The sequence below is a fragment of the Malania oleifera genome, chromosome 12, assembly GCF_029873635.1.
Source record: "Malania oleifera isolate guangnan ecotype guangnan chromosome 12, ASM2987363v1, whole genome shotgun sequence".
Lineage (NCBI taxonomy): Eukaryota > Viridiplantae > Streptophyta > Magnoliopsida > Santalales > Ximeniaceae > Malania > Malania oleifera.
In genome coordinates, this window is record NC_080428.1 from 76,700,959 (window position 1) to 76,773,047 (window position 72,089).

General features: G+C 34.4%; 2 protein-coding genes across 5 annotated transcripts; both read right to left on the minus strand.

Moving 5' to 3' along the window:
• Nucleotides 1–14,008: 14,008 nt before the first annotated feature.
• On the minus strand, nt 14,009–17,274 carry LOC131144289 (probable inactive poly [ADP-ribose] polymerase SRO2). Of its 2 annotated transcripts, none has more exons than XM_058092841.1 (6): nt 17,047–17,274; nt 16,413–16,888; nt 15,347–15,585; nt 15,097–15,242; nt 14,888–14,983; nt 14,009–14,318 (listed from the first exon to the last, which is right to left on the minus strand). In XM_058092841.1, exons 2-6 carry the CDS (start codon nt 16,886–16,888, stop codon nt 14,220–14,222), a joined length of 1,056 nt encoding a protein of 351 aa, XP_057948824.1. In that variant the 5' UTR covers nt 17,047–17,274; the 3' UTR covers nt 14,009–14,219. The 2 variants fall into 2 exon arrangements, with proteins under 2 accessions (XP_057948824.1, XP_057948825.1); XM_058092842.1 differs by having other exon boundaries at nt 17,005–17,273.
• A 43,901-nt stretch (nt 17,275–61,175) lies between these two features.
• Nucleotides 61,176–64,481, minus strand: LOC131144365 (transcription factor bHLH90). Of its 3 annotated transcripts, none has more exons than XM_058092967.1 (7): nt 63,742–64,322; nt 63,434–63,631; nt 63,215–63,293; nt 62,731–62,799; nt 62,098–62,634; nt 61,768–61,998; nt 61,176–61,665 (listed from the first exon to the last, which is right to left on the minus strand). In XM_058092967.1, the coding sequence occupies exons 1-7, from the start codon at nt 63,930–63,932 to the stop codon at nt 61,405–61,407; spliced, it is 1,566 nt and encodes a 521-aa protein (XP_057948950.1). In that variant the 5' UTR covers nt 63,933–64,322; the 3' UTR covers nt 61,176–61,404. The 3 variants fall into 3 exon arrangements, with proteins under 3 accessions (XP_057948950.1, XP_057948951.1, XP_057948949.1); XM_058092968.1 differs by having other exon boundaries at nt 61,176–61,658; nt 63,742–64,277; XM_058092966.1 differs by having other exon boundaries at nt 61,176–61,998; nt 63,742–64,481.
• Nucleotides 64,482–72,089: the final 7,608 nt, after the last annotated feature.

Sequence of the window (72,089 nt, forward strand, 5' to 3'; positions counted from 1 at the left end):
AATGTAATTCCTCAGTGCTCCTCCTTTCTTTCTCTCTCTTTTTGATTTTTTTGATTTTTTTGAAATTTTTTTTTTAAACCCAGTACGTGTACGTGCACAGTGTCACATGCGAATGCTCATCCCCCCCAACTAAAGTGAAACATTGTCCTCAATGTGAAAGCATAGGAGAAATAGAAAATATTGTGCACGGGAAAAGTAAGGCGTACCTGAGTGGCGAAATAATGGAAAACAAAGATCGAACTACGAGAAAATAGACCTGAAAACTAACTAAAAATAAAATAAGATAAAATAAAAGGAAAAGTAGGAAAAGAAAAACATCACAATTGTCTTGGCGGAGGTTCTGGAGGAATTTCGTCTGGTGGCCGCAGGTCTATAAAGTGCACCGGCGGTTCTCCAAATTTAAGCCGCCACAATCGATCAGTCGTCATACCTGCACGAAAATCAACCTCAAATGAATTAATGCGTGTCAAAATACCAAACAATTTGTGTGCAAGTCGACCCTCTTGTGTTGACAAGAATGGGTCTTTATTCAACATTGTATCCAGGAAATGTGCTTCTTTACGAACTAACGGTTGAGAGAAAGTGATCGGAATAATTACCTGCAGTTCTTCAGAAGCATTAACATTAAAGGTTTTACCTGGTTCTTTGAAAATTATATGCTCACCAGACTGGTCACCCTCTTTATCGGGTGTACATATCATCATACCACTACAAGAGTCTGCCTCCACATTAGGCTCCTTAACATCTAATTCAGGTGGGAGTGACGGTTTCATGATTTCTGAGTTCGGAGTATTAGGTACCACAGGTTGGTACTCCGTATGAGTATCAGTCTCCTCATCAACTAACTGCTCCGCTTCTAGCCCCGTTTTCTCTGATTTTTCTTTGACCTCTTCTGGTTCAGCCATGACTTCTAGTGCTGGGACAACTGGTTGTTCGACGATGAGCATCTCAAGTTGGGGAAATTCTTTTTCGCTTCTTAAAGTGATGGCGGCCTCTGCTGCCTCAAAGAGATCATCGTGCATTTGTTGTTGTGGTTGCTGGTACTCTTGAGGACTAGGCTGAGGTTCTGCGAGCAATTCTTCGTTTTCTAAGATATCCAACTGCGTGCCTATCGCATTAATGGTGTCCCGAAATTCATTATTATGATCGACTTGAGTTTGCATGAATTGTTGGAGCATGTTCGCCATCTGTGTTATGCTATCCTCAAAAAGGTCTGACGACGTACAGCTCGGAGGGATCTGTTGTGGCTGATATTGAGGCGGAGGAATATCCGGGCAGTTTGGTGGTTCATATGCATCACCACCACTAATTGTGCTGATAGGATGGGCAGTCATAGGTGCCTGAGTGTATCGTGTGTTGCACTGTGGGACATTGTCAGCTAAGTAATCAAAAAATGATAATACCTGATCTGGATCCTCGCTGACGGGCTCTCCATTAGACATAGTCTGGACAAAACACTTGCAATCAGGGGTAAGAGCAGTATAAAAACAATCAGCTAACCTCCATGAGTTGAACCCGTGATGTGGACAAGTGCTTAGTAAATCCTTGAATCGCTCCCAGCAAGCCCGAAATGTCTCGTCATCTTGCTGCACAAAATTAAGAATCTGTTCCTGCAAAAATTGAGTTTTCTGTAAGGAACAAAACGCATGCAAAAATTCACGCTCCATATCATTCCAATTAATGATAGAGTGCGGTCACAAGGACTGAAACCAAATCAGTGCCCTATCCTGCAAAGTAGTAAGAAATAAATTCAGTCTAGTAGATTCGTTAGCTCTAGCATGAGAGAAAAACATGTTGCAGGTTAACTCAAACTCTGCTAGGTGCTGATAAGGGCACTCTGATTCCGTCCTGTAAAACTTGGGTAGCAACGACGTCCTCCCGCGCTGCATCATGAAATTAAGCTCGTCATAAGGCAAAACAGTGGAAGAGGATGCAGTGGCATATTCAAGTTGCAAAAAATCCATTATCATGCGCGGTGCAGGTGCAGCCATGTTTCAAAACTCAAAATTTTTTTCTGTTTTTTGTTTTGTATTTTTTTTTATTTTTCATAAAACTAACAAAAATGATGGGAAAAAAGCAAATTTGAGACTAAGACCGACATTCCCCGGCAACGGCGCCCAAAACTTGACTCACTCGAAAAATGAGCAGCTCGAAAGCTATCCCAAGTATAGGAGTTCTGTCGTGTAATATTAAGCCCAAGGGCTACATCGTCTCCTCAGGGAATGCGTTTAATCTCAGATTTTACATTCTTCCAATCGAAATTAAAAAGGTACTGAACTCAGTTCAGATTCGGGTTTTTCAAGATGATTCAATTTCACTTTTGAAAAATTAAATGACACGCAATTTAAACCCTAAAATTAACATGCACTAAATAAAAGAAAACAAGAATAAAAACCCTACGTCTAGTTAAGGAAGCACTAGATCATACTAACTAAAAATGGAAACTTTAAACATGGAATTAAAATAACAATAATGAAAACCCTAGTCTACTTAAGGAAATACTAGGACACGCGTTAATTAAAAATGGCAACCTAGAACATGGAATTAAAAACACACAATGGAAACTAAACTAGACATATACTAAAAAAAAACCGAACCTACTAAAAATCGAACCTTTAGCACAATTAAGAGATCAAATCAAGACTCACAATTTAAATGCAAACATGAATTCAACGAAAATTTAAAAAAACGTAAACAATAACGGAACACACAATAAAAACACAACCTTTACTAATTATAGACTCTAACTAAATCGAATTTCGACAAAAAAAATATCTGAGTTTAATTAAGAATGCTAAATTAAAATAACTATCAATTAGATAAACAAAGAGATTAATTTAACAATAATGAAATACCCAACATTACTCAACTTAAACAAAAAAAAAAAAAGAAAACTCCAATAACATTAAAAAAAAAAAAAACTAAACTTTCTTCAATATTCCAAGATTCAAAGAAAAGTAAATAAAAGAAAGAAAGAAAGGAAAAGAGAGAGAGAGAAACAAATCCACGGAGCCGTGAAGTTGCTGCTACGCTTTGGTGGTCCTGCTATGGAGTCGGCTAGTGTTCTGCTGTGCTTGGGGACTGCTGAAGATGGTGGAGGAGGCTGGCCATACTGCAAGAGGGCAGAGGAGGCCAAGAGAAACTGTGGAAAGGGGGAGAGTGAGGGAGGAAAGACAAAGGGAAGGAAGAGAGATAAGGGGAGAGAAGCAGAATTGAAAAGAACAAAAAAAAAAAAAACAAACTAAAGAAGAAGAAGAAGAAGAAGAAGAAGAAGAAGAAGAAGAAGAAGGAGAAGAGGAGAATGGGGAGCCATGGGGGCTGCCTCCGCAGGAAGAGAAAGAGAAGGGTTAAATAGGATAGGGGGGGAAAGCCCTAGACCCAAATAGGAAACCCGAATTGCTATATTTTTTCATTTTTTTCATTCTCTGTTCATCGCAAATCGGACTCTTTTGGAGCCCGTATCTCACAAAACTCAAAACACGAAAGTTGTATATAATCCTTTCCTATTTCTCCAAAAATTTGAATCATCTCGATCGAAACTCGGACGGAAAAGTTATGCATAAAATACGAACAGGTGTCGGTTTTGATTTCCAGGAATTTTCCTGCGACAAAAAAATTACCAAAACTTCATAAATAGTGCAATAAAGTTCAAGAATGATGATTTTGGCATTTTATTAAAATATTGGACAATTTTAGATATTTAATTAAAAATATAAATCGTAAAGCATGGGTTAAACATTCAATTACGCAGTTTTGACGCGTAATCAGGGCGCTACTACCTCCAAGGTCCATCCTAAAAAGACAATAAACTTAACTTAGGACCCTATCATCATAACATATCATCTAACTAGTATATTGTATCATTAACTAATCCATCATCCCTGATCTTAATTCGAGGTTCAATCCTACGACCTAGATACCCAACCCGAAAATAGTTTACCATGACTTTCCTGAATTCGTCACCCCAGGAAAGACGCACAAACCATCACAAAAGTCCTGTATCTAGACTACAAAATCATATCTCAATTTCCCTTATCTTATACTCTAGTATTATTACTACTGCATTCTAGAGTCTATAAAACTTAGCATCCTAGGCTCTGATATCAAATTGTAACGATTTGATTAATTTACCACATATCAATCATATTAATTATCATTAATTTAAAATATAATAAAGTCAATCTGATAATAATCATCCTTAAACTCTACAGGATCAGTATCCTAAGATTTGATACCAACTGTAATAACCCAAAAAATGTCATTCAATTTCTCTAAAATTCTCTGACACCACTTGTAATAACTTGAATATTCCATATTATAATATTCACTGATACAGACAGTGAAAGACCTTAAATACAAATTACCAGAGTACTAAACTATTCCAATATAACAATATCCATCCCATTATCACAATAAAGATTTGAACTCATTTAAAAACATAAATAAAATAATACAATTCTACACACGACCTTCTATCCCACCCACACTTCACTACACTACTCTGATCACTATTGTACTCCATATGGCATCTGAAAAATATTAGATAATCATGGGGTGAGACACCTCTCAGTGAGACGGAATAGATTATTATCAGTGTGTGACAACATGAGTTTTAGTGTATCAAAACACATCCATTAATTAACTTAACTTTAATTGAGAAAATCATGTAAATATGTACTCACACTTATGTATATATTTGAAAACACATATTTCCTTTTCAAAACATGCTATATCATAATTCATAATTTTCTACGATAATTGAAACATCATTTACATATATACATAAGGAATTTTCCCTGAATGGACGATCATATATCATCATGTAATAACCCCACATGATCGGGTTATGCGGCCCGTAGGCGGGGTTTAGCATTGGCTGGCCTACCAAGTTAAGTTAAACTTTATCAGGTCTGTAGTACGATTTGCCAATCGCAGCCTGGTTCGGACTCTAGGGGTGATCCACAACTCTTCGCAGGCCAAATTGACTTCAATTACCAACACTCTTTCTAAGCAATGTGGTTGCATTGACATATCATACTAGCAACAGTACCGTACTTTCAATCTGAACCAGTCCATCAGGGGTCTACTACCATATAATACATTTCATTTAGTCAAACTATACCATTATCACATTTTCATACAACTGTATAAAATTTGATATAATCACAATTTTGTATAAAATCTGTCATTTCATAACACTTTATAAAACCATTATTTCATAACTTGGCACACAGTCATCTATAATCGGCACACAATCATCTGTAATCGCCATACAACCATCTATAATCAACACACAGCCATCTGTAATCGGCACACAGCCATCTGTACTTGGCACACAGCCATCTATAATCGGCACACAACCATTTGTACTCGGCACAAAGTCATCTATACTCATATCATAATTCCATAATTGTTACAATATTTTCTAAAATCAGTATATACTCATGCCACACAATTTGGGTAATACTTCATAATTTAATAACTGCCCGAAAAATATATATATTATGACGCCTTAATTTTTTATACCATTTTTTTTCCAATAATAATCAATAAATCAATCATTTGCCACGTCACAAATTCTGATACCATATCAACATAACCCAACCCGAAATAGGGTATCGAGTAATCAGACTATCTCATACAAACGTGCCTAACAGCGAAAGTTAAAATTTACATGCCATCTAGAATACAAATACCAGAGAACTATCCAACCATATATATACATATCTATACACATCTCCAAAAACAACAACATACCATAGGGGATTACACAAACACATCCCCAACACAAAATACTTACTTTAACTATCAGGTTACCAGCTCCCCTCTATCTCAAAGCTCTATCTCCTGCTCTATTACGATTCCTAAAAAATTAAAATATTTGGGTGAGACATCTCTCAGTAAGATGGAATAAATTATTTACAATGTTTGGCAATATGAGTTTAGTTATATCATAATATACTCAATTAAGTGATTATATCATTTGAGAAAATATACGGATATGTACTCATAATCATATAGATATAAAACATAATTTCATAAGCTTTGATAACATTTCTCATACTCATATATATGTGACCTATGTTTACTAGCGAAAGTTCCCGAGGATAGTGGAGATTACACGTCCATACATGTAACGCCCCTCTGCTCTGATATCATTTGTAACCTTACCCTATTAATTCAGGTGCGACTACAACTAATACTTATTAGGGCACTCACCTTACTCAGTAAGCCCTCAGGCGGAGAGTTCACTTCGCCCTAATTATTTATGCCATTAAATTCACACTCTTTCATTTCTCATTTTGATCTCACAATCTATCTCATGAGTGTCCACCAATAACAAATATGCATCATGTCTGTAACTTATGGTTGCCTTGAGGATATTCACATCATCATGCTTCCCCCCATGACTGGATTGTGTGGCCCGAAGGCTGGACTTAATTGTGGTTGGTCTACCCGGTTAGAACAAAACAATGAAACTGCCTATCTATAGTACAATTGGCCTACCCACTCCTGGTCCAAACGCCAAGTGGCAAAACTACCCTTCTCACTGGTTCAATCGACTACCACACCACACTCTCCATGAGACTGTGTGGTTGCACTAACACTTCGCTAGCAATGGTACCGTGCTCTCTAACCAACAATCGTCCATCAGGGTTCTCATTTCACAATTCAGTATTCACATTTCAATATTCACATTTTAGTATGTTGGTACATTTCATCACATCAGAAATATTCTCACCATTTTTTGTATCATTTTCATCATTTCAGCACACATTTCTTCTCATATTAGTATAAAACTCAATTCAATATTTATGAATAAAACATTTCTATACCAACATATCTTTCTATCACATATATCATTCTTTCAATGAAAACACATCTGTATCTCATATTTTTATCATATCACTGTAAAAATATGTCTATATAACATATTTCATCATTTCCCAGTAAAAATATATCTATGTTTCACATTTCATCAATTCTATATATAAACCTCATATCATCATACATACATATATATATATATATATATATATATATATATATATATATGCAAATATTACTCAGTTTCCATTTCTTCATATCTGTATAAAATATTTCGATATAATCATATCATAATCTCATTTCTCAGTACAATTCACATATTTCAATTTCAATCACATTCCAAGTATTAAACAAACATTTCATATTTCCTCATGCTGCACAATTTTTCACCTAATATTCATAATATAATAACCACCATAAACATATCATATTTTCATCTTCACATATTTACTCAACCAACAATTTTCAAAAATAATTGTTATAATTTATTCTCCTTACCTAGCTTACTGAGAGGCCTACTAACAACCCTAAATCCACTCCCCACAGCGTTCGAAACTCAAAATCTTGAAATTCAAATTTCCCTAACTAAATCAACAAAATCCTAGAATTATTTATCACTCATTATTTTCCTAAGCCCCAAATAGTCTAAATTAACAATTAAATCTCAAAATACCTTACTTACCCTAGTTTTGGGGTGGTACCCCAAAAACCCAAGTCATAATTTTGCTTCAGTTAAATTGAAGAGAATCCTCCCTAGATCCTTGTAGTGGTTCCTGATCATTGATTCAGGCTAAAATGGAGCTGAAATCAAAAAGAGAGAAGGAGGACCAAAGCCCTAAAGAGAGAGAGTGTGAGGAGAGAGAATTTTACATTGAGAAATGACCCACAGCCTATATATATATATATATATATATATATATATATATAATATTATAATATTATATTATATTAATATATTATACTATATTATATTATTTAATTAATAATATTAATTAATTAATTAATTAATTACTAATAATTTTTTAAATTATTTTTAATTATTTATTTATTTATTTAGGTCCACTTCCATGCATATTATTTTATGGGGCGTTACAATGTGGCACTACTAGAGAAGTAACAAGTCGGCAATGAAAATCCTGGAGATAGCCAGGTTGCTGTCTTTGTCTAGTGGATCTTCTCAGCTCAGGATTAGAATGTGATTGTGCGGGTCAGTGTAGCTCGGGCTGGGAGGAGTCACTAGGATGAGAGTGCTTTGCAAGTGGGTGTTTTTCAATGGTGGTGTCATGGTTGGTTCGAGCTGGTGCTGCTGGTGTAGACTCAGAAAATTCTGAGATGGGGTTGGGTATTACGAGCAGGTCATCAAGTCTTGAGAAAGGAGATTTTTGTAAGAGTGAGGGTAGCTGATTTGTGTTTAGGAAGTGAAAGGTGTTTTCATAGAAGACTACGTCATGACTAATGAAGGTTTCTTGAGTCTTTAATTCAAAGAATTTGTAACCCTTAATGCCATTCAAGTATCCTATGAACTAGCATTTACGTGCTCTTGGATCAAACTTGGATCGGTGTGGATTTAGGTTTGATGCATAGCATTGACATCCTAGAGTCTTTAGGTGACAATATGAAGGAATTTTAGAAAAAAAATATGATTTGATATGGGGATCGGTTTTGGAGGTTTGGAGAAGGGATTTGATTTATTAAATACGCTGTTGTGAGAACACATTCTCCCTAGAATTTTAAGGGTAAATTGGTTTGAAATCTAGGAGCTCTCGCTACATTCAACAAGTGTAGGTGTTTTCTTTCAGCAATGGATATTTTTAAAAGGGGGGGGGGGTATAGATGCAACTTTGTTGGTGAACTACACCCTTTAAGGCAAACAATTCGATCATTTGAATTTATTTTCCTTGATCGGATCTTATTCCTTTAGTTTTACATTGAAATTGATTTTCAACAAGATTGAAGAAATTTTGTATGATTTGTCTTGTTTGGCCTTTAGAACACATGAGGTAAATCCATGTCATTCTACTGTGGTCATAAACTATTGTTAGAAAATAATGAGAACCATTGAGTGAACTAACGGGGAAAGGGCCCCAAATATCCATGTGTATTAAATCAAAAAGTGCATCAACAAATTTTTTACTCTTGTAAAAAGACAAACAGGTTTGCTTTGCCATGTGACAAGTTTCACATTGATATTTGTCAAAAAAAAAAAGGGGGGGCGGGGGATTTTAGGTTCTATACTATGCATTAAATTGAGGCATTGATTAGAGGGGTGTCCCAAACGTAAACACCACAATTCTAGTGTCAAAATGGATAGAGTTGGCCATGGGTTGGTGAGATGGCAACTTGTTACTGAGTTGATCCTTCTCCAAAAGATAAAGCCCTTGTTTTTCTCTAGCAATTCCAATCAACCTCCAAGTGTCCAACTCCTAAATAAAACATTGTTTAACCAAGAAAATGAAACAAGCGTTTAGGTCTCGACCAATCTGATTTGTAGAAATGAGATTATAATGGAAGTTAGGTATCTATAGGACATTTTTTAAAATGAGAGCAATTGAAATGATAACTGCCCCTATATGTGAAACTGGTACCATGGTGCCATTGGGTAGGTTAACCAAGACATTTTTCAAAGGCTTTTTTTGTGTGAGTAGATCAAAAGATCTTGTGATGTGATCAATTGCCCCACTATCGAGGATCCATGCACTTCTATTGGTGATATGATGTTGTTTGTGCCACTCAAAAAGTGTCTCAAGGAAATAGATGAAGCAACAAGAAACTCAACGTTATGTTTTAGTGAATTTATACCTTGAATTTATGAGTTTTTGCTAGACTGAGTGGAATTTTGGCTTTGCAAAAGGGCTACGAGCTGTTGTATCTAATCTGGCTAGATGTTTAGATTTGTCACTCCTGAGCCTTCATCTGAGGATGCATTGTTTGCCACATTCTGCTGGTTCCCGCCTCCAATTATTTGCTTATACAGTTTGTGGTTTGGAGGGTATCCATAGATTTCCCAACAAGTTTCCATAGTATGATTTGTACTCCCACATTTCGTGCATGATGCTCTCTCTTTAGGACCCAATCCCTTGTAATTTCATTTTGTCTGCTTGACATTTCTTTTCAAGTTCTGAGGTCTACCACTGTTGACTATCATTGATGCAGATTCCGAAATACTTTGGACCGGGTTAGTAAGTTCATGATTTGCTTCTCCTTGTAAAACAATGTTGAACACATCATCTAATGAAGGCAGCAAATCCTTCAACAAAATTTGATTCCTTAGGTCTACATGAGTGTCATCTAATCCCATAAGGAATTGCATAATCTATCATCTCTCAAACCTTTTATTCAGCACTGAAATAGTGCCATAATCCACAACCGAGCATTTGATAGGTTCTTCATACCTCACTATCTCTTCCCATATGAGTTTGAACTTGGAAACATATGCTGGATTTATTTGTCGGGATATCATCAAGTGCGCATTGTTGAGGGAGATGAACCGAAGACCACTTGTGTCACCCGGTATGGAGCATTTGAATTCCTTGTCATGCCTTTTGGGCTAACAAATGCACCCGCTACCTTTTGTTCTCTAATGAATCAGGTTTTTCGGGACTACCTTGATCAGTTTGTTGTTGTTTACCTTGATGACATACTGGTTTTCAGCGCATCCTTAGAAGAACATAAAGATCATCTTCGAAAGGTTTTTCAAAAACTCAAAGAAAATCAGTTCTATGTAAAAGGGGAGAAGTGTGCTTTCGCTCAAAAGCGTATTAAATTCTTGGGGCATATCATTGAGGAGGGCCAAATACGGATGGATTCAGCTAAAGTAAAAACTATCAAGGAGTGGCGAGCACTTACATCCGTTAGAGAACTGCAATCTTTCTTGGGTCTAGCCAACTACTATCGTAAGTTTATAGAGGGGTACTCCATAAGAGTTGTATTGTTAACAAATTTACTGAGGAAGGGGGTACCATAGGGGTGGTCAGAAGAGTGCCAATCAGCATTTGTTGAATTAAAGGAAAAGATTGTAGGAGATCCTATGTTAATCCTTCCTGATGTGACAAAACCGTTTGAAGTGCAAGTAGATGCCTCAAACTTTGCATTAGGGGGAGTTCTCTTCCAAGAAGGGCATCGAGTTGCTTTTGAAAGTAGAAAATTATCGGGTGCCGAACGGAACTATACAGCCCAGGAAAAGGAGCTTCTCGCAGTGGTACACTGTCTTCGGGTGTGGAGGCACTATCTCTTAGGGTCCAAATTTGTGGTAAAAACTGATAATGTAGTAGTTACTCATTTTTTGTCACAACCTGGACTAACGTCAAAACAAACCCATTGGCAGGAGAAGCTAGCTGAATTTGATTTTTCTTTTGAATATAAAGTGGGGAAGACGAATGAAGTGGCCGACGCTTTAAGTAGAAAAACTGAATTGGCGGCATTGAAAATCATCAGTCATCTATCAACTAGTAGGGTGGCGCTACCTTTGAAGAATTTTATCAAGGAACATTTAAGTACAGACCAGCAGGCGCAGTCACTAAGCAAACTAATAGAGGAAGGGAAGACACGACAATTTTGGGTAGAAGATGGACTGATAATGACTAAAGGCAGGAGAGTCTATGTGCCTAAAACTGGAAACTTGAGGAAAACCTTACTGAAAGAGTGTCATGATAAGTTGTGAGCTGGTCATCCGGGATGGCAAAGAACTCATGCTTTGATTACACAGGGGTACTATTGGCCGAATATGCAAGATGATGTGATGAGTTATATCAAAACGTGCTTGATCTGTCAACAAGACAAGGTAGAAAGAAAGAAGACCTCGGGTTTATTGGAGCCATTGCTAATTCCTGCCAGGCCATGGGGGAGTGTCTCTTTGGATTTCATTTCGTCGTTGCCAAAAGTAGAGGAGTTTGACACAATTTTGGTGGTGATTGACCGGTTCTCAAAGTATGCAACTTTCGTACCAATCTCGAAGCCGTGTTCAGCAGAGAAGACAGCTCAGTTATTCTTCAAGCATGTGGTGAAATATTGGGGTGTTCCAGAAAGCTTAATTAGTGATAGGGATGTTAGATTCACGGGGGGATTTTGGGGTGAACTCTTTCGCTTGATGGGTTCAAACCTTAATCTTTCCACGAGCTATCACCCACAGACAGATGGTCAAACCGAACGTTTTAATGGGATGCTAGAAGAATACTTGCGACATTTTATTCACTCCAATCAGAAGAATTGGGTTACTTTACTGGACACGACACAATTCTATTTTAACTCTATGAAATCTTCTGCAACTAATAAAAGCCCTTTTGAGATAGTGACAGGTCAACAACCGACTCTCCCACACACTCTGGATGGTCCATACAAAGGAAATTGCCCAAAAACATACCAATTCACGAAAAATTAGTTGCAAAACATCGAAGTCACCCGAGCTAGAAAAAGCATCAAAGTGCATGAAGAAATGGGCTGACAAAGGGAGACGACCACAACAATTTGAAGTTGGAGATCTGGTTCTTGTAAAAGTGCTGCCGGAGACATTTCGCTTTCTTCGTGGTAAGGATAAAAGGCTGTTACGTCGTTATGAAGGTCCAATCAGAGTAATCGAAAAGGTGGGACATGCATCTTATCGGCTTGAGCAACCCGAGTGGATGAAAAGCCACAGACGTCCAGTCCATCATGTGTTTCATGTAAGCAATTTAAAGCCATTCCACACAAATGAAGCAAATCCGCACAGACAAAAATTAAGGAGATCAACAATTTCCAGAAGGCAGCCGGTCACGAAAGAAGTCCAGGAGATCATTGCAGACAAAGTCGTCAATCTAGAAGGTCGTCAACAACAATAATTTCTGGTTCAGTGGTTAGGACTAGGGGAAGAAGAGAATAGTCGGGAAACAGCAAACAACCTTCAGCATGCCATAAAGAAGATTGAAGATTTCAGAAATTCGTAGTCAACGACATCTTCATCGACATCAGAAGAGTGAGAAGGCCTTCTACAACACATCGACGAGGACGTCGATAAAATGAGTGGGGGAGGATGTTAGGGTGTGACAATGTAATGGGGAAAAGGGGAAGTGAGATACTGCTATAATTGTATTCTTCAGGGATTTGGAATGAATATATGACTGTCTATGTTATCGTTTGTATGATTATTCTCTTGTTGTTGAATAATATAAGTAGTCCCTTTTATTGTGGTGTTTTGTTGCCTTGGATTGTTATAGTCTTATTCGGTGTATAAGAATATATTGCTCGTGTGATATCCTATTGTTCCTTGGTTTTCTTGAGTATTAAGACTCACCAGGTGCTCGTGATTGCAGGCTTGAACGTGTGAGATTTGGCTGACTTGTAGAGGGAGAGCTCTCAACGAGTGCCACACGGCCCTTACTTGAGTTCCATTTTGGGGGTCCGTGAGTTTTTGACAGTTGTTGTTCAAGCATGAAAATGATGTTCTTGAGCTCATCCCATACTATTGATGCGGCGTCTGACCACATGATGTATCCACCAATCTCAAGTGAGAGACTGTTGGTGATCAAAGATAGGATCATATGGTTGCATCTCAGCCACTATGGGCATTTGACATCTATATCAGCACGCTTTGTGATGGTGCCATCGATGAAGCCTAATTTGTTTTTGGCTGAGAAAGCTACGTACATAGCTCTGTTTCAAGCATGATAATTATGAGGGGTTAACAGTTGTGAGACTAAAACAAGTCCAAGGCTCTCCCCATGATGTAATAAATAGGGATTGAAAAATTCATTTTCATATTAGTGAGGTTTGACCATAATGAGGATTGGTAAGAAAGAAGATTTTGAGGTGAAGGTGGGATGTTAGGATCGAAAGAACAGAGAAATTCAAAACTCTTGCTCTTATACTATGAAAAAAATATTTGGTGTTGGCAAACCAAATTGGCTACCAATGAATTCTTATGGATAGAATTTAAATTACAAGATGTCTTCTCCTAATATATATATACAAAAGCTAAGACTTAAAATTAGCAAGGTTACATAAAATCAGCAATCAGCTCCAAAAATCAACTTTGCTGAAAATCAGTTCCAGAAAATCAGCAAGCTCTGACCCACATTTAATGCATTCCAATTTTCCTCTAGTTTCCTCAATAAGGTATGGAAGCAAAAAAAAGAAGAAGCTTAGCTAGTCCATGCCCTGATCAGTCAAATAACCATATCATCCACCGTCTTAAGAGAACACATCAAGCTAGCTAGAAAGGAACACTCTTAATAATAAGGTCTACATTTTAAAAGTTGATAAACAAGATGCAAAACAAGAAAAGAAAACCAAAAATTTAACAACTCCAAACAGACAACGCACTCTAGATCTGAGGCCGACTTGCAAGACAACACCTAATTTCGGATTGATTACTAGTTCCTGCAGCGTCTTCTCAGCAGCGTTACAGCACATAAGGACGTCTACAAGGACTCCGAACCCTCTTCTGCAGGCTTCTCATGCATCGTAGTTTCGTTCATTTGATGAGATCCACTTGCCCCTGCTGCCTCCGCCTGACGTTGCTGCAATAACCAATTAAGACATCAAACAATTGCCATATAGATATATAATTGACATAAACACCTATGAGTCTTATCGTTTATTATCTAGCCAAAACCTCTAATATCGTGTTTGATATATATATATATAGTTATTTGGAGTTTGGTTCTTATATGTGAGTATATTTGAATAAAAATGATTAAAATTATATGAATTTTTTTCTAAATTTAAGCAAATATATATTTGAAACCTCCGTCTTTTGTATAGTACATTAGAATATGATGAATTGAGAGTAGCATGGAATGAAAATTTATACGACAAATTTGGAAAATTGCAAGGATAAATTAATTATATTCAGGCAGGTTAATTAACGCCCCAAACAAAGGCCAAACGTGTGGGACTAATACAGAGTTTGGTCAAGGGTTAAATATGTTTCACACATATACACACGCACATGCCTCCATCCAACAGGTTAACCATGGTCCCAAAACACCATGTCAATAGAGATCCTTCCAATAAAGATCATAAAATATTAACCACATCTTAAAAGCCCTAAAACGTATTATCATGAAAGTTTTTCAAGAAATTGCACCATGATTTTACAAGATTTGATTGCAGCCATTAATAACTCATCCCCAGCTAATTCCCTCAGTCTCTGTACAAACTTCAGCCGCATAATCTTGTTCTCCTGCAAACAAAACGCAAATGCAAAAATCATGAGCCATCAAATTAACAGATCAAGAAAAGTAGATTGCAACATTTTAATCTGCATAATCAAAATTAATGTACTCATAAACTGACCCGGTAAAAGCTGTAATACTTGGCTATCAGATCCATTGTTGGAAGAGGAAGAATTCTGGAGAGCATGTACATCAAAATGGGAAATCTCATCCATGGTGAGGGAGAGCCGGTGGGTTTTACTTCAGGCGCCGGAACACTTTGAAAGCCTGTACAGTTAATGGAGTTAGGCGGCCATTAAGGGCAGGCATTTAAACTTCTGAAACAAACCTAAATTCTCAAATTTATTAAGCTACATTGATCGGTTGCTTACTATTGAAAACGGACGCCTTAAAACTGACGATGTAGTTGGGGAAGATGTGAGAATTCATGTAAGGACTCCACACAACGTATCTTCGAGGGGCTGGCAGAAAATCGACTCCTGTATCGAACTCTCTGGAGCTTGGACGAAACTGCTGGGAACCAGGACACACCACTTCCATATTTCCCAGTATCACACGGCATAGCAGCACATGGCTTAATCCGTTCTCATCCGGAAGCGAAGATAATGCACTGCGTCATGTAAAATTACATCGATCAGTGACGTACATTGAAACAGAAAAATTAAGGACAGTGTGAAACAATCTAGCTTTTTTTTTTTTTTTTTCCTCGTTTAATTTTTGAAAAAAAAAAAAAAAAGAAGAAGACAAATATATGTTCATCAAACACATAAAATTTTTTTCATGGTTGATGATATGTTATTCAAGATAGAGAAAAATAACCTAAAACATTTACTATTTCGTTTTGAAAAAAATTTACAAAATCTTTGATCCAAACAAGTTCTAAGCAAATAATTCAAAAAGTAATTTTCAATGTTTTTACTTTTTTAAAAATCTTTAAAATGCATATACGCATTAAAAGAAAATTTTTCATTAAAGAAAATATAAATAGTCATATCTAGCTCATGAATATTTAAAATTAATTAATAATTAATTTATACATACTGATAACTTTTAAAATGTCTATTTTTTATTAATGTAAAATATTTCAGTTTTTATTTAAATTTTAAAAATGTTTAAAATGACAATAAAATATTAATTACTTTTATGAACAAATTAGGAAAGACATGTTATTATAACTAGTATCAATTTATTTATGTTTTAAGGTTTTAAAAAAATATTAAAATTGCAAAACTCCAATGATAAATTAATTTTCTAAAATTGATGACAAAAAATAAATACTATTTTTCACTTCACTGTTAATCTCTTTTCTCCGATTTCTCAGCAGCAGAAAACAGGGGAAGAACTCGGAGGATAAGTAACGCGTACTCATTTATGATCAATGGAGCGAAAAAAAAAAAAGAATCCACAAAGTCAAAAATCAAATCGCTTCGCACGTACGCATCAATGGAGAATTTTGCAGGAGATAGGTAGACGCCGGAGCCGTACAGCTCGCCGGTTTCGGGACCTCCGCATCGACTGAACCCATGAGATAAGATCTGAATAATCTCGTCCTTGGAAGCTCCGTACCAAGCGTACTTCATGTTCGCATTCCCGCCGCACTTCCTCGTCACCGCTTCCGAGAAAATGCGAAACCCTTCCAGCCGAGCTTTTCCGGACAAACCCCTGTACGTGTTCTTATGAGTCGCGACGACCTTGATGCCCGACTTGAGCCGTTCCATGCCCGAGAGGAAGCTGTTATTCACGATCTCGTGCTCGCGGATTCCTTCTTCCAGCCTGACCATTCCACTCCGGACGAAACACACGAATTGATCGGGATTAGGGGGAGATGACGAATCGCATTTCGAATCAGGCACTGGGATTTCGCGCTCGTCAACGACAACCGAGACTTTTTCCTCAACATCAACGCGTTCCATCTGCTTGGATCAATGAAATTAATTGCAATCAGAAACTACTCAAACATCGAACAATCACACAACGAAATCACGACTAAAGCAACACACAAAATATTCAAAAGATTTCAAAACGTTACAAAGAAAAGGGATCTGGAGAAGAAATCTAAGGAGTGAAGAACCTCTCGAAGATCGAAGGAGGGAAAGAGAGTGATTCAATCGGGAGCAGCAGAAGCTACAAGAAAGCTGAGATTGATTTTGACCTAATTATCTGTGGAGAAAATTTGCTATGGTAAAAGCATGAATTTATAAATACCGAGCAAAATATATTTATATCGTTAGGAAACCGCCACTTCAGTTATTGCCTACATTTGGTGGCACTGCGTACATTTTCACGTGCCGGCGCCCAGAGAGAGAGACGGTTACGCTTTCGCTGAAGGACCCGAGGTTTGTCTCGAGAGATGAAAGTACTAAAATACCCCTATATTAGTCTTACTTTATTAGCCTAATAAAGGTTCTTGCCTGAACAGGAATGCCCAAATATTAATCTGCAGCGCTCCTCCTATTCCGCCACGTGTGATGGGAACAATGTATGAGTCATCTGACTTATCACATTATGTCATAATTATTAAAATTTATTTTTATACAAAATCGCCTTATTCAATATTAACCCACAAATCACTCTAAACATGTTAGATAAATAAAAAATGAAACTTTAAATTTGTATATGTGTAAATTAAATATATTATAGGTACCAATAAAGATTTGATAAGCTCTTTATTAATTGTCAATCACTTAAATTAATTTTTCTTTAATTTGAATTTAGAACCGAATGTGTATATGAATAGAAATTTAAATATTTAGATTTATGTTCTCAAAAGTAATTTTAATACATTTTTTATTTAATATTATATTAAAATTTATGTAATAAATAATAAAGAGAGTTATCATTAATGCCATAAATTTCATTTAATTTCTTTACATAATAGTGGTATGTTATTTTTATTTATAATAATTTAGTATTTAAAATCTTTGTGTATAATTTTTTCACGAGTTTGACACATAATTTATCATATTTACTTTTTTGGACAAAACACACTAATCTTCCCTAAGGTTTGCTAGAAAGACAATGATCTCACTTGAAATTTCAAAAATTCCAGATACCTTCCCTAAAGTTTAAAATTCCCAAGGACCTCCTCTAAGGTTTGTCAAAAAGACACAAATTTATTTTTGTATTTTCCAAAAAGAAAACTTTTTTTAGAAGAAATCTATGTTTTTTTGACAAACTTGATGGGAGGTTTGTGATATTTTTGAAACCTTAGGGAGGTCTCTAATTTTTCGTCAAACCTCAGGGGATAGGGGTGAACATAATTAGGTTAAAACCGAATTAACCAAATTAACTGAGTCAATTTAGTCGGTGTCGCAAAGTCCCAAAGAAGGGTTCGGAAAGGTGAGGAATAATACTGTTATAAGTTTGATGGAATCTCTACTAACATATTATTTACCTAAGTGTGGTTAGTTCACCTAATTACTACTCGTTGATTGGTCTTTAAGCTAATCCTAAGGCCAAGGAACCAATAGTCTCGGTCTTCACTCACCATAATTGGGATCTGGAGTTTAATTATACAAGGAAAAGGTACTAGCACCCCTTACACACTCATTCTACGAGCGGTACCTGATTTATTAAGAATTATCCCTAAACTCAATATAATGATGTTCATATAACTCCTTAAAGAAATAAATAAATATCAATATTTTAAAAGAAAATATAAAATAAGGTGCAATTTAAGAATGTCTAATAAGATCTTCAAAGGAAGGGATTTTATGTGATAAACCAGCTTCAGAACTAATATAGGTGAGGTCTGAAATACCTCTTTACTCTTTTTTTAATCATTGGGACGCACACACCCAAAAATTGAATATATATATATATATATATATATATATATGTGTGTGTGTGTGTGTGTGTGTGTGTGTGTGTATGTATATATATAGATAATAATTGAACAAATTATCAAATTTGATCAAAAAGAGTTTTTAAAACATCCTAAATTTTTTTTTCAAAAAATTTTAGAATTTTTTGAAAATTTTCCAACATTTTTCTAAGATTTTTAAAGAATTTTTTCCTTCATTTTTTATATTTTTATTTTCCTATTATTTTGTTATCCGACTCAAAATAACTCAAATAATTTCATTAATTTTTTAATTTTTAAATATTTTTTCCTAATTTTTTCTATTTTACTATTTTTCCTAATTTTAAAAAATTTAAAATCAATTTTAAAACTAATAAATGAACTAGCGATTTAGGAATGGTCAAACCGGTTCAATCGGTCTGAACCAGGTCAATGGGTTAACTCAAATTGACCTAGGTCAAACTGGATTAAACCAGTTAGGAAATGATGTTTGCCCATGTGTCAGCTAGTAATGGTGACACATGGCACTGTTTATTTGGTTATTTATCTTGGGAATTTGACGCAAATCTTTAACGTGACTACAATCTTGCCATCCAGATAAAACACATAATGGACAACCAAGATTGTGTCACATCGCTCCCCAAGTACACGGTCCTAATTGACCCGAAGACCAAAACCCCAAGTCTAATTTGAACCTCAGTCCATTAATAGTTGACCATTGACCTTTTTACCTAATCCCAAGCCCAACTGAATTAAAACCCATTTTCCAGCTTAGGCTTATTGGGCTTAGCCCAATTGGCTGAAGCCCATTTAATTAAAACCCAAAGCCTAATTGCCCTACAACCCAACCAGCTAATCCCCGGGCCTGGCCCAATTTAGCCGTAGTCCAACCCCTATTCCAGACTCAATTCAACCATAACCTAACCCAATTCAACATAGCACAAAGTCCAAACCAATTAACCTAACTAAGCTAGCCACTTAACCTGGGTTAGAACCCAAGTCAAACAAATCCCAACCTGTTTGGCTTGCAGGAAAGTTGCCAAGAACATTCAAGAAAACAACAAAAAATAATAAATAAATAAATAAAACACAAAAGGAAAGGGACCAAGACTTGTCTTCGAAATCTCTGATCCGAGCTTGAGGATAGAGAACCTAAAGCTCTCTACTCATATTTCTTTTTCGATCCAGATCTACAAAATAAAGAAGAAAAGGAGTGAGATCTGAGAAGAAAATAAAATGAAAATAGAAAGAAAAAAAAAAAAAAAAAAAGAGATCGGAAATAAATAAAAAGATCAGAGAGAAAAAGAGAGAGAGAAAAAAAATGAAAGAAACATAGAGAGAAAGAATGAGAAAAACAAAGAGAGAACTACATAGAGAAGAAAGAAAGCACAGAAGAAGAGAGATCTGTGGAGAAAGAAGGAGAAAGAAAAAGAAAGAAAAAGAAAACAAAGATAGAGGAAGAGAGGAGAAGGAGAGAAATGTAGAAAAGAATAGAGACAAAAAAAAAGAGCAAAAAAAGAGAGCTTATATATATTAGTGGGACACGTGTCACTGTACGGATGATGACATGTGGCACAACTAGGGTTGTGTATTTGGATGACGATGTGACGCAATCTTGGCCGTCCAAAATGTGTTTTCTTTAGACGGTCAGTGATCCATGTCAAAATCCTGAGGTAAGTCGCGTCCTGCCACGTGGTGTGTGGTGTCACCCTGTTACAGTAAAATAAAATTTTAAAAAAATAAAACAATACCACTTGTCACCATGTTCGGCTCACATGTTACCCACTCATCCCAATTGGGTCAAACCCAGTTCATACCAATTAAACCGGTTTGACTTTTGAGCCACCGATTTATTTATTTAATTTTAAAATTGATTTTAAATTTTTAAAAATTGAAAAAAATAGTGAAAATATCAAAAAAAAAATTAAACAAAAATATTTTTAAAATTAGAAAAATAAATATAAATTATTTTAGTTATTTTGACTCAGAAAAAAAAAAGGAAAAATAAAAATACCAAAAAATGAAGAAAAGTCTTTAAAATCCTAGAAAATGTTAGAAAAATGTTAGAAAATTTTCAAAAAAATTCTATAAAAAAATTGAAATAAAAAAACTGGGAATGTTTTGAAGACTCTTTTTTTTTTGTCAAATTTGATTAATTTTCTTGATTATTATATGTATAAATTATATTTTTGTGTGCATCTCAATGATTAAACAAATGGTAAAGAGATATTTTAGACCTCACCTCTATTAGTTCTGAGGTAGGGTTTACATAACAAGATCCCCTCCTTTGGAGACCTTATTAGACATTCTTAAATCGCACTTTATTTCATATTTTTTTAAAATTTTTTAAATATTTGTTTGCTTTTTAAAATAGTTAATTAAAGACCATTAGATTTAATTTAGGAAAAATTCATAATTAATTAGATACCGTTTGTAAAAGGGGTGTGTAGGAAGTATTAATATTGAAATTGGTGTATTCCCAAGAAGGGGTTGAATTGGAACTTTAAACTTCATCCTAAGTCAATTCAGATTCGTTAACAAGTATTACACAAATCATAGGCAAATCTCGCTACTTGGTCTAGCAAGATTTGCTTGTCACGCGTCCATACCAGGTTGAGCTGCCCTTTAAATCTCGCTACTTGGTGCAGTGAGGTTTGTTTAAATCTCGCTGCACCAACTAGCAAGATTTGTTGTGCATATGAAATTTTTTGTATTCTCCTTATTTATTTATTTATTATAAAAATGATTAATTAAATTATTGGAGGAAAGAATCATTTATTAATTTAAATTTTCACATAGAATAAATTACATTTTTTAATTTAGTTAAAAATATTATTTTTGTCATAATTTAATATAACAATCATACATTTGCAAGATTATATTTAACTAAATAGGGAAATATTCTATTATTTTATTGAGTAAAAATATTTAAATATTAATTAAAATTAATTATTATTGAAATTGTTAACTAAGAATCTTAATAATTTTAATTTGTTTTCTTTTTTTATTTCTTCTGGCTTCCTTCCCTTTCATAAAATATTGGATACAAATAGAGCCTAACAGTTTTGTCCATTCTACAAATCTACAAAATTATCCAAGAAATGGCCCTTATCTGAGAATTTTTTGAAGACTTTAGTTTTAAATCCCAGAGCCTATTTAGTTGCATGGTTAAAAGGAACTTATCGTCATCCCCTTTCTTTGTAACAACTTGCACCATGCAAGACAACCCCCCAAGCAAAAGGAACTAACAAACAACATTGATACTATCTTCTTCTTCTTTTTTTTGGATTACGCACCAGGTATCCACGTGTCCATTTTACGATCCACGTGACTAATCCTGCGCCCCTTGAAGTTGACCCCACAACTCCAAAGGGAGGGTAAATTCAGGAGTTTAGGGGCGGAGATGAGCCCAGGAGGGTTTGAACACCTGATCTCATGAGAGGCACTCCCGCAGCCCACACTACCACCTGAACCACACCCTGGGGGTAACATTGATACTATCTTACTCTACCTTAAGAATACCATTCCAACTATTACTTGGAAATCATCCATCGACACTGTGAAATTTGCATATCTCACCCACTGTCCAAGCTTCATAGTCACTTGCTTGGCAACTTCTAGAGTAGACTGAACTACGGAACTGGCTACTTCTATACGTCCTAAGTCCTCCAAGTTCAAGTTGAGTCTCTATTCTTCTGGCTTTAAAACAAAATTATGTGTAGCCCTAGTTTCCACCATTGCAGAGGTCCTTTTTCCTGCCTCTCAAACATGTTAAGTAACTGCATTGCACACATCTTTGGGGTCATCCTCATCATCTTCATCTGCTCCCTTTACAATGGAAGCTTACAAGACATTGAGCGATGACTTGTGATAGAAATCAACAACTTTGTGAGGGCCTCACCATAGTTAATCAAGGCCCAATCTCATCCAGTGACAATAAACTAGGCGAAGGCCCAATCTTATTTAGCGCTACACGTAAAAATTTGACCCAATATTCTATAATATGAATTATAGTAATCTGAGTATTGGAACTCAAAATTTGATATACATTTAGCGTAGTATGAGCGTCCAATTATATAAAGAATCATTACTGTAGAAATTTTGGTAGAGTCCCCTTTAAAAATTGAGCATATCCCATCCATGCACTTGTTCAAAGAAAATATTTATCCTAAACAATTGATACCAGTACGTTCACAACATTACATTCACAACTTTCATACACATTCAACGTATCAAATTAATCTTGAAATTTCAGCAGAGTCCCCTTTAAAAATTGAGCATATCCCATTCATGCACATGTTCAAAGAAAACATTTATCCTAAACAATCGATACTAGTACGTTCACAACGTTACATTCACAACTTTCATACACATTCAACGTATCAAATTACTGTAGAAATTTCGGCAGAGTCCCCTTTAAAAATTGAGCATATCCATCCATGCACTTGTTCAAAGAAAACATTTATCCTCCACAATCGATACTAATATGTTCACAACGTTACATTCACCACTTTCATGTATACGTTCATGGGAAACAATACAAAACGTTCATTCACACCTGTCATAACCAAATTTCATTCACATATACATCCTATGGAAAATGAATAAATATTTCTAAGTATAGATAAATAATACAATGATGCTCTATAAAATTGAAAAAAGAAAAAAAAAATATAATGTTGTACAAATAAAATAATAGAACGATGATCTATGCAAATGAAAAAATGGACAAATAGATGATGTATAAAAAAAATAATACAATGATGATCTATACAAATGAGAAAATGAACAAATAAATGTTGTACAAATGAAATAATACAACGATGATCCCTACAAATGAAATAATAAACAAATAGATGCTGTACAAAGTCGGACAAATTACGTCAATCCTACTACATCGTGCCACAACGAGGTTGTCTCCGGTTTCGGGGTGGCTGTTGTCTGTGTCTGCTCTCTCCTGGCTGCTACTCCGCGTCTGGCGTTCAAGCTCATCGATGTGCTACATATGTGTCATCTACGCCAATAGGTATTGCATCATCTATATCCATGCGAAGCGGACGGAGAGCTAACTCGTATGAAGTCTCTGGACGAGTCCAAGGTGAAAATTATGGTGCATCTACCTCCTCCACATCGAGAGGGTCGTCTAGAACGTATGACATCGACCGGGTGGTGGCAGAGTCAAACAAGGCGTCCGCCGGTCTACTAGATGGGCCTGCAATATCGGCGGCTGTTGATGGAGCATATAGTGCGGATGGGCCGAATACGTACTTCGCCTGTACAACAAGCGGCGAGAAGGCCGAACTTGAAGGATGACTAGAGAAAGCTAGTTGACCTTCTCGTACTGAAGCTAGTCAACCTCCTCGTGGTGCTGGGGCCCGTCGTGGTGTAGGGATCCATCGCCCGTCTTCGTGGATAATGTCCAAACCTGCTCTCACTAAATTCGGGACAGCGGGCTCTGAAGAGAGTAGGACACCCTGGTGTAGTACATCCACCTGCAATATACAAAAAAAAAGTGGTTACCACATTAACATCGTAACGTAGACGGTAAAAAATTAGGTGTGCGTTATAGTATTCTTACGAGACTCATGTAAACAACCGCGGTCCTATCCACGAAGCGTCATGTGATGGACCTATTCCACATATAATATGGGTCCTCTCGCCGATGCCCGCACATAGTCACGTACATCTCATACTCGGCAGCCCAATCTGTGTTCCCTCAACTGCAACCATCAATCTCGTGTAGGTCGTCCCCATGTACATCTACCCCCGACGTCAAAAAGCGATCGGTAATGTCCTACCGATAGCCAAACTAACGCATCACTCGGTTAGGGAGATTCCACTTGATAATATGAAAACATATGAGTGACACTCAGGCTACCCACAGGTCCTTCCTGGTTGCATAATTAGTCGGTAGGTCGGCTAGAATGTCATCCGTGTAGGGCGCCCATATGAACTGCGCTTAAACATAAGAAAAATGTAAGAGGTGGGTAGGGTTATCTGATAAATATGCAATTATGATGTGCTACACTTGAATGAGACTATACCCTATGCTCCCGATGCATGTCCAACTCGAATATGTACTAGGGCAATGCATGTTACGCAACATTTGGCACCAACAATTGATCCCTCCATCTGTACAAAATAATACGTAAGTCAACAGGTGTAATGACTAGTATGTACTACGAATTAATATTCGTAGTACTCATACCATGAGTGCATTGTGAATGAAGTTACTAACCTCCATGCGAGTGGGATTGGGTCAATCGGACGACCGTCTTGGTCCCTCCCAATACCCCAGACACCACGATGCGTAGGAGCTAAGGAGGTGAATCTCTCCCACGCCCAAACCTGTAATAAGCAGAGTGCTCATCCGATATGCGAGTGGGACACGTTAGCAGCGCGGCACATCTCTCGGTAAAACCACGCTAACGTTGCGGACCCCCAACTGTACTTGCATATCTCTGCTCACTTCGCGAGGAGTGGAAAGAACATCAAATGCGCATGACTCCTCAAAAGGTCGCAGAACAGTATTGTTAGCTTTACTGTGATCCCAAGAGGGGGGATGAATTGGTATTTTTAAATTTTATCTCCTAGGTTTTCCTCCTAGCAGCAGTATGTTCACAAGCCTAGGGTCAATCTAGTGCAAATAATGTAAATATACCAGAAATTAAATAAAGCAGTTTAAACAACCATACAAGCACCAAAAAGCAGTAAAGAGAGGATGACACGCAGATATGTTATCGAGGTTCGGCCAACTGCCTACGTCCCCGCCTTGGCTAACCAGCACAAGGATTATCACAATACCTTGCTCACTTAAACGGGTGGAGCGGCACCTATACAAATCAGGTCAAATTACCACAGGGCTGACCTCAACCTTTACACCAATCCTTATCGGGCTGGATTACCGCCCCCTCAGGCCACGCCTGGAATCTCTCAGATATACAATCACAAGGTACAATATAAGAGTGCTTTCACGTAAAGCAGATTTGTACCACAAATGCGCACAAACACAAACACTACAGTTGATTTAATAATGTAAGCTCTGTGTGGTCTAAATATGTCAACTCTCAACAATGTTTTCTATCAGTGTAGCAAGTACGTGAGAGTGTCAATAATAATAATCTGTGTACTTCAAAATATTAAGTCAAGCGTGTTCACACAGAGTATCAAACAAGCCTCAACATTATCAATCAATAGAATGTGTCAATTATACGAATGTGTAAATGCTTGGATTGCAAAATAGATAATCTTTGTTTTCGGCAAATGATATATATACTTGTACAAATAATACCACAAAGATTAGTGTAACAAGCACAAATATCTTTTCACAAATTTTTCAATAAATTCCACAAGATATTTGAGTAAGCTTGAAATATGTTTTTGCAAATCAAAACAAATACAAACTTCCAAAGATATTGCAATGATAATGCAACACTCAGAAGTTTACCACAAGTCTTCTTAGAGTAGGCTTATTAGCATAGCCTCCTAAGAAAACTTAGGTTATGCTCTCGAGAGAAAAATCGATTCAAACACTCTAAACAATGAGAGCAAACCTCTAAGCAATAATACTCAATACACTTACAAATGATTTTGATAGATGAAGAATGTAAGCTTGAGTAGGTTTCAAAAGGAGTATGAGTAATGAGAAGCAAAAATAAGTATTTTGGCTTGAGAGAGATTTTCTTAATCTTTTTGCTAATCAGTGCTTAATCCACCAAATGAAGGAGTATATATAAACATACTGAAAATTTTGACCGTTGGGGACCTATTAGGGATTGTTAGAAAAGATTAATGACATTTAAAATAATTTAACCCTGTTTAAAAAATTATTAACCGCGGTAAAAATAGGACCAACCCAAGAGGTCCGGTCGACCAAAAATGGTTCGGTCGACCAGGACTCAAATGGCTCGTTCGACCAGGGCTATTTTGAACTGAGTGGTCGGTCGACCGAGGAAGGCGATTTTCCAAAATTCCGAGGTTCGGTTTACCGGGGCTATTTTGAACTGAAGGGCTCGATCGACCAGACCCTTGGGAGTTCTCCCAAGGCCCTTCGGTCGACCAGGTAGTTGGAGTACAAAAGTGCTCGGTCGACCGGGAGGTCAAAAAGTTGACTTCCAGGTGGTTCGGTCGACCGGGGTCAAATGAACTACATGGTCTCGATCGACCGGGACCTAGGTCAACGGTTGACCCAGGTAGGGTTCAGTCGACCGAAAGTGCACCAAGTGTGCATTTCGGTCCCGTATTGACCCAAACAAGTCCTATTTAAATGCCTAATAAACATATGTAAAATATGTGTGTGTCCTAAGGTCACTTGGGGTCCAATTTGAAATCACCGAAAAAATTTGGTGTCGGTCGACCGAAGGTGCACCCCAAGGTTCTATCTCATTCATGGTTCGGTTTGAGCTTACAAAATAAATCATGCATGTGATGTGTGTGTTTATTACAAACCGAAAAACCCTAATTACTATTACAGACAAATTTCATTGAAAATTATTACAATTAAGAGTATGAAATTGTCTTCAAGCTTTGAGCCTTCACGTGCCACTGAAGATATGCTAATATGAACCGCACATGAACTAGATATTTATTAAATACAAGAGTATTTGTCATTATCAAATCAGGGCGTGACCTATAAGGTCAACAAGTGTCCCACATATCAATTGCAACAAGTGGGCACGTGTGTGGCACACTACTGTAAGATCATCTATAACTACCGAAAGCTAGGGAAACATCTCGCCCTCAAGAAATCGCATGCGGATGCGAGCACCAACCATCTTGCTCTTAGGAGGCACCACCCCTAACAATCTCTCGCACATGTGGCGCAATGCTCCCCCCTGATCGATTACCCCCTCCTGTACTGGTCCAGCAATATGACCAGTGACGGGCCTCCCATCAATCGACATCCCGAACAACATCACAATGTCCTAGAGGGTGATAGTTGCCTCCCCATGTGGTAAGTGGAATGTGTGCATCTCTGGCCTCCATCGCTCCACAAAGGCGATCACCAGATGCCAGTCCAACTGGATACGGCTAATCATGTATATCCTATAGATCAGTGACGATCGCCCATCGTCAATACACTAGAATCGAACGACGCTGGATTGATCTTGCAAAAGGTACCAATGAAATACAGTCAATATAATACAAATAAGGACATGGGGAAAATCAGAGAGATTACCGAGTTTTAGATTGGGGACTTTCCATTCATTTATCTTGAAATTCTACTTGCTGCGTTAAGGCTAAATAAAATGCTTTATGATCCTTTGGAACAAAACTTTAATCACAACGGCTCTTTGGAATATTCAGAATAAGGACTCTTTATCCAACACGGTGTCAGTATGTGGGATGCAACAACGTCAGATGGTTGAGCAATTAGTGTTCCGAAGCAAATCTCACTAGATGAACCAACGAGATTTGTCACGCGTCCAAACCAGCTTCATTCATGCACAGTAAATCTCGCTACTTGGTCCAGCGAGATTTGTTTAAATCTCTCTGGACCAACTAGCAAGATTACATTAGAGTTATTCTAGGAAATACTTCTCAAAATAAGGCATTATTTAATTTTTTTTTTAAAAAGATAAATTAAGAGCGTATTTCTATAAAATATTTTCTCGATTTTCCATCCCAATGATTTAAAAGTGATGCATGAGCTCATCGGAGCACGATATGCCCCGATTATGAGGGAATATTTATATTATATTTATTTTGTGCATTTTTGAGTTTTCAAAGGGAGTGATTTTCTAAGGCTTATTAAATTTATTTTGAGATAATTTTCGATTAATTAGGTACCATTCATAAGAACGGGCGTGTAGGGGGTGCTAATATCTTCCCCAAGCGTAACCGAACTCCCGAACTCGACTCTAGTAATGCAGACCGATTCTATCGTTAATTGGGTAGTAATCAAGTATTATAACCACACTTCAAAAGGTTAGCGGCAACTCCATACACATTGTTTTCCACGAAAATCACATTTTCAAAATCCACACACTTCATTTCATTCTAAGTCGTCCTAAGTTCGCGACCAAGAACGTCGCGACAACTGTTACAAGCTCACATTTTAGAAATTTCATTAAGACATTATTTGACAGATAAATAATGCTTGCATGAAATTCATAGTAGTGACGCCAAATAAGTACCACAAATTCTACGTGCACAAATTGTATGATCTACTACAATCAAGAAAAATAAATAAATGACTTGGAATTCCTTTTGTGCCTTACAAAGACCCTTGACATAGTATACAAATACTTTTTTGAGATTCAATGTTGAGTGCGTTTAATTTAATTATAAGGAGTTATAAGGTTTTTCTAACTGTAAATTTATTTTTCCCTCCATCAACTACCCCAACTCCTCATTCAAAAATTACTTTCAAGTGCAAGAGTACTGTATAATAAAATTTCAAATATCGTCTTCAATTTAAATGCAACTCTTTAGATAGCGTAAACTAAAGAATCGTTTGGAATGCTTATATAGAAGTGTTGAATTTAATAAGTGTTGATAATAAGTGTTGGGTTGGAGAAGTCCTAAAAATTATAAATGGCGAATTTAAATTAGTAAATGATTCTTTGCTCCAAAAATTTAATTTATTATTATTATTATTATTATTATTATAAATAAATAAATAAGGAGAACACAGAATAAATTAACTTAAAATATTGAATGCACAGTAAAACTCACTGCATTGTCCAGTGAAATTTAAACAAAATCGCTGAACCAAGCAGCGAGATTTAAATAATAGTCATATTGAGTGTTGACGCATGGCAAGCAAATCTCGCTGCTTAAACTAGCAGAATTTACCTGAAAAATAAGTTGGTTTGATGTGTGGCAAATCTCGCTACTTGATCGAGCGAGATTTGTTTAAATCTCACTAGATCAAACAGCGAGATTACGTGAAAGTGATTCTGAAAATAATTTTTTTAAATAAGATATTATTTAATGTATTATTTAAAAATAGTAATAAATTTAAAAAACAAAAAAAAAAACTCCAACATGTATTATCTATGCAGAGCACAAAGCACGAGACCCAAATTGAAAGCCTAGCTGTCCCAAGCGCAAGTGGACGCAGCCTGTTCGTAATTAATAAGGTGGAAACCAAGGCAAGGCAAGGCCAAGGATGTCAAAGTGCCACGCATGCATTATATATATATGACGCACGCGCTCACGCAAAAGTCTCCAGTATATACATATATATATATGACGGACGCGCCCACGACAAAGTTCTCCATTTATTTTCTGCTCAACAAAAACGGCGGGATTTGACACGTTACGTAACCGCACATGTCAATTATGTTGGTCCGACCGGTCCGGCTCCCATGCACTCGTGTATAGTATCAAATTTTTATAACTCGACTTAAATACTATTTAAGTTTTGGTTATTTGTGAAAATAATTTTTATTTTAGGACTCGCATTCACATAGATTTGACAAAAAAACAAAGATTTCCTTGAAATTTCTAAACTTCTATTGATCTCAAAAAAAAATAGGCCCTCCCACCAGACCTATTCATTTAATGAAAATATATCAAATAGTGAGTCTTACCATATTATATGTCGACTTTATTATGCGACTAAGGGTGAGTATAATTCGACTAAAATTGAATTAATCAAATAAATTTGATCGATTCGGTTCGATTAAAAATTTATTCGATTTCATTTTCGTTAAATTTCAATTTTCGATTCAATTTTTTTGTTTAATCTAGTTTATTAACCGAATTAACCGAGTAGTACTAATTAACAATGAATAATTATATATATATATATAATCTATTATATATTGTATATATTATATACTATTTATATTTTATATATATTAAAATATTAAATCAATTAAAATCGGTTAAATGATTTAATCGAAATTTTGTTCAATCGATTTTGAGTTCGTTTAATGTTGGAATTGGTGTATGCCCAAGAGGGGGGTGAATTGGGTATTTAAAAAAATTATGCTTAGGTCAAATTTGAATCCACAAACAGTAATACACAACCTAGGGTTTGTCTATGCAAATTTGAATAACCCAACAAAATATAACTAAGCAGATAAATAGAATAGATACAACAGGCTCAGTATTTCCCAATCATTTACGATATTTTTAGCAAGTGCACATTCATAAGAAATTTGAATTTAAGTGCGAAAAATAAAAGTGGGGGGAAAAAGAGAACGACACATGATATGATATCGGAGTTCAACCAATACTGCCTACGTTCCCACCTCAAACTAACAAGAAAGATGATTCCACTATCCTTTGCCCACTTAGGGGTGGAGCGGCACCGATTACAATTTCTCTCTCCTTACTGGGCGAGAGAATACCCCAAGTCAAATTAACAGGGTTGACTCCAACCTTTACAACATCTTACTAGGATGGTGCATCTAATTCTCTTAAACGAGTCTGAACCAGTCTGGTGCTCTCCTAGCAGAGTCTGAGCAATTTGGGACTATTCACAGGACTAGTCTTCCTCTTCCGACCACTCGTCAGGAATACAACATATAATCAAATAATTTTTATGTACAAGGAAATACTTCTACTACAAGCAAATATGTACCTATACGCACAATCAATGCACTCATAGATGATAAGTATTTATGCTCAAGTGAGATTGGTCAAGTTATGTATCAACTCTCAAATATATGTATATGAATATGTATATACGTAAGCGTAGTACCTTTGATTTAAGATATTATAATCAACAAATAATCAAAGGAATTTCTAATATCCTAATCAAATATCTCAACAGATATATTTTCAATATTAAGCACAACAGAGATTAGGATCTATGGACTTAATCTCTCAAAAGAATATATCAATCAAGTAATATGAGAGATAACGTAAAGATAAATTTTTAAGTTAAATAAATGGAAGTCAATAAAACGTATTTCAAAGATTTATACTTTAACTATCTTTACCTCCACAAAAATATTTTCAACAACGAAATCAGGAGATAGTGAAGATTAGCTTCTTCAAAAATATTTTTGCAATAAGCTCAAAAATTAGCCTTTGAATATTACAACAAAGATGCAAAGATTCTCAAACTGAAAAGAGTTATCCCAATATAATATTTATCAATGAAATAATTTGGGATCAATTCAAGCTAACTCTCTAAAAATAATTTTAACAATAATGAATAAGAGAGTATAAGCTAAAGAAAGATATATATGAATATGCCCACAAGAATTAAGAATAATCACTCTTCAAGTTTGCAATGGATTTGCAAATGAAGATAATGAAATAAATGCTCTCTTATCAAAGATGATTTTGCAAGGAAGAAATAAGAGAGTGTGAAGATATGTTTGAAAAAATCTAAGTATATAAGCAATAAAAGCTCAAAAAATTTAGAGAGAATTTTTCTTAATCTAATTTCTAATCTCTTGCTAATTAAGACAAATGAGGAGGTATATATAGATTTTTCTGAAAATATAACCGTTATGAACATGGATGTCATTTTGAAAAAAAATTAATGGATTTTAATTAATTTTAACGTCAGTTAACCACAGTAAAAAGTTAACCAATTCAAGAGGTTTGATCGACCACTTTACTAAGTTCGGTCGACCAAGGCAATTTTGAATTATAGGTTTGGTCGACCGTCTCAAGGCGATTTTGAACCCTTCGTAAGTTCAGTCGACCAAGATAAAGGACGGTCGGCTACACATCTAGGTTCGGTTGATCGTGGCCAAACTAAACTACACATTTGGTCGATCAAATAGTTGGAGGGTCTGACATTTTTTGATTCGGTCGACCAGAGACTATACATTAATTTCAGAACGGTTGACTAAAAGAAGTCAACATGTTAACTTCTGAGATGTTCGGTCGACCAAGGTTTTTACACTGCCAGGGGTTCGATCGATCAAGGCTTAGTCTTTTCAGCCAACAATGTGTTCGGTCGACCAAGTTGCTATTACCAGAAGGGCTCGATCAACCAGGCTCATTCAAAAACATAATTTTGACCCTAAGTTTTATCCCTATGGTTAGACTATGACCTTTGAGCATAAACCTAATGTGCATGAGATGCAATTTATTACAGACCATAATTAATACAGACCCAAAATATGAAAACCAAATGCATTATAAATGAAACCAAATATGTCTCCTTCTCTTACTCTTTAATTCGTTATGGAACACACCAAGTTGTATGCACTTTAAGTCCAATCTTGGCTTCCATTTCCCTTTTTTCATATATGCGATAGAAGATATAAACCTATTTAAGAACTCGGCACACACATGAAAAACTTGTGCTTTGTCAGCATTAAAACAAGGATTGGACTCAAAAAACCAACAGTTAATATGAATTTTGATTCGATTGGGTTAATAAGATTTTTTAATCGAAAATTTTTGAATAATTCGGTTAATTAACCGTATTGACCGAATACTCACCCCTACACGTGACACTCGATTTGGTATATTTTCATTAGATGAGAGGGTCAAATGAGAGGATCATTTCTTATTGATCTCCCCTCAAATTTCAAAAGACTTGTTTTTTTATAAAATATAAGAAAAGATTTGTGTCTTTTTAGCAAATCTCAGTCAATGAGAGGTTTATGTTTTTTTTTTTTTTTTTGGTAAAACCTCAAGAGAGGTTCCTAAACTTCTTGAAATCTTAAGAAAGGTTCCTGAAATTTTTGAGACCTTAGAATAGACTAGTATATTTTGTTCAAATCTCAAGGAGATCAACGTCTTTTACTCGTTTATTTTTTACCTTAAATTTTTTAAAAATTATAAAAAAGAGTTATTTATTTATTTTTTTAATATTTGTATAAATATATCAATAGTAATAAATAATTTTGATACTATTTTTTTGTGAAACTAACTTAATTTTTATTTTTATTTTTAAAATAAAAATAATAATAATACGATACCGCATAATAGTAATAGAAATTGTAAAATAGAGTGGGACCACACCAACCCCCGCGCCCCCCGCCCCCGCCCCCGCCCCCCACTGCCGAACCTATTTTATTGCTGCCATGTAAGGTCACGAGCCAATTTACACTCACATTGCTCTAAAGTGATATGACATTGTTATGGGATAAATAAGATAAAATTCATTTTAAATGTAATTTTTATTTATTATTGTAATATGATAAAAACAAATGTTGTATGTGAATAATTATGTATGATAGAAGGGTCCAAACCATATATTTAAATGTTAAAATGAATCCAATTAATAAATGGATTTTATGTAAAATTAATTAATTTAGACGACTCAATTCTTTTGACTTTAAATATTTATACTCTAGTAATAACAATAATTTTAATAAACATAAAATATAAAAACGTTAGGACCGGAGCCTTGAGGGTTACGACTTATGACTATTTATTTGAAATAATATATTGATATTTAAGTAGAGAAGGGTAAAAGAATGAACTTATTATCTAGAAAAAATATTAAGTATATCAGCTGTATGCATTGGATCTAACTTAGTTTTGTCATGTGTATGTATTTAATTAAATCAAGTAATTAAATACGTACATTAAATACGTACACATGGCAAAATTAAGTTAGTTCTGCTGTAGACGACTAGTATATGTAATAATTTCTCTATTATTTCGATAAATTAATTGATTGTTTAAAGAGTTTCAGAAGCCATCATTTTTAATAATAATAATAATAATAATAATAATTTTTATTTTAACAATTAAATGGCTAATTGAAAACTCATCTAATAACTTTTTCTAGCTATAACCATTTTATTTATTTATTTATTTTTTGAATTTTTAAGTAAGCCTTGTATATGCTATATTTTAAGTAACCATTTATGTTTACTAATTTCTTTAGGTATATATTATTTGTTCATCTATTTGTTTAGTGTCGTATATATGCATGCATCATTTTAGGGGTTGTTTGGTATCGCTGTCAACAATTAGGAAACAAAAAATCAAAAATCAAAAATAGAAACTAAAAACTAAAAACTAAAAACTAGAGACTAACAATCTCTTTGGTTAGCATTTATAAAAAAAAATAAAAATACTCATTTTCTTCTTTAAATCAAATAATATAATAAAAATATGATTAAAATAATGAAAATAAAAATAATACACATTAAAAAAATGAACTATAATATAAAAAAAATTTATTATAATTATTTTGTTTAATTGTTCTACTTTCAAATTTTATTTTACAATAAAAATTTTATTGGACAAGACAATTAAAAAATAGTTGAAAATATTTTGTAACTAGGTTTATTCTTATTTTTTAAAATTTATGTATATTTTTAAATTATATTTAAATTCATATGATCATTTAATTTTGATTTTAATTTAAAAGTGCATAAAATGAATTATTTATTATAAATAAAATATTTCTAAAAATTAAAATTTCTGGCAACAGGTCGCCAAAATAATTGAAAATCGTAAAATATGATTTTCAATTTTTTGGTAAATAATTGAAAACGACAACAAAAACAAAAAATTGACAACATAAACAAAAAATTGACAACATAAACAAACACATTTTTATACTTTGTTTCTTCATTGTTGACGTGTAATGACCCCAAAAATAATATGCATGGAAGGATTCAGATCCTTCAGGAAGGAATTTCTAAAGTAGTGGATCCGCGTGGCGCTCTCTCTCTCTCCTGCTCTCGTCACTCTCTCCCCTCGTCTTCTCTCTCTCTTTCCTCGATTTCCTAGACCAAATGGACACCGATTGAAAAACGGAAGATACCCCTGGGTTCCATTCTCCGCCACTGTCATTTTAATCGAAGTGGATTTGTCATAGGAGCGACGTAGGCACCATTCCTAAGGTAAGGTAACCTTTCACTCTCTCCTCAATTTTTTCTTAAATCTCTAGCCAAATTGACAATCGGATACAATCACAGGGTCTTAGGTTCGATCCTCGTCATGTTAGTCAGAGTAGATTTTTGATTTAGGGATCCTAAACACCACTTCAAGGGTAAGGTGAGGAGTACAAATTATGTCAATTATTTTAGAAATTCAACCGGTTAAATTATAATAGGTGATTATTAAATTGGAGTATTGGGTTATATCCAATTTTTAGAAATGTTTTGGAATTAAGTTAAAGTGTAGGGGATTGATTAAATGAAATTTTTGGAGAATATTTTGGAATTAAATTAAACTGCAGGGATTTGATCATACTAGTTTTTTTAAATATGTTAGAAATTAAATTTAAATACAGAAAGTGGATCAAACCCGCGTTTTAAAAATTTAACTGGTTGATGGGAGTGTGCGAGCGTAGGAAATGTTAAAAATAATTGTAATTATGGAAATTGAATTGATTGATTTGGGGAAAATGTGAATTTCAGAGTTTTGAGTTTCGAATGTTGCGGGCGTGGAATTGAGTATTTTAATAGGTCTCTTAGTAAGCAAAGTAAGAGAAATAAATTATAACAGTTATTTTGAGAACTACTGGTTGAATTAATACGTGAAAATAAGAATATGATATTTTTCGTAAAATTATTATGATACGAATATTAGATAAAATTGTGTTGCATATGATTGATACTAAATTGTGATGTTTTGAGATTTGAAATATAGGAAATGATGAAAAGTGGTATATAAAATTATTTTATTGAGAATGATGAATTATGTTATACAAATATGTATTTTACTAGGAAGTGATGGAATATGAAATATGAATATAGAAATATTTTCTATGATAAATGAGAAAATATGAAATGATGATATGTTTTATTGAGAAATGTTGGAATACGTGAAATGGAATATATACTGAAATGTGAATATTGTAATGTGAATATTGAAATGAGAATATTGAAATGTGAATACTAAAATGCGAATACTGAACTGTGAAAATGAGTTCCTATTTATGCCGATGGGGATGTATGCTCAGTATGAAAATTAGGTGTGTAATTCCTATTGTTATCGATGGGGAGGTAAGCTCAGTATGGAAACTGTGTGTGTAGTTCCTACTAATGTTGATGGGGAGATATGCTCAGTATGGAAATTGTATATGTGTAGTTCCTACTGATGTCGATGGGGGAGGTATGCTTAGTATGGCAATTGTGTGGGTGATGTTCCTATTGATGCCGTTATAGAGGTATGCTCAATATGGGAACCAAATTATGAAGTTCCTACTGATGTCGTTGGGAAGGAATGCTCAGTATGGAAAGTAAGTATGTGTTAAGAGTTAAAATTAGGTGATATGTTGTATTATGTAAAGTACATATATGTGGACTTAAGTATACATGGATATTTATTGAGCTTGAACATGTTCTTAAGAATGAAAGCTATTGAATATGCATTTGATAAATGAAAGCTTATGAAAACTATAGAGTATGAATATGAGAAATGAAAAAGTGTGAGTTTAATAACATAAATAACTAGGGCAAAGTAAAACTCTTCGTGTGAGGGCTTACTGAGTAAGGTGAGTGCCCTAATAAGTATCAGTTGTAGCCGCACCCGAACTATTCGGGCAATGTTACAAATGATCTCAGAGTAGAGGAGAGTTACATGTATAAGCGTGTAATCTCCCCTATCCTCGGAAACTTTCGCTGATAAATATAGGTTGCATGTACATGAATTTGAGAAATAGAATAAAGCTTATAAAAAATTGAGTTTTATATTTATATGATTATGAATACGAATTTGTACATTTTCTCAGATGGTATTATCACTTAAATGAGTATATTGTGATATAACGAAACTCATATTGTCACATACTGTAAATAATTTATTTTGTCTTATTGAGATGCGTCTCACCCAAATATCTAATATTTTAGAAAATCGTGATAAACCAAGTGATATAACTCCGTGATAGAGGGGAGTTGGTGTCCTAATAGATAGGGTGAGTGTTTTGTTTAGGGATATATGATTCCTAGTGTATATTGTGGGTTTTTGGGGATAAGTATGGTTGTATAGAACTCTTGGTATTTGTACTCTAGATGGTTTGTAAATATTGACTTCCGCTGTTAGGAATGTGTGTATATGATGAACTGATTACCCTGTACCCTACTTTGGGTCGGGTTATGTTTAACTGTTATTAGAATTTTTGACGTGACCGATATTTGATTAATATGTATCATTTATTGAAAAGGAAAAAAATGGTGTGAAAATCGGGGTGTCACACGACGAATATAAATAAACAAAAAATAACAATGATACCAAACAAACCCTTAACTTAGCAAGTTATCTTTGAAGAAAAATTAAGAATTAAATTATGAATAGTAAGTCTAATTAAATATGATTTTATGAAATAATTTTAAAATTAACTTAAATTAATCGCTTAATCTAGATACTAAATTATTTTAATTATTTTGTATTTAATATCTGAATAGGTATCCTTTTCTTATTTTAACTCTTAGTAGTCTCCACCATTCAGACTAAAACTATTTAATAAAATTAACATTAATTGCATTAATTAATATTTTTATTTTAATAAATAAAATATTTTTCTTGCCTGTGTTGTGTATATATATATATATATATACACATATGTTGAGGACAAACAAAAGCAATGACTCTCCTTTATATAAAAATAAAAATTATTATTTCAATGTTAAAAATAATTTAAAGCCATGCGTCATTGATGACTCTTGTCTATACAAGTACCGCATAAATATGTTCTTAAGAATTTTGAAATTCAAAGGTGCTGACTGTGCCTTGTGCGCACTGATTTATAGTACCAAAATTTTATATAATTAAACATTTAAACGAAATGACATTAATATTTATTTTATTTTAATATTCACAAAAATGGTGGGATTTGATTTGTTATGTAACGCCACATGTCAAATATTTTGGCTAAATTAGTCCACTTCATATGCACCGATTCATATAATTGAATTTTTATATATTAAAACATTTTTAAAAAATAACATGACATTTATTTGACATAAATGAGGTAAAACTAATTTTAAATGAGATATTTTAATAAAATTCACTTATTTACTAAAGGATTCTAAAATGGCGGTGATTATAGCCTCTTATTCGTACTGTGAATCATTCTTAGGCGAGATATAAGGTTTTATTAATTTGGCTATTAGAGCTTCTCATTTTTATTTTTCATAAAGAGTAAAAGTATGAAAATGACATTTGAATTTTCTCTGAACGGAGAATCCATGTCTAATTTGATAAGACTTCAAAAAGAATTAAAAATTACCATTAAATACTTTGATATTTGATTGGTTCATTTATTTAGTGAACAATTCATAAATATTTTGTGTTTAATGCGTTATTCAGATCAAAGAAGCGCTCTCTTAGTATTTTTCCTTCCATGCATAATGATATATGTAAAATGTTTTAAGGTCAACAATTAATATTAAATGAACCCAATTTAATAGATTTCCTACTCTTTTTTTTATTTTTTAATTTAGAAGTTTGATTGGGTTGTGCTTCGTAGATCATGCATTGCATGATACCACACATGTCTAACATTAAAAAAAACAGATACACAGACACGTAGAAGGGAAGGTCCCCTGTATAATTTCTTAGTCTAATAATAACATAATAAACCAATATTTTTATATAAAAATATTAATTAGAAAATATATACAATTGGCAAGCTGGGTTAGGTTCCCACCCCCCCCCACGGGCTTTTCATTTCCATCCACTAGTTGAGAAAACTTTGAAAAATGGTTATGTCGTCTGCTTACATAAAGGAATGCGTCAGCACCATCATGCATCCACTGAACCCAACCTAATGAATGCATTTTATGTAAAATAATTCAAATGAATCCTTTTCTTTTGTTTTAATTATTTAGTCTAATAGTAAAAATATTATTATATAGTTTTCTTTATAAAAAAATTAATAAATATATAAATTTGGCACAAAAAAAAAAAAAAAAGTAGGCATGGACTATATTCTTCATTTAAAATGTATGTTCTTTTTAAATTTATAACTTTTAATAATTAATTAAAAATATTCTAATACATTTTTTAAAAATATTCTAATACATTTTTCAATAGTCACATTTTTCTTTTTGCATAGAGTGTAGGTAGGGGATCGATTTTACCTTTATTAACCTCTCTAGGTGGAGATTATTCGCTCATCTATTTTTTTGATTACACATGCATCAATTTAGCCTAATTGTCTTGGGATGCGATCAAGAAAATGACTTAATGGGTTAAATTTTTCTTAACTTTTTTTTTTAATGTCTTTATCTAGATGCATGTTTGGTAGTCAAGAAAATTTACAAAAAATTTATTATTTTTGCTTACGTAATGACACGTGTCATATATCTTAAGGTTAGCAATTTTCATCCAATGACACAATTTAAAAATTCATATTTGAATGAATTTTTTTTTTTCATAATTAGAAGTTTTATTACTTTGCACCCCATATAATTATCGGTGTGAAATTGCATATACTAATAAACATCACAATTTATGAAAATTTGTTCCATATGATGGTATAAGTATTTATTATGAATTATGAGTATAATGTATTCATTGTCTAAAAATAATATATGAAGTTTTTTAATTATAATTGTAATTAGTACTATAGTGAATATATATATATATATATATATATATATATATATTACATATATTTATATATATGGCAAAACAATAGGCAACAGGTTTGAATAAAATAGGTACCATATTATATTATACAATTATTATGATATATTACTATTTTACATATATCACATAAAATATTCATAAAAATATTTATAGAAATGAGTCTCATTAAGATACTCTTTTTTTGAAAAAAAAAAAAACTTATGGTTTTCAATATATATCTTATTAAAAATAGATTTTAATGATCATTAATGAATTTAAAAACATACAATGTGTGACGCTATTCCACTCACAATACCATACCTCCGATTAAGCCATAGATAATGAACTAGAAAAGATAAGGACGCATTTAACAATAGAAATAATTTTTACTTTTAGATTTTCAAATATTTACAAGAACGCCATTTTATTTCTAAATTTTTGAAGATTAATTTATGTAGAAAATTTAGAAAATAATAAAATTTTGTTTCACTTTATTTTACTTAATGGAAGCTAATCTCGTGGCGAGACTAGTTCATTATGAGGTAATTGAAAAATGGGCGGAAATGACTCAGTCACTGACCTTTATTAGGCGTCAAACAATAAAATCAAAACTAGTATAGACAACGGAATTCTACTATTTGATTAGAAGAAGTAATCCAACGGTCCTTGTGAATACTAATTAGTCGAAGAGTAATATTTCTTATAATATTTTAGTGAGTTTTTATCATCACACTTAAGACTTAATTTATTATAATAATGACCAAATATGCACAATTTATTTAAATGTATTTTTTAAAATCTTAATATTATTTTTTCTACTTTTAACTTATATTAGTTAATAGATTTATAATATGATACATTTTAGATAACTCCCAGTAATTAAAAGAAAATCTTGGACAATAATAGGGTTTTTTTTAAAAAAAAAAAAAAAAACAAATGCATTTTAATGAACGCTCATCAAACCTGAATTTATTATGGAAATGAAAAAAATATTTTATTATACAAAGAAAGGGTAAAAATGCCATTTTATTAATTATCCAAACTTTTTTTAATATTGATTAATGATTGACTAACATAAGGGTGTGTTTATGAAGTTATTTTATTAAATTAGAATTTCACGGTCTTCTAATTAGTTGTAAGAAACTCTTGGGTTTAGTGTCATATTCAAAAAAAAATAAGAGATGATTTTGTATTTTACCCTCAAATCAATTGAATATGTTGTGTATTTAGTTTTCCCTTTTAAAAAAAAAAATATTGTAACATTGAATTGTATTTATTTATTTTTTTCTTAACTCTTATCTCATGTTTCAAAATTTAGGATTGGAGTTTTAATTTTTATTTTCTATGAATTTAGGAGAAAATGTAATATAATATTATATTAAATTTGTCTAATTACATATTAAAGTAACATTTATTGCGTATAATTGTTAAATTACCACTTTACCTAAATATTTAAATTGTTAAGTTGTGCACTAACAATGTATATCAAGTGTTAACAGTCCCCCATATGTGAAGAGATAAACATAATATATTTTTAAATAACACGAAATAAATGCGGGCAATGAAACTAGAATTCAAGGCCTTCTCGTAACCCGCTCTGATATCATGTTAGATTATATATATAAAGTATTAACAATGATAACTTTTTTCTTAGAGGAAAATATAATATAATAAAAAATTAACAAGTTAAACGTAATTTAATTTTAAAATTTGAAACCTATACTCTAAACACAATCGACTGCTTAGATCTTATTTTATTAAAGTATTGTAATGCTGAAAGCATTTTGATTTCCCTCCCAAACCACTTCTTGGTTCCTTCCTACCTTGCCCTAATTAAAATTTAATTTTTAAAACTGCAAACACAAGTATCTCATAGTCAAAGGATCCCAGCAGCTAGCTACTCCCCAGATGGGCAAATGTACTGAGATTCAGGTGTCTGATTCGTACCCCAAGCTTTCAATTTTCCCGAGAAAAGTTTAGGAAGCACATGGGAGGAGGAAACGCTGACGCAATCCCTTATGCAACCAGCGGTTATGCTGAAGTCAGCGGAGCTACTCACACCTTGTTGTTCGCATGCACTAGGCAATGACTGGGACAGTGGGACAGCCCCCCTACCCCACCTTAGAATGTTGAATTTTTGAAATTAGCATTGCAAGAAATGAAGTCAAATCTAGGTGAGGTGAATTGGGATTTGGGAGTGGAGAATTTGGGGTGAGTGAGACACATCTTTACTGTTCCTCCCTTTGGCCCTTTGTAGACTTTCTGTGTGTCAGAAGGACGGCGTTTGGACGGTGGGAAAATTTTGATTCCCACCATATGACTCATGGGAAATAGTTGATCTCACCTCTGGCGGTAGGGTCGGCTCTTCATAATATGAGGCTCTAGACGAATGATTTAAGATGACACTAATTTTTTTATTTTTTTTTCTTCATTTTTTATATCCAGATTCATGTTTTCTCGTTGACATAATTAAATTTCAAAATTAACACTAACTATAAATTGACAAATTATGTAAATAAATAAAAATAAATTTAATAAATCTATAAAAATAATAGATTAAAACAATATTACCTGATTATTATTATTATTACAAATCGATCAGCGAGCGAGACTTTAGAGATATCAGATTCTTTCCGGATACAATACTCTAATCTCAAAGCTTCCAAAATATAAGAAAAAATAAATAAAAAATTTAGAGTGAAAATAATAGAAAAATAATACACAAACATTGAAATCAAAATTAGAGTTGATAAAAAATTACAAAGAATCGAAGGCCCGAAGATGATGAACGTAAGAGCCGAAGCAAAAATCATAAAGAGACCAAGATATGAGAGTGAGAGAGTGTGAGAGATGAAAAAAATTTTTTAGAGGGACTAAGAGAGAGAGATGAGAGTAATAGATAATTAGAAATATAATAAAATTATTAGTTAGGAAGTCAATAAGACTTGAAAAAAAAAAGAATTAAATTGTATTTATTTTATATTTTAAATATAATTTCATTTATTTGTTAGTTAGGAAGCCAATTATGGGAATACAGCATAATAAATAATGTTTACATTATTTAATAAAAAAAATTTTGGGGACCAAAAACTATATTATTATATTAAAAAAAATTTGGTGGACGCCCCTCAACTGCCTAAAGGCAGAGCCGACACTGTCTGGCGGTTTGCTCTTAATGATACTAAAATAAGAAATTTTAGTTTTTGTGCCCGTGACTTATTCCAAAACCTAATATTAATAAAGATTTGTAAGTTGTACTCATTAATGAGCCATCGGCTCGATATTGATTTATTTTGTTATCCCTATTCGTAGGTGAGAAGATAATTAAATTTGTTTCGCTGGTAGATCGATTGCTAGTATTGATATGATGGGTCTCGTTTACTTTTAATAGTTAGATTCAATAAATACATAGCGGTGCATGCAAGTTGAAAAATGTGGGTGAAGTTATATGTATCGAGAGTCTATATAGGGATATGTCCTCGAAAGACAGGGAGACGAGCCTCCAACTAGGATAGACATGTCTTTGGGATACACCTCGACACACATTTCGGGATGCACTTCCTGAAATGATTGATGTTTCCTTGATGAACTTTTCCAAAGTCATCATATATTATTGGTAACTCAAAATAAGCTTTACTAAATTTGCCTTTCAAAACTTTTCTTTAGTCATTGGAGAATAAAGTTTGTAGTTGATATTCATTGAAAAATAAAATAAAATTATGGTTAATATAATAATTGATAACCAGGACAATTTTATTTTTTGGTGCAAAATTTGACTTAGATAGCATCAAGCCTGCCCTAACATTGGAAGGATGACTTGTAAAGTAAAACTAGTTATATAAAGTAATTTTGGTGACAATCTTTTGATAATTAAGTTGGTTTTAGGAAAGAGAAAAAATAGGCAAGAGTAATTGGGGTTTTTTTTATTTGTATCTCACTCTTGATGAATTTTGTTACTATATATTTGGAGAGATCTTAAATTTGAATTTGTATTGAATTTGAATAATATGTAATATAAAACTGGATTGAATTTGTCCAAATTAATTCAAATCTAAATTCAAAATTCGAAATCCACGCTCCCAAATGCAGCATTAAACTTAAATCCTTATACATTTGACACTTAACTTGAACAAGACAATTATGCAAATCACTTTGATTAGATATTTTATAGGCCAAAGAAGTGTAATTTAATATTAACTCTATTAGTTAGTTGTTATTATTGTAATATTTTATTACCTATCCATCTTGCACTGAAATAAATTGCTAAAGTTTTTATTGACAAAATTAATACACAAGAACCTTGCCATCTTCTTATATCAATATTTGGCTTATGAAATGTTAGGAAGAGAAATATACAAGATAAAATTTTGAAACACTTTCTTCAACAAAAAACTTTAGTACCCATTAAAAGCTTACGATATTTAACAAGATGGGGACCAAAAATTTAGATACAAAATCTATTTGTTTATCTAGTGTGATTAATTATATATTGATGTTACATTATATTTGAATTTTTGTTTTTGTTATCTTTGGTGCAATCCCAAGAGGGGGGGTGAATTGGAGATTTTAAAAAGTTATGTCTAAGTTTATCTAATCCAACAATCTGTCTAGCAGTAATGTTATACAACCTAGGGTCGGTTTATGCAATCATAAATAAAACATATACGTGCGGTAATATAAAGTGCGGAAAAAATAAATAGCACACGCGATATGTTATCGAGATTCGGCCAAAGTGCCCATGTCCTTGTCTTGACTCACCAGCACAAAGATTCCACTTTGACTCACTTAATGGGTGGAGCGGCACCATTTACAATCAGGTCAATTAGCGGGGTTAACCTCAACCTACACCTTACCAAGATAGTGCACCTAACTTTCTTAACAGGATCTAAGCTTATCTGAGACTATTCCACAGGGCTAGTCTCCCTCTTCAGGCTCACGCATGGAATACAACAAATGTATATAAATTTTGCGTACAAGGAAATATGCTTCTCAACAAGCACATATGTACCAATGATAATCAATGAACCACACATCAACAGTATACGAATTGTAAACTTGGTGATGTGATTTTGTGCAAACAACACTCAATAATGTATAATCTCAAATATACTCAAGAGTGTACAAACAAGCTATTTTTTTTAAGCAAGATATAATAAATCTCAATATTAGATTAGGGTTTTAAAGATGCTTATAACAATATTCAAACAATACTCAAAAATATTTTCCTCAATGAAATAAGCATAAGGGTTGTTTGGAATATAACTTGTAAAAACTTTTCACACAAAAATTATTGTTTAAAGGAATCTTATAATATCAATGCTAAGATCCTCAAGCTAATGAGTTTTTCCCAACACATGATTTATCAAGTTAAATCAGTGGGAGACACTCTTGCTTACCTCTCAAAAATCAAACAATCAACAACCACAAAGATGAGAGTAAAAATGAGAGTTTTAAGTAATGTAAAATAAAGCACTAGTACATTTAGGAACTCTCACAATGCTTGAATGATCAAGGAAATGAGTGTATGAGAGTATTTGGAAGTAGTATAGGCAAAATAGACTTTTTAAATTTGAGAGGATTTTTCACTAATGATCTTACTAATCTCATACTAATCTTCACAAATAAGGCCCTATTTATAGAAGTAGGCCAAATAATAACCGTTAAGGACATGGGGAAAATTATTAATATCGTTTTAAAACCATTAAGAAATATTAAACCCATTTAACCATGCTTAACCATGGTAAAAATAAAACAACCCAAAAGTTTTCTGGTGTCCGATCCACGGTTCGGTTGCCCAAACAGACTCAATCAAAAAAGTTATTTTTGAACATTCGAGTGCTCGAATTTGGGCTCGGTTTGTTGAATCAAGGCGATTCCCATTCTGTCCACTTTTTTGTTGTCTGGTCTAGAGTTTGGTTAACTGAACTCATGTGTTCGGTCGCTCGAGATTATTTTGAACGTATAAGTTCAGGCTATCGAGTTGGTGGGAAAAGTGAAAAATAAGGTTCGGTCGTCCGTGGACGGTACGCTCAAAATGGTTTGTCGACTCTATGAGTCAAATCCTATTTTGATAATGCCAAATCACTTAGCATTTGATCTGTGCATTGAAATTGTGAACAAGAACAATATTTAGCATGCAGGAAAGGTTAGAAAGTCATGGAAGCCATGAAGATTAAAGTATATACATCTTGGCACAATCCATGGAACTAAAAGAGTAGAAGAATGAAGATGCAAGCGGCAAGTTCAAGATTGTCATGAGAATGGGTATTTAGAACTAAATGTATTTACATATTTCATATGATTTAATTCAAAACTCAAAATATACCCTAAATTGATCTTAGGACTCATGCATCTCATGAAAATCTTTTAGAGGTTCTTCATTGACTTAGAGATTCTATTTAAAACCCCCAAAATTATTTAATGAAGAAGCAAAGCAAGAAAGCAAAAATGATTTTTGAAAAAAAAAAAAAAACCTGAAGTTGGATTACCCAGACAACTGAGGATTACCCTCAAACGTCTGAAGATGCAACTTCAGACGACTGAAGTTTTACTTTAGACATCTAAAGAATTTCCTCAAGAGACTAAAGAATTACTTCAGTCATCTGAAGAATTAATTGCTGAAACACTAACAAGCAGAACACCTTCAGACGTTTGAACCTTAAGTTCAGTTGTCTGAAGCAGGGACTTCAGAACTCTAAACCTCAACTTTAGACGTCTGACTCTGTGTCCAGTTCAATTTTTTTTTAAGCTTTAAGGAAAATCAAACGCCTAAACCTTAGACCTCAGTCGTCTGAACCTGTGGGAAGTTTAAAAATTTAATCTTCAGCGAGAGAGCACACGGGTTATATACTTGATCAATTTGATCCAACGGTCAGGACTTATCCTAAGGCCAAGTTTACCTATATAATCAACCTTTAAACCCTAGTGCACAAATTTTTGATATAATATTGAGAAATGTGAAAATATTGCAATATGATTGCCTACACTCCATAGATATTCATCAAGTTTAGGCAAATCATCTCAGCTATTCAAAGGGATTTCATTTACACATCTTGAAAGCAAGCTTTGGTGATTGAGGTTTGATAAACAAGGGATTGGTTTGTGTTTTCAATATATAGATATCTTGAAGTCCTTTCATATCTTATACTCATACATCTATTACTCTTATTGAAAAATAAAAATCCTTGTGTTGTTACATATAAATTTATTTGTGAAAGGATTTTCTAAATATTGAATATTTGGTGATCTTCAAGTTCTTATTTTCATTCAAAAACTCAATATTTTGGTTATTGCAAAATCTACTTGATTGAAAATTCTAAAGGTTCTCAATATATATATATATATATATATATATATATATTTGTGTGTGTGTGTGTGTGTGTGTGTGTGTGTGTGTGTGTGTGAGAGAGAGAGAGAGAGAGAGAGAGAGAGAGAGAGAGAGAGAGAGAGAGAGAGAGAGAGAGAAATATTGTTGGGACAAGTAGTGTTTAAATCTTTGCAATACTCAAAGTCTTTTATTTATTCAAAGATTCAACTTCACAAATTATTCGCTAGTAAGAACTTAGATCTTCATATTATTCATGACCAATTTTTTTAATAAGATCACATTCGATATTCTTGCATCTAGTAAGTTGAACTAAAACCCTGAGTTCTCCAAATCATTTTCTTATATAATTATTTTGAGAGATTTGATCAAAGGGAAATTTTGTGAAGCATGTCATTCATATAACGATTACATCGTTACATACATACTGAGTTTCAAGTTTTATCAAATGGACATGTGTTAGATTTTCCACTATACTCACTAGTTTTGTTAGAAGCAATATTGAGTTGTTTTGCAAATTTGAAATTATATATTGTAATCACTGTTCGGGTTGTGAACCGGGTGAGGAGGAAGTTGTGCCTCTTGTAAGCAGCGGATCTAAAGGAAACTCCCTCCTGGTTAAAGGAGTAGGGATTTAGTGGAATCCTTGAGTGGGTTGCTCAAGACGAGGACATAGGCCGGGTTGGCTGAATCTCGAAAAAATTTTATTTGCCTTCTCTCCCCCTTTACTCTTTTTAATTGTTGCAACACATTTCATTACCTATCTCGCATGTGTGTATGTTGAATAACCTCACACGTACTTGATAATTAATTGGGTAAAATAAAATTTATTGAGATAATAATTTGAATCAATTTCAAACCCCTACAATTAACTTGTTAAATATAGAAATAGGGATTAAGTGGCAAATAATCTTAAAGATTTTTCAAATACCCAATTCACTCCCCTCTTGGGATTACACCTGAATTAACATTTGGTATCAGAGAGGGTTTACATAGACTTAACTGTTCATTTTGTAAAAAGATCACATGGCACACATCGGTGTAACTCCATTCGGTGAGGGACACTCGTCCACTAGACCACCTATTTTCTGCAGTGTAAATTACACCTACTGGAAAAGAAGGATGAGTATATATATTTTAAATGTGGATTGGAAAGTGTAGAAAATTATTTTCAAAGGAAACCATGTCCCTATGAAAGTAGTTGATAAGGTTAATGTACCCAAAACTGAAGATGAGTATACTGAAGAGGATTGAAAATCTGTGCAAATAAATGCTATTACAATGAATTTGTTATTCTGTGCACTAGATGTAAATGAGTTTAATAGGGTGATGGCTTGTAACACTGCTAAAGAGATTTGGGAAAAAATAGAAGTTACATATGAAGGTACTAAGGAAGTAATAGATAGTAGGATAGACATGCTCACTAGTGAGTTTGAAGCATTTAAAATAACTGCTGATGAATCTGTTTAATCCATGTACACTAGATTCACACACTTCACAAATTCTTTAAATGCTCTTGGTAAATCTTATCCTACTTATGTGTTGATAAGGAAAATACTCAGGGGACTACAACCAGTTTTTGAAGCTAAAGCTACTGCAATAGCAGAAGGGAGAAATCTCAAGGAGATGTCTATTGATGAACTAATTGGATTGCTCATCACCTATGAGCTTGCAATAAATGAGAGGAAGAATGAGCAAACTAAAGTAAAGAAAGCTACAACACTTAAGGCATTATCTTACTGCTCCAGTGAGGGAAATGATTTAGAATTGGATGAAAACATGAAACTCATCACTAAGAAATTTGGAGAGTTCATGAGAAAGAACAAAAAATACACCAGAAAATTCAAGGGCTCAAAATAGAAAAGTGAGAGTCAAGCAGAAGGAAGCAAAAAGATTATCCTCCCATGTGTTACAACTGTAGAAAATTTGGACATATCAAGCCAGATTGTCCCCAGCTGAAGAAAGTGTCTAAGAAGAAGAAGAAGAAGAAGAATGCTCTAAAGTTGGGCTGGGACACTTATAGTACCAATAGTTCAGAATCCTAATCCAGTGATGATAAGATTGTGAATCTATGTCCGATGGCTCATGATGACCACGAGATGTGCTTGAGATTGTCCTCCTCGAAGGACAAGTGGTATATGGATAGTGGATGCTCGCGACATATGACAGGAGATAAAGTTAAATTCACATCTATCATATTCAAAGATGAAGGATTCGTTACATTTGGGGATAAATCTAAAGGTAAAATCATTTGGTAAGGTTGGTAAGGAACCTTCACTTATCATTGATAATGTGTTATTAGTTGATGGATTGAAACACAACTTATTGAGTATAAGTCAACTATGTGATAAAAGATATAAAGTCTCATTTGAACATGACAAATGCACTCTAGAGAACAAATTTGAAAACAAAATATTGTTTATTGCTGATCGTCATGAAAATGCCTACACCACTAGCCTTGACAACCTTACTTCTCAACATGTTACTTGTTTTCTGCTATAAATGAGATTAGTTCGATTTGGCATAGGAGACTAAGACACGCAAACATGGACTTAATATCTAAACTTGTTAAGGAAGAATTAGTTAAGGGATTGCTTAAGACTAAATTCGTGAAAAATAAAATCTGTGATGCATGCCAACTAGGAAAACAAGCAAGAATGAGCTTTAAGAAGAAGAAAGTAATCTCTACTACTAGGCCACTTCAAATGTTACACTTAGATTTATTTGGTCCAAACCCAGCTCAGAGTTTATGAGGAAAATCATGCGCATTCGTCATAGTTGATGATTATTCAAGATATACATGAGTACTATTTTTAGGTCACAAAGATGAAACGTGTGAACAATTCATAAATCTGTATAAGAAATGAAAAGGGTTATACTGTCACTAAAATCTGAAGTGATAGGGGTAGAGAATTTAAAAATCAAAGCATGGAAGGCTACTACAATTCATTAGGAATAGTTCAAAATTTTTCGGCTCCTAGAACATCACAGCAGAATGGTGTAGTTGAAAGGAAGAATAAGTTTATACAAGAAATGGCCAGAACTATTGTAACAACCTCAAAATTCTCACCATGTATATATATATATATAACCATATCTACGCAGCGAATATACAAGTCATACAACTATATATACCAAACAATATCAGAATTCAGTACATTCAGACCATAGCCATATGCAATAACTCCCTCCAGTATTATCTACCCAAAAATAAAAAACCATGTCACAAACTTACCCTATAACCAGGGTAATCAAGTCAACTCTCTATCCGCGAGCCTGATCTACTCGTCTAACTAGTTCACCTGAAAAGTGGTAAAGTAATGAGGTGAGACGACGCTCAGTAAGTAGAAATATGCTATTACTAGTGTGTGGCGACCGAGTCATAAAACTATAATAATAGTATTTAAAACTACATGATTTGGGTAAATCTGTAAAACACATGTATAGTAGCTTAAAATATTTGTATCATTTGAACTTTCTATCATTCATACTGTTATATCATACTACATACGACAAAAGTTATAAAATTATATAGATATATACATACATAACTGTGCTCTTTCCCTGGGACTCTGTATATTATGATTTGACCCATCATGACAGGGTTGTGCGACTCATAGGCAGGACTTAACTCTGATCGACCTTCCAGGTAAGTCATCATACTCTACACTATTTCAGCTCGACCAAACTGCATCCACTCCTAAGCTCGGGACTAGATGCTACCTCATCAAACTGGCCCCCTCAAGCCAGTGAACTGGGGAGCTGCATCCTCTCTGAGCACAGTTTGACGGTACCCACACACTATCTGAGATATGTGGTTGCACTCTATTATGTATATAGCAACGGTACCGTGCTCTGTAACTATATATGTCTATAATCTTTCCACAGGGATCTAATACTATATACATATATACTATACTCTTTTTACTGTTTTCATTATGTTTCCAAAATAACCATAACACAATTAATCTAAACTGTAAATACTGTAATATCTGTAGCGTCTTGATACTATAACTGTATAATCTGTCTATACTTTCTATCTGTATACTTTGAGTGTTATGACATTTAGGAAAACATAACATTCTGTAAATACTATGTACATTCATCTGAATAAATATATGTGTGTGTGTATATATATCTCTGTGAAGCTATCTGAATAAAAAATGTATATTTACTTATCTCTGTCTGTATAATATCGGTGAATATCCAACTATATTTGTATATATAGTATAACATCATATACTGGAAAAACTATATAAAATTCTACATTAAATAATATCTACTCAGGCCATACATACTTTAGAATCTCATATTCTGTAAAAGCTACATAATAACTGGTATACATGCACATATGTAAAATTCCTGTTAATATAATCAAATCTTCTAGCATAACATATTTCCCTTACCTAGTTTATGAAAAACCTTCACTGAACTCTGGCCCTACACCTGCAGGGTTCTTCACTCAACACCCTGAAAATGACATTTTTTAGAACAAAACATTAGTATTTTCCTGCATACAACATTTCTTATAACTACAGGGAAAGCATATTCTAAATAAAACACCTTATCCTAAATTTAGGATGAATTTTAAACCACTTCCACCAATGATCCGCTTCGGAAAACTTGCAGAGAACTTCCCCAAGAGCGTCATGGTGGCTTCAGATCGTTGATCCAGTGAGAAATAGGGTCGAAATCAAAGAGAGAAGGGGAGAGGGGCATAGAGAGAGAAATAGAGGGTTTCCTGCGCAAATTTCATGTGAAAAATTCGAGTTTAGAAGTACTTATAGGCCCAGATTCATCGGCGAGACACATCATCTCGTCGACGAGTTCTTAAGTGAATTCGTCGACGAATCTTACTTCCTCGTTGACGAATTTCAGATTGCCCAAAACCCCTCTCGGTATCTTCTCATCGACAAGACATGGTTTCATCGACGAGGTCTCCTTATGCGCTCGTCGACGAACTCCCTGTGTTCATCGATGAGGCCCTGTGTAAATCTTCTGGGTTATTACATCCAAAGTGTAACGTCATCGACGAACGCTTTCGCCTACTGCCTCCTTCTGTTTCTGTTTCCATTTCTTTCCCTCTTTATTATTTAAATACCATTATTCTTCAGGTCATTACAATTATGCTTAACGAACATAAACTACCTAAGTACTTCTGGGCCGAGGCAGTAAATACCGCTGCTATGTTCTAAATAGAGTTTTGATTAGACCATCTCTAAATAAGACTCCTTATGAATTATGGAATGATCATAGACCGAACATATCATATTTTCATGTCTTTGACTGTAAATATTTTGTGCTTAGAGACAATGAACATTTAGGAAAATTTGATGTGAAATCAGATAAAGGTATCTTCCTAGGGTATACCTTAGATAGTAAAGCCTACAAAGTATATAATAAATGAACATTAACCATTATAGAATCCACTCATGTAATATTCAATGATTCAAATCCTTCCTCTAAAAGGACTGATGAAGATGAAATTGAGATAAACAAGGAATTTGAAAAACTGTCCATTAAAAATGATTCAGAAAAGATAAATGAATTTAAGGAACCATTTACTGAAACTAAGAAAATTGAAAATGAGATTAATGAACTACCTAGAGAATAGAAGTACATAAAGAGTCATCCCATTGATCAAATAATAGGTGAACCATAACGTGGAGTAGCCACACGATCCTCACTTAGGAATATGATTAGTCATTTTGCCTTTTTGTCTCGAGAAGAACCTAGGAATGTGAGTGAATCAATTGAGGATGAATCGTGGGTGATGTCCATGCAAGAAGAGTTAAACCATTTTGAGAGAAACAAAGTATGGACATTAGTTCCTAGACCTGAGGATAAGACAATTATTGGAGCAAAATTGATATATAAGAACAAGAAAGATGAACATGGGATAGTTATTAGAAATAAGGCAAGATTAGTAGCTCAGGAATATAATTAGGAAGAAGGAATAGATTTTGAAAAAACCTTTGCACTTATAGCTAAAATGGAAGCCATTCGAATGCTTTTAGCTTGTGTTGTTTTTAAGGATTTCAAGTTGTATCAAATAGATGTCAAAAGTGTATTTTTAAATGGCTACATAAGTGAAGAGGTATATGTAGAACAACCCTCAGGCTTTGAAAATCATAAGAATCCAGATCACATTTATAGACTAACAAAAGTCTTGTACGGTTTAAAGCAAACTCCTAGAGTTTGGTATTAGAGACTAAGCGGCTTTCCACTGGACAATGGATTTATCAGAGGGAGAATAGACACAACACTTTTTATAAAGTCTAAGAACGATGACATGCTCCTAGTTCAAGTATACGTAGATGATATCATATTTGGAGCAATAAATAAAGACTTGTGCAATAAGTTTCCAAGCACTATGCAAAATGAATTTGAAATGAACATGATGAGTGAACTAATTTTTTTCCTAGGACTTCAAATCAAACAAGAGAAATATGAAATTTTTATAAATCAATCGAAGTACATTAGAGATCTGCTCAAAAAGTTTAATATGGAAGATGGAAAAATAAGAGGGACCTATGAGCACTTCCTTGAAATTAGACAAAGATGAACAAGGTATACCAGTAGATGTCAAGCTTTATTGTGGAATGATCGGTAGCTTACTATATCTGACTGCCAATAGACCTAACATAATGTTTAGCGTATGTTTGTGCACAAGATTTCAGGCTGCATCAAAAGAGTCACATTTGTTAGCTGTCAAACGAATACTTAGATACCTGATAGGAACCGTGGAACTTGGGTTATGGTATCCTAAGTATACATCTTTTGAGATTATTAGCTACTCAGATGTTGATTTTGTTGGTAGCATAGTGGATAGAAAGAGCACGAGTGGCGCATGTCATTTCTTAGGACATTCATTAGTATCTTGGTTTTCCAAGAAGCAGAATTCAGTTGCTCTTTTCATAGCTGAGGCAGAATACGTAGCGGCAGGAAGTTGTTGTGCTCAAACACTATACATGAAGCAACAACTGACAAATTTTGGATTAAGTTATGACACAATTCCTATAAGATGCGACAATACGAGTACAATAAACATCTCAAAAAATCCTATATTACATTCACGAACTAAACATATAGAAATAAGACATCATTTTCTTCGTGATCATGTGTAAAAAGGAGATGTGTTACTTGAGTTTATATGCACAGATGAACAATGGACAAACATATTCACGAAACCACTTGTGGAGGATAGGTTTATCCAAATAAGGTGTGAATTAGGCTTGATGCATAGTCAAGAAGTTGCCTAAAATTATATTAGATAACATAATTCAAGGGGAGCAACATCACTTAATATTCAAAATTGGTTAAAAATTTCAAATTCGGCTCATTTGTTCCCATTTCGTATCACATTTGCTCATATTTGGTATTAAACTCATATCATGATGAGTGCATATTAACTTACACATGTTAATCCTCACATAATCTTTGAACTCTAGTGACTTTTTTTGCTTATCCATATTTATGAAATTTGACACACTGTGTATGTTCACATTGCAATTTAATTCAACAACACAACTTTTTGCATTAGCAAGGAGGAGAAGTAAATTGAATTAACACAGTGAGACATATTTCACAGTACAATTTTTGAAATCTGAAAGTTGAATAATTTTTAAAAAAATTGCGATTTAAAGGGGGAGAAGAATATCAGGTTATAGAAAAAATAATTGGCAAAACTAATTGTGTATGAGTATATTTCATATTGCTTTATATTTGATTGTACATTATTTGAGGGGAAGCCTTGTTAAGCGTAACCTATTTTATATTTTTGCTCGTGTATTTGTCATCATAAAAAAGGAGGAGATTGTTGACTCTATGAGTCCGATCTTGTTTTGATAATGACAAATCACTTGGTATTTGATTTATGCATTGATATTATGAACATGAACAATATTTAGCAAGCACGGAAGGCTAGAAATTCATGGAAGCCATAAAGATTAAAGTATATACATCTTCGTATAATTTATGGAACTAAAAGAGCAGAAGAATGACGATGCAAGAGGCAAATTCAAGATTTTCATGAGAATGGATATTTAGAATTGAATGTATTTACATATTTCATATGATTTAATTCAAAACTCAAAATATACCTTAGACTGATCTTAGGACTCATGCATCTCATGAAAATCTTTTAAGGGTTCTTCATTGACTTAGAGACTCTATTTAAAACCCGAAAAATATTTTATGACGAAGCAAAGCAAAAAAGCAAAAATGATTTTTGAAAATAAAATAAAAAAAACTGAAGTTGGACTGCCTAGACGATTGAGGATTACACTCAGACGTCTAAAGATGCAACTTCAGACGACTGAAGTTTTATTTCAGACGTCTGAAGGATTTCCTCAAAAGATAGAAGAATTAGTTCAGTCATCTGAAGAATTAATTGCTAAAACACAGAACAGGCAAACCACTTTTAGACATATGAACCTTAAGTTTAGTTGTCTGAAGCAAGGACTTCAGAAATCTGAACTTCAATTTCAGACGTCTGACCCTGTGTTTAGTTTAATTTTTTCAAAGCTATAAGGAACATCAGATGTCTGAACCTTAGACCTCAGTCGTCTGAACCTGCGGGAAGTTTAAAAATTTAATCTTTAGTGAGAGAACATGCGGGTTATACACTTGATTAATTTGATCCAACGGTCAGGATTTATCCTAAGGCCAAGTTTACCTATATAATCAACCTCTAAACCCTAGTGCCCCAATTTTTGAAATAATATTGAAAAACTTGAAAATATTGCAATACGATTGCCTGCACTCCACAAATATTCATCAAGTTTAGGCAAATCATCTCAGCTGTTTGAAGGGATTTCATTTACACATCTTGAAAGCAAGCTTTGGTGATTGAAGTTTGGTAAATAAGGGATTGGTTCGTGTTTTCAATAGATAGATATCTTGAAAATCTTTCATATCTTATACTCATACATCTATTACTCTTATTGAAAAAGAAACATCCTTGTGCTGTTACATATAAATTTATTTGTGAAAGGATTTTCTAAACATAGAATATTTGGTGATCTTCAAGTTCTTATTTTCATTCAAAGACTCAATATTTTGGTTATTGCAAAATCTACTTGATTGAAAAGTCTAAAGGTTCTCAATTTATGTGTGTGTGTGTGTGAGAAATATTGTTGTGACAAGTAGTCTTTAAATCTTTGCAATACTCAAAGTCTTTTATTTATTCAAAGATTCAACTTCACAAATTATTTGATAGCAAGAACTTAGATCTTCATATTATTCAAGACCAATTTTTTTAATAAGATCACATTCTGTATTCTTGCATCTAGTAAGTTGAACTAAAACCCTAAGTTCTCCAAATCATTTTTTTATATAATTATTTTGGGAGATTTGATCAGAGGGAAATTTTGTGAAGCATGTCATTCATATAACGATTACATCGTTACATACATACTGAACTTCAAGTTTTATCATATGGATATGTGTTAGGATTTTCATTGTACTCACTAGCTTTGTTAGAAGCAATATTGAGTTGTTTTGTAGATTTGAAATTCTATACTGTAATCATGGTTTGGGTTGTGAACCGAGTGAGGAGGAAGTTGTGCCTCTTGTAAGCAGCGGATCTAAGGCAAGTTTCATCCCAGTTAAAGGAACAGGGATTTAGTATGAATCCTTGAGTGGGTTGCTCAAGGCAAGGATGTCGGCCGGGTTGGCTGAACCTCGTAAAAATTGTATTTGCTTTCACTCTCCCTTTGCTCCTTTTAATTTTCGCAACGCATTTCATTACCTATTTGGCATGTGTGTTTGTTGAATAACCCCACATGCACTTGAAAATTAATTGGGTATAATAAAATTTATTGAGATAATAATTTGAATTAATTTCAACTCCCTACAATTAATTTGTTAAAAATAGAAATAAAGATTAAGTGGTAAATAAACTTAAAGATTTTTAAAATACCCAATTCACCCCCCCTCTTGGGATTACACCCGAATTAACATGGTTCGGTCGCCCAAAGCCAAAGTCAACATTTTGACTCGTCCAGGGTTCGGTCGCCTGAGGTGTTTTGAACACTTGGGGTTCGGTCGCTCGAAACCTCACAATTTTTCCCTTTATGTCCATTTTTTCCTTCAATTAATTCCCTTGATATTTTAAGTGATTTTGGGGACATGTTATGTGTTTGTGCTGGGACTTAAGGTTTTTCTAGGATCATTTTGAAATGGTCCCAAAAATCCAGCTTCGGTCGACCGAAGGGTGATCCATAAGGTTTTTTTAAGATCTTGAACTTACAATTACATACATGAATGACATGTAAAGATTATTACAGATATTTTCTTATATTACTATTACCGACCCGAGTTAAGCAATAATATAAATTATAACAAAAGAAAATTTCAAGATCTTTATACTTTGAGTCTTTATGTGCCGTCAATTGATATGCTAACCTACACACAAACTTGATAACCATCAAATATTTGAATATTTGACATTTTCAAAATCTAGTATGATCTATGAAGTCAACAAATTTTATAACTAATTATGTAACAATTTAAGTATCATGGCGTAATTATAGGGTCCATGTTCAATTTTATAAGGCTAAAGAGCCCTAAGACAATTGCTTTGTATCAAAATCAAATCTTAATTAATTTTACCTTTCAAAAAAGCTTAATTAATTTTAAATTTTGTAATAAGACCAACCTGATCATTGATGATGTAATCATCTTCTACTTGTCTCCAAATTGTCTACAATGTGCCCTGTGAAGTAATAAATATGTCTATTATGTCCCTTTCATTGACTCATCGCATGCGTCATCACACAAGATCTTGACGTATTCTTTCCAAGGAAAATAGACTCGTACAAAACTCCAGTAGTCATGAACACTATTACTTTTTTTTAGCTACGAGCCTACGAGTAGGGTGAAGAAAGATAAGGAAAATATGTACTTTCACAACTATTTCTAATTTTTTTAATTTACAAATCCCTTCCCAATTTATAATTTTCATTTTAACAATATATGTGAAGAGTGTGGACTTTTGTCCATATTTTTTGAAAAAAAATATGTGGACCAAACTTTATTTTCAATTATTTTTATTGACAATAAATATGCATTGAACAAGATATGAATCGAAAATCTCAAAAAATGAAAGACAGTTCGTTGAGATTTTAAATAATTATAGAGTATATCGCTTTGCTTAGCCATTTGACTGCGTAATAAGTGCAATTTGGTGTTAAACCTTTACCAGTTGCTTTGTTATAATAATTATATTATATCTATAGTGGAGACATATTCACAGTGCCTTGAAATTACACCCTAAGATTATATTCACACACACGTAACAAATACAAAAAAAAAAATAGAAAATTAAATGGGAGATAAAGAACACAATTTTACGTGGTTCAACAATGTGCATGCGTTCACAGAGCCTTTCTGCAATTTTTACCGTCAAACAAAAACTGTCTTGAAATTTCAAACATTGACTGCAATATGTATGTATAGCCCCATATGATATTCTCAAATAACCTCATATGATAATACAGTTACATTTGCACTCAGACTCAAAAAAACTGTATCGTACTACAGGAGGCTTCGCCCCTCAATACCCCCTAATGCACCCAACTTGTACAGATTTCAAGTGGACAATCACTCTAAATTTGAGTCATAACCCAACACACAACATCAAAGTAGTGTTTTTTTTGCATTAAGTTATAAGATCAAGCCTTTTAAACTCTTCACATGGTTCGCTCAATTTTTTTAATTGTTCATTAGGTTGACTAAGTTGATTCTAATTTTATCTCATCAATAATTAGATGAAAGCAGGCCTCATCTACAAACTCAACAAATCTTGTAATTACCAACTAATTAACATTCTCCCAACCCATACAACTCTAATTTAAGTAACCTTCAAGTGACAGCAAGAAGATTTCTGTTGTTTTGAAAACGCTTGCCAAAGTGCTATGTGGCAGCTAACCTATTGTCTACCTCAATTCACATATTTATTGAGCCTAGTATATAAACTAAACTCTAAATGAAAATAATTGAGCTTCCAATCACGGATGTGCTTTGAAATTACATCTTAAAATGTACTGAATATACACTGGCAGAATCTCTATATTTTAATATACTATTGCTTTGTTGACAACCCTTGGAAAGCTTCACTTGGTTAGGGGTCAAAAATAAATTTTAATGTTCTTTTTTTTAAAGTGAAAATAAGGAATTTTATTCTGTATTTTTTATACTCAAAATGCAATTTGGTTGTATATTTTTAGAATTGTTTGTGGAAATGAAAACACTGAGAATGTCTAGTTCAAGTTGATTCAAGTGACAATTTATGAATGATAAAAATAATTATTGCTAATAAATATTGGCTATACTCCGTACTACATGTTTCCATTGTATCCAAAAAAGTAGGAAATTCCTTGAAGTCGTTTCCTAAAACTTATATTTTTTTTTGTAAATGTTCTTGAATATGTTTTCAAAAACGATTTTCAAAAATAATTTATCAAATGCAATTTTGTGTATCCTTTGTTTTTTGTATATAGTAAACTATATATGAAATCTTAACTAAATGTGCCCTTACTCTACTGCATTACTTAAACCATACATAAAATGTGTTTGCTTCCTTTTCTCAACTTCCTAATTCCAATCTCCATCATTGTTCAAAATTCTCACATGGCCTCCCTAAACTACAATTAAAATCTCAATTCAAATAGATAGAACTCAACTTGAATGAATGGTTGGCGAGCATCATATATGGGTGCATAAAATTCGAGACATGAATTTCAAACAGTACTAAATCCAGGGCTTGTAGGTTGTAGCTGATCCACCTCTATATTTTTCTTCTGTGTTTTACCCTCTTAGTATGCCTCTTCAATTCATCTCTTCTTCTTAACACTTCAACATTCGTCTTCATCTTGTTTTTTTTCTTTGTTAATAGTGTCCAAAATTCTAGCCAATGCTTTATGCATTTTATATGAATGTGCGTGCCCTAAACCACGTTTTGTTTTGGGTTGGGAAACTTACGACTTGGTTTTAATAAAGCTTGGCCCAGGTTCAGCCCAATGTCGGAAGTTGGGCTTTTTAGCTAACCCAAATTTGTAGCAACTAGCAACTATTTTTCTTTTTGGGCTCAGGAAGACACCCAAGGAAAAAACAGCAACAAACCACAGCAACCATAGCAGCAGCAAACACTTTAGAATCATCCGTGCTAAGGTTAATTTTGATGGAACCAGTTTGTGGCTTAGCCCACTTCTCTCCTGAACCTAAGGACATTCTCTGACCACAAGATTTCGTTTTGTGAAGGTAGAGGGAGGACACAGCCTTAACCCTACTCTTTATGCAGAAAGACTATTTCCTTAACTCCAACTCATTACCAATTGATTACAAAGGAGCAACCTTATTGTTGATTGAAAATATTATAATGTTCTTTAAATTTCTCCTAGTTAGTAGGATTTAGAAATCCCCCTCCATAAAATCATTTTGTCTTTCATGGATATTAAGCTTCGAGAGCAAGTTCCAGGGGAATTTAGAAGGCCCCAGGTTTGTGCATCTAGCTTGCACCCAGTAGGTAGATTGGTTGTAAAAGAAGATTTGATTCTAAATTTTCCATCAGAGTTTGGTAACCAGCAAGTTGGCATAACTCAATCTTACCCAGTGCCTAACTTGAAAAGCTTTAGGATTACATGTTGGTATATACGGTGCCAACCCCTGCTTGCAACAATCTTCTTCTTCTTCTTCTTTGAAGATTTACATTTCAAAGGTAAATAACAATCAAAGTATACCACTTTGGTAAACTCCTTCCTTTCTATACAAATTCAAATCAAAGGTTGAGACTTAGTACCCTAGTTTGAGCCTCATCCTAAGCAATTTTTTTCTTTTTCTGTTCATGATGTTAATTAAACAACTCAGTAGCTAATCCTATCAACACTGCTCCCTGCTGTTCATGGGTTCCCATCTTTTATCAAATCTAGTAGTTTGAACAAGGACTCTCTCAATTTCTTTGGTTGCATCTCCTTCAATCCTGCCTCCACCTTGAGAATGTTCAAGACTTTCCCATCAAACGTGGTAACGTTGGCATCAACTACTTGAAGACCTAGGTAATTAATGGCCTCCATCAGCTTTGCAAACCCTCCCTGCTTATGCTCACTCAATATCTTCAGCAAGAAATTGCTTTTGCCTATCTGATGCACTTCGACTTGCCCCTGCCAACAATCAGTATGGAAAGGCATCCTCTTGTGTGTGCGTGTGTTAAATTTGGAGGAAGGGTGAGAAGTGAAAACTAGAGGATTTGTGGGTTCTTGTACCTCAAATTGTTTCATTTTGCCAGTGGGAGAGCGACTTTCATTGCATCCAATTGCAGGTGAATTTCCCTTGCCTCCATATCCTCCCTTCAGTTCTGAAGTCTGCCATTTAACATTGTTCCAGTTGCTGGCCTCTTCATCAATCTCCAAGATCTCTTGCTTGAGTTTCTTCACCTCCTTTTGCAACTCCTCAATGTATCCAATTGCATCTCCAAGGGTTGCAGCTCTGTCCATCTGAAAGAAGTCATCATACAAAGATATCAGAGGTGTCACTAAGAACACATATAGTTAAGTTTAATACTACTTGACACATGTGAAAATGACCATGTTAACCTTGGAAATCTTGGGGACTAGAGCTCGCAGTGTAAAGAGTCCATCTCTGATTCTGTTCCTCCGGTTCCTCTCCGTGACAAGATTTTTCGATTGGTATTTTTCCTGTTCTGGCCTCTGGGATGCCCTCATATTAGCTTTGTTATCAGAAACATGATTGCCTCCAACCAAAACCATACTAATCTCTTGATTTGGAAAATTTTCAGCCCATTCCGGCCTTGGAGGCCGGTGAGATTTGCCAAGTGACAGTGCCATGTGAGACATAGTCAAAGAACCTGAATCAAATGCGTGATGTTCATTTGAATGATTGGAACCACTGGATGTTCCTTCAAAGCTAGGACAGGAGCTAATTGGTATAGCCGAAGGAGGAGACTGGGTGCCAGGAATGGAACTGAAATAATAGTGAGGAAATGTGCTGCTACGTACATGCTCATGGTGAGGCTGCTCGCATGTATAGCAGTGTCCAGTTATGGCTTCTTGTTCGCAAGTGACAGTACACTGATCTTTAACATGTTCTATGATCTTTGGATCTCTGGGCATCTAAAAAAACAAAAAAGAACAGGAATCATTTTTTCATGTCCAGGAGAAATATTGATTGCAATCACATGCACAAAACACCAAATCAGTAGGCCTCACGTTTTTTGCAGTGAAGAGCTCAATAAGTCCTCCAACAACTGGGATCAGAACTTGTGTTCCAGATGATTCCTGTTTGGGAAAAAAACCAATTAATGATATGGCAAGTCAGCATTAGCTGCAGCCGACGTCTTGTTTTGGATGCGTGTAGGATACATCCCTTCAAAATAAACTGTTTGTGAAATCCTAAACATAGCGCATAAGGGTTCAGTAAGGCTAAGAGAAGATGTCTAGTATTGCATATAGGACCTCTCATATCATATGATAGAACTTTAAGCCATTTTATGAGAAACTTCAAACCTTTATCCAATTCTTTCAAGCATGATAGACCTCTGTTTCTTTCAATCACTATTTGTCAATGCTAGCTTATGTTGGGCCTCAAACTCATTAATCGTCATATATAAAGCTTACAGCTACAACTCAAGCTATGAATACGTAAAAAGCGTGTCTGCTTCAGAGAGAGAGAGAGAGAGAGAGAGAGACCTACCTGTGAGAGATTTGAATCCAACACATTGGCATGGCTGAGCCACCTTGGTTGGGTAGATGCCACCACCTCTCCATGAATCCTACAAGTATTATTTCATTGTCACTATGATTGTCGTAAGTGAACAAATCTACACTCAAAATAAAAATTTAAAGAACAAAACAAAACAAACAACAACAGGAGAAGGAAAAAACAGGAGAGGAGAGGAGAGGAATGAGATACCCAACATATAAGGGTATGGATGAGGGCAAATGGGCAAGGGCCTCACAAGCCTTAGTCCTCAAGTGATGCTGAATGTGGGTATCCCTGCAAATGGAAGGCAAATGTATATGGCAACCCTCCGTTTCCTCTTTAACCAAAATATCATTACTGTGGTGATCATATCCTCCACTGCAACAGCATCCCATCCATTCAACAAACCTAAAAAATCAATCAAAAATACAAAAAATAAGAAACCCAATTGACCAAGGAAAAATGACAAAACCCAAAACGGGTAAATAGGGATTTGAGAATGGAATGGCAATGTTTGCCTCGAAGGGTCGTCTCCCAACTTCCAAACAACGCAGTAATCCCACGTCTTGGTCTCGACAAGTGGTCTGAGGCAATCCAATGCTTTCTCCAAAGCTCTCATGCCCTCTTTTCGAATCACCCTTCTTCTGTTTTCTCTGCAGACCTTTGCTCTGAGACGTTTACGAGAGCTTTTCCTCGCTTCCATTTCCATTTCTCCTTTTCCCGAATCCAAGAGGATAAAGGGCACGCCGAGGCAACAAAGCTAACTGCCTCTGTCTGCCCTCCCCTGTTGCATTGTCCTTCAAAATCAATGGCAAATATCTCAGTGGAATCTGGGTACGTACCATCTCTCTCTCTCTCTCTCTTGAGTTGTTCTAGGCATGGCAGAGAGCAGTTTTGACTGTACCCAGATGAGGATAAAAGGCAGAATCGAATGGTTCAAAGGGTGCATACGGAGCGATACTGACATAATCATGAAGGGACGAGTACCAAATATCAATTCTCAGTCCACAGTACTCTACATCTTCAGCAGGGTTGAAAGCACGTTCAAATAAAAAGACACAGAACTCTGTTTCTCTTTTTTGGTTTTCTATATGAAAACATGATCATTTGTGATTTGGGCATGGTAAAAACGAGCGCTTGGAGGATCACATCTCCTTTCAATTTTGGTAACTATTCGAATCCAGACTCAGAAGGGTAGCCCCGAAGGGGAATATGTGGGCAGTTGCTCTTCCATTTTCTTACTAGTTTACTAATTTCCATTTTATTTTGAAAACTGAGATTCATTAAAAAGGAAGAAGTTGGTTTGACATTTTTAGGTTAAACATATCAAAAAAAGATTTTTCATTGGGTTCAATATTATTCAGCACTTAAACAGGGTTTAGTGGACAAAACAAGGATTAAAGTTCAAATCATATCTATTATAATGGATCAAAACCCCTAATCTCTTTCATATCACCCAAGCTTTGAAGAGATTAAGGTCGGTTAATCCAAGTAACTTGTGCGGACAATTACAGTGAATTTTTAAAGAAATGTATAAAACCATTATAGAACAATCTAGAAATATTTGTTAGCCTTCCCTTCAAAAAGAATGAAGATATCTGGGCAAGTCATAAGAGAATGAATCCATAACACTATTCTCTGGCCCAGAATGAGCTGACCCAATTACCAAAAAAAAGGACTTATCGAGCCAACAAAATCATAATGGGTTTGTGAGACTTTCTATGTCGACAAGAGGATTGAACAAGCTCGAGAAAAACTTGAACTCTTCATAAATTATCGGCCCCTTAACCATTTTTCTCTTTGATGATTAATTCTCGTTGCCAAATCTGACTAGCTTATTCTCACAATTGTTAAAGGCCCAAATGAAAGTCAAGGTGTAGTCCCAAGAGGGAGAGTGAATTGAGTTTATAATTTTTTTTTAAGTCTTTTTAACGAATTTTCAATCTTTTGTAAACTTAAGCAAACACACAAGAATGACTTAATTTTAAATCAACCACAATCCAAATACATGTCAAATACCAATCACAAACCAAACAATAATCAATCAACCAATTACAATACTTAACCAAATTGTGAAAATTTGCAACACTTTCTTATTTCAGCGTTTGTCAAATTTCAGTTTGTAACCCTGAATTTTTGTGCTTTTCTTTTAATCAAGATTTCTGCAAGTGGTTAATCAACGTACTTGTTGGCCTTACAAGACTTAAAATCTTGTTTTGATGATAATAAATAAGGAGAACTTAACATATTTTGTTAAGTGATGATATTTCAGGATTCAGGTATGTGAACACAAAGTCAAATGCTCATAAGGATGATTCAAAACTTATGTTCTAAAGAAAGATGATCTAATAAAGCTTGAAAAATATAAGAACATGGAAGACTTGTTAAAGAAAGCTTAAAGTATATTAAAGCTTGAAGACAAGATGGGGCCAAAGAAAAGCAAAGCAAGAGAGCCAAAGAAAAGTAAAGCAAGTGAGCCCAAAGAAAGACAAACATGAAGACTTAAGTGTTCAAATGTCAAAAGTCATAAGAAATCTTTATGTAAATATTTCGTATTTAAATATCTTTGTGAATTATTTTTGAAGCTCTTCTAGGGTACATTATGGACTTAGAGATCTTATCTTAAACCCTAGAAAATGTTTTAAATTTAATAAATAAAAAAAAAGAGAGCAAAAAGTACTTTTGAAAACAAAACTGAAATTTCTAAATGTGGTATGTCCACACGACTGAGGAGAATCCTTAAACGTTTGAAGAAGCACCTCAGACGACTAAAGTTTTACTTCAGACATCTGAAGAATTTTTTTCAGAAGTCTTAAGATTTAATTCAGAAGACTGAAGATTTTATTTTTGAAACACGGAACAGGCAGAACACTTTCAGACGTTTGAACGGCCAGTTTAGTCGTCTGAACTGGAACTTCAGAAGTCTGAACCTATGCTTCAGACGTATGACCCTGTGTTCAGTTCAAATTTTTCAAAGCATTTAGGAAAATCATAAGACTAAACCCGAAAGTTCAGTAATTTGAACATTATTAACAGTAAAATTTTTAAAATATTTTAAATTTCAAATAAAGGTTTCTTGAGCCCCAAAATTAATGAAAACTTGAAAGATACTCCAAGTAAACTTGGGCATCACGAAAATAATTTCAGAAGTCTATAAATACATGGTTTTACAAATCAAAACTCACCAAGAATTGAAAATTTTGCTGAAAGCTATTTTGCAAACAAAGCTTTCTCTTGCTCACTCATTGCAAAATCTGAATTGCTGAATTTCTGAGTTGTTGATCCATCCTACTCTCAGTTCCTACTGCTGATATTCATCTAGAGAAGGAATTGGCGAATTCTAACTTGAGCTTCAATTGTATTTCATATTGATATTTGAATATTGAAGTGCATAGTGTTTGAATTTGTACTAATATGCTCTTTAAGAGAGTGTTCTTGTATACTGTGATTACCTTGTATTTTTGCAGTGTTCTTGGATGATTTCAGGTTGTTGGATCGTTGACCAAGCGTGAGGTATCGCTTGGAGAGGTGATTACTCTAGCCTATTAAAGGAGTGTGTAAGGTTTTGTTCCGCTCGGCAAGGAACAGGTATAGTGGAATCCTTAGGTGATTTGCCTAAGGAGAGGACATAAGCTGGGGATAAGTTGAATCTCATAAAAACCTTGGTCTCCTTCTCTTTCCCTTACTCTCTTTATTTTTCAGCATACCTATAAACTGTGTGAATGATTTAATTTCTTAATCATAAATATTATGTAGTTTGGAAATTAAATAAACTAAAGTTTAATTTGTTTTTGGGATTGCGGAAACCGAAAAGGAGTACGTTGGTTGATCAATACTTTGTGGAAACCATAAGAGAGTACATTGATTGGTTAACACCCAAAGACTCTTTAACTGAAAGTTTATTTAAAATCTAAGCTTTTGGAAAGAGTGTTAGATTTTATATTACCCATCATATTGAGAAAGCAAAATCAATTATCCATAGGGCTTGCATATATACTCAGGGCTACATACAAAAGCTGAGAGTTGTCAAAGTACTAAATATTGTCTTTTGTGATTGCTTACTTTAGTTGATGATTGGTTGAATGTTTGTTTAAGTCTTGGCTTACTCATATTGTGTTGAAGTATTGATTTGTGATTTAAATAATTGCTATTTGTGGCTCTTATACTTTAAGAAAAGAATGAAAAAGGAAAAACATGAAGGAGGCAGCACAGCAGACTCGTCGACGAGGAGCTATATTCGTCGACGAGGAGACAGCAAAGGCTAGTCGACGAAGGCTCTAAATTTCGTCGACGAGTAATTACCAAGAGCAGGTGATTTTAGATTTCTGGATTCGTCGACGAAGGCCTTGTGTTTGTCGACGAAGTGTCTTCTTGGTCTCGTTGACGAAGCCCTGTGTTCATCGACAAGAGACGCCTGGGCTGTGAGCAGTTTTTTAGAATTTTTGAATTTTGAATGTTGGGTGATTGGGCAAACGGGGGGAAACCTCCAAGAAACTTTTATATATGTTATTTTGGGCATATATGAGAGAAGTGTTGATCATTTTGAGAAGTGTATTGTGTACATCTTGATTTCTTAGTGAAAAATTTGTGTGTCATTGCTTTCGTGGATGTAGGCTTTGCTGAACCACGTTAAATCTTTGTGTTGACATTCTGATTTTGTATTTTTATTCACTTGTTGTTTTATTTTCACTGTGCATCTTCATTATCTGATCCGACAATTTTCACTACAAATTGGTATCAGAGCGAAGTTGTTAGGGCATCGGGATCGTCTTCTGCAAGTTTGACATCGTTAAATTTGATGGAACCAGAAACTTTGGCTTATGGCAGAGGAGAGTGAAGGACATTCTTGTGCAACAAGGAATGACTAAGGCTCTGCTTGATACTCAATCAGAAGGAATGGATGAGACAACATGGGTAGATTTGAAAGCAAAGGCAGCGTCTACAATATGCTTGTGTTTGGCTGACGAAGTTCTCTATCGAGTGATGGAGGAGGATTCTCTAGCGGCTACCTGGAGAAAGTTAGAAAGTCGGTACATGTCTAAATCCCTCAATAACAAACTTTTTCTTAAGAAACATTTATATTGGCTTAAGATGGTAGAAGGATCTAGTCTAGATCAACACATCAATATGTTTAATCAAATCATTAGTGATCTTATGAGAGTTGATGTGGAGTTTGATGAGGATAATAAGGCTTTGATGCTGTTAAATTCCTTGCCCTCAACTTATATGTATGAAAATCTTGTGACCAATCTTACGTGGGGAAAAGAAATTCTTGATTTAGAAGAGGTAACAGGTGCCTTGTTGAATTTTCATCAAAGATTGAAGATTTGTGATGAAGGAGAAGGACTTGTGATAAAAGGTAGTAATGAGCGAAGTAAAGGAAAGTTTAAGAATGGGTCTAATCAGAAATCCCGAAATCAATCCAAGAAGAATAAGGAAATTCGGTGTTATAAATGCGGTAAAAAGGGGCATGCGATACCAGAGTGTTCAGATTGAAAGAAGGGAAATGCTAATAAGCATGAAGGAATTTTAAAATTTGTTAATGTTGTTCAAGAAGAGGATTCAGTAGATGGTGATGTTCTATCAGTTTCATCGGAGTTGGATATTCTAATGAACTCTTGGATACTTGACTCGGCATGTTCTTATCATATGACTCCAAACAAGGAGTGGTTCAACACTTACAGGTTAGTAAACTCTAGATCAATTCTTATGGGTAATGATGCTTCTTGTAAGATCGTTGGCATAGGAAATGTAAAGATAAAAATGTTTGATGGTACTGTAAGAACATTGTGTAATGTAAGACATATACTTGAGTTGAGAAAGAGTTTGATATCACTTAGCACTTTAGATTGTAATGGCTTCAATTACAAGTCCAACTGTGGAGTCTTAACGGTGTTGAAAGGTAATCTAACTGTAATGAAAGGGCATAAACTAGATGGAAATATCTAAACGTTGTAGGGAACTACTGTTGTTGGTGGAGTTGTAGTTGTGGATGTTGAATTAGATGAGACTATCTTGTGGCATATGCGTTTTAGACATATAGGAGAGCATAACATGAAAGAACTACACAAAAGAAATTTTTTGAAAGGTTTGAAATCATGTTAGTTGGAATTTTGTAGATTTTGTGTTCTTAAAAAAAAAAATAGAGCAAAATTCAGTTCAGCTACTCATAAGAAGAAAGGAATTCTTGACTATGTACATTCAAATGTTTGGGGCCCAGTTAGAGTTGCATCAAAAGGTGGACATGTGTATTACGTGAGTTTCATTGATGATTACTCATGGAAGGTTTGGGTTTACTTCATGCGTCACAAATCTAGTACGTTTGCCAAGTTTAAGATTTTAAAGGCTGAAATGGAAAACCTGATAGGGAGGAGAATCAAATACTTAAGGTCGGATAATGGGACTGAGTACGATGATTCTTGGTTTATGGAATTTTGTGTGGAGCAAGGCATCAAGAGACATTTTACAGTTTGCTGGACACCTTAGCAAAATGGTGTGGCAGAATGGATGAACTGGACTCTTACTGATAGGGCTCGGTGTCTCAGATTGAATGCAAGGCTACCAAAGAATTTCTGGGCCGAGGTAGTTAGTATGACTTGTTTTCTAGTAAACTGATCACCAAGGGCATCATTAGTGGGAAAAGTGGCGAAAGAGGTTTGGACGGGAAATGCAAAAGACTACTCCGGATTGAAGGTATTCGGGTGTCCAGCCTATGTCCACGTGTCTAGTGAGGAGGGGTCTAAGCTTGATTCGAAGTCTCGTCATTGCATCTTCATGGGATATCCAAAGGGTGTGAAGGGGTATAAGCTGTGGGACCTGGCGGCAAACAAGGTGGTGATCAGTAGAGATGTAGTCTTTGATGAGAAGGCTATGGTGAAGCGTACTCAATAGTTTGATGATCAGAAATAGGAACCAGAAAGCTGGGGTAGTGATAAACATGTTGTGCAGGTAGAGTTGGAAGCTCAGGGCAACAAAAATGATCATGGTCTCGTGGTTGCAGGGAGCTCTAGCTCGGAAAACCAGCAAGTCGACGATATTCCTGTACGGAGATCCGGATGCACTATCAGGCCTCCATCAAGGTATGATTTTGATGAATTAGAATCTTATGCTTTTCTTACTTGTTGTAAAGATCCAACTACCTTTCAAGAGGCAGTGCACGGTTAGGAGAAAGATAGGTGGATGGGGGCAATGATTGAGGAGATGGAATCTTTGTATAAGAATCAAACTTGGGACTTGGTGGAGCTTCTAGATGGCAAGAGACCGATAGGGTGCAAATGGGTGTATAGGAAGAAGAAAGCAATTTCAAAAAAGGAAGAAGAAAAAGTCAAGGCATGGTCGGTGGCAAAATGATACTTACAGAAGAAGGGAATATATTATGATGAGATCTTTTCTCCAGTGGTACGACATACTTCTATTAGAATTGTGTTGGAGTTGGTAGCTCATTACGATCTTCATTTAGAACAAATGGATATGAAGACGGCGTTTCTTCACGGTGACTTGGAGGAACAAATCTACATGGTACAACCGGAGGGATTTATTAAATCAAGAAAAGAAAATTTTGTTTGCAAGTTAAAGAAGTCTCTTTATGGGCTGAAACAATCTCCAAGGCAATGGTATATATGTTTTGATTCCTACATGATCAAGATTGGCTATAAATAGTGTGAGTATGATTGCTGCATTTATGTGAATAAACTTGAGAATGGTTCTCTTATTTTCTTATTATTGTATGTCGATGACATGTTGATAGCTGCAAAGGATTTAACTGAGGTGAATCAGTTAAAGGATCTGTTGCATAAGGAATTTGACATGAGGGATCTTGGTTCAGCCAAGAAAATACTTGGAATGGAGATTCGTTGTAACAGGACTATAGGGAGATTATGGTTATCTCAAGGCGATTATGTGCAGAAGGTGTTGGAGAGGTTTAGCATGATTGATGCAAGACCAGTGAGTACACCTTTAGCGAATCACTTTAAGTTGTCTATTACAGATTGCCCAAGTTCGAATGAGGAAATTTGGGACATGTCAAAAGTCCCCTATGCTAGTTTTGTGGGGAGTTTAATGTATGTCATGATATGTACAAGGCCATATTTGGTGTATGCGGTAAGCGTGGTGAGCAAGTTTCTCTCTAATCTAGGAAGGTAGCATTGGGAAGCCGTTAAATGGATATTTAGATAATTGTGGGGTACATTGGGATATGGCATCATGTTTGGCAAGCAACAGAGTTGTCCTACAGTTATGGGGTTTGTTGATGCAAATTATACTGGAGATATGGATGACAAAAGGTCTACAACGGGATATATGTTTACTTTTGTAGGAAGACAGGTATCTTGGAGATCCATGGTACAGTCTCTGGTTGCATTATCCACGACTGAGGTGGAATATATGGCATTTACCGAAACTATAAAGGAAGCCTTATGGCTTGCTGGTTTAGTTAGAGAGCTGGGAATACAGCAAAATGGAGTGGTGCTGCATTGTGATAGTCATAGTGCTATTTACTTGGTGAAGAATCAGGTATATCATGCTAGAACCAAGCATATTGATGTGAGATTTCACAGGGTTCAGGAATTGATTTCTTCGGGTGAACTTGTGTTAGAGAAAGTTCATACATCTGATAATGCAACAGATATTCTGACCAAATCAGTTACTTCAGAGAAGTTCAAGCATTGCTTGGACTTGCTTCATGTCTCCAAGTGATTGAAGGGAGACAAGCCCAAACCTAACGTTCTCAAGTTCAAGGTGGAGTTGATCATATTTTTAGGACTCTCCTAAGGGGCGTATAATCACCAAGATGGAGATTGTTATTTGTGACTTTTATACTTTAAGAAAAGAATGAAAAAGGAAAAACATGAAGGAGACAGCACAGCAA

Bases quoted from the DNA above. Each gene is read 5' to 3' on its own strand.
- LOC131144365 (XM_058092966.1), bottom strand. From the start codon at position 63,932: ATGGAAATGGAAGCGAGGAAAAGCTCTCGTAAACGTCTCAGAGCAAAG. The intron at 62,635-62,730 runs GTGAGGCCTACT...TTGTTTTTTTAG, and splicing joins AGCTCTTCACTGCAAAAAAC to ATGCCCAGAGATCCAAAGAT. The intron at 61,999-62,097 runs GTTAACATGGTC...GACTTCTTTCAG, and splicing joins TAGTCCCCAAGATTTCCAAG to ATGGACAGAGCTGCAACCCT.
- LOC131144289 (XM_058092841.1), bottom strand. From the start codon at position 16,888: ATGGAACGCGTTGATGTTGAGGAAAAAGTCTCGGTTGTCGTTGACGAG. The intron at 15,586-16,412 runs GTACGTGCGAAG...TACATGACGCAG, and splicing joins GCAAAATTCTCCATTGATGC to TGCATTATCTTCGCTTCCGG. The intron at 15,243-15,346 runs GTAAGCAACCGA...TTAACTGTACAG, and splicing joins TAAGGCGTCCGTTTTCAATA to GCTTTCAAAGTGTTCCGGCG.